Below are 71,384 nucleotides of genomic sequence, written 5' to 3'. Positions count from 1 at the left end.
GGGTGCGGACGTGCTCCGAACAGTTTCCTGCATACAAAGACACGTGTAAACGTAAGTCCGAGCCGTGGTCGGCTCCCCGGGACGACTCTTGCATCGGCTTTGAAGAGCCGATCGAGTCCCGGTGTCAGACAGGATCTGGTTGTATCCGGATATGATAAATAGAGCAAATCATTATAAAACTGCTTCAGTCAAATCTAATCGATCTAACCCACAATGGTAACAGCTTCACTGCTAGATCGGAACATCCTACACGTGACTAGGCCTAGCGAACGTAACAGACAACTAAACCACAACCCAAAACAGAGGCCTAAGAATTAGCAAGAGCCAATTCCCGGAACAGTCCCTATCAAGGCTAAGATAAAGCATCTACTACGCCACCGGATCATCCAATCCGTTTGCAAGGCCTAACCTAGCAGATATTATGCCAACTCTTAAGATAAGAGCAAACCATAACAGATCGGATCTACTAAACATGAAAGAAGCAGGGCGTTGCCCCTGTGCGACTAATTCTATGCGATAAGAACTAGCAAGAGATTGAAACATGATTGCACAGAGACAACATGATGTTCGTAGACGATAAGCAACAAAGCACAATGGATCTACTAAAAGTCGTTCTACGAACATCATGATAACTAGTACTACTCGCCATCAAAAACGCTTCAGTACGAGTAATACCAAGGTAAAAGCGAGAACAATACTACCCTGATTGCAAGAGGCGATCAGGGCAGCATGGCACTTACTTGGATGAAACCCTAGGGTTAGGGGTGGCGATGGGCCGAGAGTTGTTGTTTGCGAGTCGTGATGACGCTCTCTCTCATGAATAACAAAAGGTACATATTTATAGTCCGGAGACTTGGGAAACAATCTAAACTAATCTTGTCCCGATTGGACTCTATTTCTAACCTTAAACTGAATCTAAGGATACACGGCCAATGTGGCCCATACGCTCACGCAGGAGCCGATTTACAAGCCTTCCTCATCTTTTGCTTTAAGCCCATCTTGATTTCGGCCCATGTTAATTTATGGCGATAACACATGCCCCTGGTTTTGGCAATGACAGTTCCAAAACCAATCCATCGCTTCATCTTCCCGTTAATGTTCATTAACTACATTGCAAACACCAAGGAAGATGCAACATCTCTGCAACTGGCTCCTCGTAGAACGCGAAAACTGCCGATCCATCTTCTCCCTTTTCACTATTTAACCTCCCTTTACATCGGCTCTTCTTCACGGCAAAAGTCCATCTTCTTCCCAAAGCCAGTAGCAAAGAAACCACCCCAATCCTCAACAGCCATGGCCATCTCCTCTTCCTCCGGCTCCAACTCTTTTGGAGACTCCTCTTCTTCCTCCTCCTCTCCCCCTTCTTCTTCTTCCCTCTCGGTCTCCTCCATCGACTCTATCCCAGAGAGCCGAGAGCCGACCCCCGAGTGGGACCCGACAGCAGCTTATGAGGCGCTGGCTCCTCTGCACTGGGATGCAGAGGAGTTCGATTTCGGGGTCGCCTCCGAGGAGGACGAGCCCATGATTGAAGGAGAAGACCTCCGGCTCCTGTTCCAAGAGGAGTCGGAGAAGAACGAAGAAGAAGTCCCCTCTTCGGACGGAGTCGACTCTTCCTCGAAAGAGGAGACCGACTCCCCCTCCGATGACGACGAGCCGATGGGCGGAAAGCCCTTCCGGTTCCTCGGGTCCTCCGAAGAGGACAGCGAAGAGGAGGTCAGTGGCGACGACGGCGGCTGGAGCGACTCCGGGCCTGAAGGCGGCAGCAGCGCCTTCAGCAGCGACGACGACGACGACGACGGCAGCAACGATGACGGCAGCGGGGATGTGCCAGCAAGAAGCCCCAAGCGTCGTAGGTACTATGTACCTACGAACAGTAGTAGTAGTAGTATCGTAGGAGTAGAATCAAAAAGCCGAAGGATCAATTCCTTTGTAAAATCAGCTTTCCTTGTAATGAACCTTCCTTTTAATGAAATCGAGTTTCCCCAATTTTGTGTGTCTTTGTTTTGCCTTCCAAAAAGCTGATGGCAACGCATCAGGCTTCCATAAATATCCAAGAGCCGACAAAATTCAAACTAGAAGCAATCCGCAGAAGAATAACACTTCCAGTCTGAACCGAACTCGACGAACCCTCAAACTCGAGTGTAATTCGAAAACCAAGCTCTACAAATCCGAGCAAGAATTATCCAGGCAGCCGGAATTCGAACCAGAATCTCCAACAATCAAACCCTAAGTCAACAGATCTGACCATGGCAGATTCTATAGCTCAAACGACAAGCTCTGCAGTCCACGATGCGGCAATCCACGGCCTGAAGGTAATATACGGCCTAATCTTTCAGTTTTCTTCAGCTTACCAAGTTTCTGAAACTGAAACTCTGAAACATGACACCATACGCATATTTCTGAACTTATGAACTTCAGGTATCAGACATCCTTTTGCCGCATCCTTCTAATCCAAAACCTTTCTGTCTTGGCCCACAAACCCATGAAACCCCCATAGATTTGATCTCTTGTGAAGCAAATAGGATTCCTTTTGTGAGTCAAAACATCGATTTGAACCTCTGGGCCGACTGCTTAAGAGCCTGGCCTAATCCACCTGAAAGCTGGATAACATGGTACACCAGAGTAGCAAAAGCTTACATGCCCTTGTGACAAGATTTAAACATAGCCGATGCACTTAGCCTATCACTGTCACCCCTTGACAAAGATGAAAATCTTCTGAAAACCATCGGCTATTTCTGGTCTGATGCTCTAAATTGTTTCCTCTTTGGTCATGGACCCATGACTCCTACTCTGCTAGATATTGTCATGATCACTGGACTAGACATTAGCTCTCCTAATCCTGCTGCTCACAAAATGGCAGAAGTCCCCTTTAAACTTTCTTCCAAAGTTAACTGCACAAACTGGGGTACTTACATGAGTCAGCACATGAAAACAAAAGGTCCAGTGACTGAGAAGGAACACACAACCTTCTTAAATCTTTGGCTAGAGCACTTCATCTTCTGTGGCCCTTCCTTAGCTCCAACTAAGAACTATCTCCCCTTGGCCTACCACCTGGCCCATGGTAATCACACCGGCCTAGGCAAACTTTTTCTTGGAGAAACATACAGATATCTCCATCTGATAACATCAAACTTGCTCAACCACAAGAAACTGAGAACTGGAGGCCCTTGGTGGTTTATCCAGTTGTGGGCACAACTGTACTTCCAGCACCATATTCCCAACTTCCAAAGCCTAACCAAGAACCCTTTCCCTGATGAGAGTGGTAAACCAATTAGATGTACTAGTTACGGCCAAGCTTTATCTTCCTGGCAGTAAACTAAATTCGGCAGATGCAGCAAACTGGTTCAGGGTCTTCTACAAAGGATTAGATAATCCCCTCTACTTCCCTTTTACTGAATCTGAATCCTTTGAGAACCCAATTACCTTCAGATTAGATAACTTTGCCGATGACGACAGCACTCGGCATCTGTACTCTCTAATGATTCGACCTAGCTTCCTTCCTGTTGGCATCAGCACTTCTAACAGAATTATCAAGCCAGGCTATGAATCTTACCAGCCAGTCATAGTAGCTTGGCAATTTGGCCTAGGACAGGTCCCTCCCCACTTCCATATTCACCACTTGGTGGAGAGCAGAGCCGATCTGCCTGACGGTCTTACTAGCTCGAGATGCTACAGCATGTTTGACAATCTCCACATTTCAATACCAGCCAATTTGTGTTTCACCCCCTCATTAATCGGCTTCGATACTTGGTGGAACATGTGGAAAACTCATGTTTTCAGAAAAGCTCTAGGTCCTCGACTGCAGCAAATCGATCCTGAATATGTAATTCCCGAGGAAGAGGTACTGAACTTATGCATTTTATCCCTCCTAAGTCCTCTACTCCTTTCTCTTGGCTTATCCTGCTCATCCTGTCAGCAGCAACAAGATGGCCCAGAACCCATGACCAGCACTAGGGAGCCATTTCACTTTCTTCCAACTGCTCCTGATGTACTTTTCTGCAAAGGATCACCACCAATGAGGAAAGTGATAATGTCTGTTCAGCCAGACTTAATTCAGTCGGCTTCCAAGCGAAGACAAGCCTCTGCAGTAGTTGCCCCCCGAGTCTTGACCAAGAAAAGAAAGATGATCACAAGGCGAGTGATCAAGAAACCAGTACCATCCCCTCCAAGTCCATCAGAGTCCAACATCAACCAGGTAACTCATCACCCAAGAACTCTCCTTTATTTCATACACATGTACTTGGTTGACTGTAATTCTATTTCCAGGATGCAGCTGAAGAAACCTCTAATGTAGAAGGCCTGAATCAACACGAGACGGCTGCAACTCCTGATGCACTGATGGATACAAACGAAGAACAGGCTGATACAGTTGATGCTCTTGACGCTAATACCAGCTCTGATGGGACGATTGCTCCTGAACCAACCAACACCTCTTCTCCAGAACAGGTGACATTGCAAAACCAATTCTGAACCAACCGATAATTTCATAAATGTATATTGTTCTAACTCCAGAGATGTCCATAGAACTTTGACATTTCAGGTTTACTTTCCTTCGACCCGGCATCCATGGGTCTGATTGTCCCTGGAGCAAAAGCATTACCTCTGCAGCAATCGGCTAACTTGTCACATCAGCTTCGACTCATCAAGGATTTTCTATCTGCTCCAATTACCACTCTGGTCGATGATTCCAGCAACATAAAGAACATCTTTGAGCAAATAGAACCCCAACTCCCGGAACCATTACAAATCAAGCTCTGGTCAGCCAGCAACCTCCCATTCTTTCGGATAGAAGTCAGGAAAGCACAACGAATGATGGAAGCACGTCGCTCTCAAGCTTCTCTGAAAGCTGACATTACCCAAGAATGCAAGGCCCTCAACCAGAAGAAAGCAACTCTAGATATCAAAGCTGACGTGTCTGCCAACGTGAACCGACTCGACCTCCTGAAGAAAGAACTGGCGGAACTCGAAGCAAAGGTCCGCACCACCAAAGAACTCATCCAGGCCGAGGAAACCTCCATTGCAAACTCCAAGCAAGAAACCCAGGAAATAGCCAAGCAGATACAAGCAGAGTTTGCAGAAATCAGCACCTTGAGTCGGCAGATAGTCTCAGGCGATGACAAGGATGACGAAGCAATTATAGCACGAGCAGATGCCGTCCGTACTGAAGCCATCCACGCCATAGAAGAATCCCTAAACCAGTAGATAGGCTCAAGATAGAATTAGTACCGCCTGTTAACTTGAGAATTGTAACTGTCCTTTAAAAACATCTTAAGTCGATGGCCACACATCGGCTATTCGCTTTTCATATATTTCACTGGCCAACTCAAAGTTTGGCCTGTCATGATGATTTTTTTACTAGCCAACTCAACGTGTTGGCCTTTCATGACTCTCTTTTTTTTCTTTTTTTTTTATTTTTTGCGCGGCCAACTGAACGTGTTGGCCTATTACACTGCAGCCAGATGGATCTCATCGGCTTTTCGTTACTCGCCTTCCCACATGCTCGGGAAATACTTCTTGAGATGCTGACCATTGACAGCAACAGGAAACTTGACACCGTGCAATTCTTCGAGCATGTATGCATTCCCAGGTAAAACCTGATCAACCTTATACTGCCCATGCCAAGTCGGAGACCATTTACCAAACTTTTTGTCTTTAGTTCCCAATGGCAATACCGCCTCCCAAACCAAATCTCCAACTCGGAAATCTTTAGGCTTGACCTTCTTGTTGTATGCACGGGCAACTTTAGCTTTGTTCTCTTTGATTTTTTCCAGTGACCAAAGCCTTAGCTCTGTCAGGTCCTCCACATTATCGTTCATCAAGGCTGCATACTGTTCAGCAGATAGATCATTCTGAAACTCAACACGTCTCGATCCAGCCGTGATTTCCCATGGTAGCACAGCATCCTGGCCGTAGACTAGATGGTACGGCGACGTCTTGGTGGACCCATGACACGAAATACGATATGCCCACAAAGCTTCTGATAACACCTCATGCCAACGCCTAGGGTATTCATCAATCTTTCTCTTTATGAGCTTGATAAGGCTCTGGTTGGATGCCTCAGCTTGTCCATTAGCTTGGGCATAATACGGAGATGATCTGATCAGCTTAATCCCCATGTCATCGGCAAACTTTCTGAATTCCTCTGATATAACGACCGATCCTCCATCGGTCGTAATGGTCTGAGGGATCCCAAATCTATGAATGATGTGTTCTTTGACAAAGCTGATCACATCTCTCGATGCTACTGACCTCATGGGCACTGCCTCTACCCACTTTGTGAAATAATCTATGGCAGCTAAGACCCATTGGTGACCCTTGCTAGACGACGGGTTGATCTGTCCAATCATGTCCATGCCCCATCCTCTGAATGGCCAGGGTTTAATGATAGGATTTATCACTGATGCTGGCACTATCTGAATTTTGCCAAACCTCTGACATGCTTGACATCCCTTGTAATATTTGAAACAATCTTCAAGCATAGTGGGCCAGTAATAACCCGATCGCCTAATCAGCCATTTCATCTTATGAGCCGATTGGTGCGTACCGCAGGCTCCTTCATGAACCTCATGCAATAGCCGATTTGACTCTGACGATCCCAGACATTTAAGTAATAGTCCTTCCAAGATCCTGTAGAACATATTGTCCCCTATCAGAACATACTTCATGGCCTTGAGTCTTATCCTTCTGGGTGCTCCCCGAGCCGAATCCTTCAAGTAATTGAAGATATCGGCTCTCCAGTCTCCGGGTTCTAGAAATTGGACCTCCACCTCGACTCCATCGGCTGTCTCCTTGTAGCCAGAAGCCATCTGTGCTAAATCATTGGCTTCATTGTTCAGAGTCCTGCGTATCCAGTGGAAATTGATGTACCTGAATCGTGACATCAACTCACGGCATTGCATCCATATCGGGAAAAGAGCCTCGCTCTCACACCTATATTCCTCCGTGAGCTGAGAAATCACCAGCTTCAAATCTCCAAAAATTTCCACTGCTTCCGCACCGGCTTCGAGAAGCAATTCCATCCCTTTGCGAACGGCTTCATACTCCACCAGATTATTGGTGCACAGGGCAGTCATTCTGATGGAGAAGGAATAAGTCGCGCCCTCGAGGTGACACCAGCAGAATTCCCACACCGCACCCATCATCACAAGCCGATCCGTCAAAGAACATAGTCCAAGCACGAATAAACAACGCAGCAATATCAACGCTGATCCTATCCGCAACAAGATCTGCCAGTGCTTGTCCCTTGACTGCTTTCGCAGGCTGGTATCGGATATCGAACTCTGACAATGCAAACATCCATTTTCCGAGCCGGCTTTAAGGACAGGGGCCGACAGCATATGTTTTATGACATCTAATTTGCATATGACAATTGTTTCCGCCGAGAGCAAAATATGGCGAAGCTTTGTACATGTAAAGTATAAGCAAAGACAAAGCTTCTCGATTTCAGGATACCTGGTCTCGGCGTCTAACATGCGTCTGCTGAGGTAGAAAACCACCCTCTCTTGGCCATCATGCTTCTGGAATAGCACCGAAGCAATGGAAGCGTCACCAACGGATAGGTACACATAGAACGGCCTATCTTGCTGAGGAGGAACCAATACTGGAGGCTTTGACAAATATTCTTTGATTTCATCGAAAGCTTGCTGCTGTTCTGCCCCCCAGCGAAACTCATCATCGGATTTGATCTTTACTAAACCCATAAACGGCTCAATACGTCCGGACAGATTAGAAATAAATCACCTGACAAAGTTAATTTTACCGATGAGTTTCTGTAACTCCTTCTTTGTAGTAGGTGGCTTCATCATCTTTACGGCTTCTTGACTTTTTAGGCCGATCTCGATTCCCCTTTCATGCACTAGGAATCCCAGAAATTGACCGGCCGATACACCGAAGACACACTTCTTTGGGTTCATTTTGAGCCCAAACCTTCGAGTCCGCTCTAAAACTTGACGCAAATCTTCTAAATGCCTGCAGCTGACTTGGACTTGACTACAACGTCATCAATATAAATCTCTACCAGCTTGCCGATGAGGTCATGAAAAATGTAATTCATAGCACGTTGGTACGTTGCACCGGCATTTTTCAGTCCGAAGGTCATAACCAAGTACTCGAACAAGCCAACTGCACCTGGTACTCTGAACGCAGTCTTGTTCACGTCCTCCGGGGCCATGAAGATCTGGTTGTAACCGGCGTTGCCATCCATGAAACTCATCATTTTGTGGCCAGCAGCGGCGTTGATCAACGTCTCTGCAACAGGCATTGGGTATTCATCCTTCGGAGTTGCCCTGTTGAGATCTCTAAAATCGACGCAGACACACCATCGGCCATCTTTCTTTTGTACCGGCACCACACTGGAGATCCATTCTGCATACCGGCACAGCCTGATGAACCCAGCATCCAGCATCTTCTCCACCTCTTTCTTAACTTCTTCTAGGACTTCGGCCTTCATCTGACGTGCTCGTTGCTGAAATGGCCGAAACCCTTTCTTGAGCGGGAACCGATGCTCGACTATGCTTCTATCCAATCCAGGCATCTCCGTGTAGTCCCATGCAAAGCAATCCCGGTATTCTTTTAGCAATGTGATCATCTCCTCTCGCAAAACCAGACCCAACTTACTGCTGATAAATGTCGGCCGTGGCTTATCCCCAGGACCGACGTCAACCTCTTCCAAATCATCAGCTGATGTGAATCCGTATCCGAGTTTGCCGTCATCTAAAAAATCGACCGCGAATGCGAGTGAATCTTCACTATCCACAATGTCAGCAGCAAACATAGGGAGATGACAAGAAAAATTATTTGGCCAACCACACGGGCTGGCCGCTTCTATACTTCTATTATTTCTCAGAGCCAAATAGTCAATAGATAGCCAACTGCTAGAGGAGGCCATCACGTGTACACGATGTAACAATTCCGACCAAAAACAAAAATTTTCTATTTTTCGGGGCCGATCGCCGGGACCGGCCTCTCTATTTCCCTTACACCCCATGGCTAGCCAGGGTGCATCTATTCTGTGAGGCCAGTGGATAAGACCAGCCTCAATCCATTTTTTGTCGCCTCAATCCGATCACAGTCTTCCAGGGCGATCCCGGAAATCGGCTCTTGTCCTTCCGCATCCCAGGCATTCATATCCGCGACCAAGACCTCACTGGAATCATCTGTAGGGACCACCTCTACTTCATCGCCATCCCATTGGATGAGGTACTGGTGCATTGTGGAAGGGATACAACAGTTGGCATGAATCCAGTCTCTTCCAAGCAGCACCGTGTATGTGCTCTTGCTGTTAACGATGAAGAATGATGTCGGCACAGTCTTGCGGCCCACTGTCAGTTCCACATTAAGAACCTCATCGCCTCTGATGGCTGTCCATTAAAGTCGTTGAGCATCACATTGGTCTTGATCAAATCGGCAGAAGAACGACCCAATCGGCGCAGCACAGAATATGGCATCAGGTTAACTGCAGCACTAGTGTCGACCAACATCCTGTTCATAGGTTTGTCGTCAATGAAGCCCTTGAGATATAACCCCTTCAGGTGTTTGTAGCTCTTCTCCTTAGGCTTCTCGAAAATGATTGGCTGTGGGCCAAGATCCAGCTGTGCGATGGCCAACTCCTCCGGTTGGGGTGCTCGAAACTCCGACGGGAGCACGAACACCATGTTTACGTCAGCCGATGGCTTCTCATCGGCTTTTGTCTACTTGGGGCGCCACTCCATCCTCGGGGGGCGCCTCCCTTCACCCTGCGGTCGCCTAACTTGCTCCGCGAGATCCGGACGCGCTTTCCTCAGCACGTCAAGATACTTTGCTTCTGCGTCTTCGAGGTTGCGCAAGCGCTGTATTATGCGCTTCTGCGACCGATTGAGCCCGTCAGGACACCACCGTGGGCGATGGTACCTGTCTTCTTCCTCTGGCTCGGAATCTCCTCTGGATGGTCGCCTCACATGATTGTCCTGACGTGTCCTAGGCCCTAAACGCCGGAACACCGATGTCTTGTCCTGTTGGTGCCCTCGAGGCAGCCTGCACTCCAAGCAATCATCTATAGTAGGTAATCGGCTCATGCCGGAGTTCCAACAGTACCTGAAGAACGGGCAGTGCCAGTGGTCGCGTACAGCCTGCCGCCTTCCCAACGTCCTTCCCGTGCGGTGCTCGTACTCGTCTTCTTCCGATTCGCGTCGGCGGCGCAGGTTGTACTGGTACTGGTATTTCTCCAAAAGCCGATTAGAAGCTGGAAGCTGATTGCAGATGTGACACACTTGCTCTTCAGTCACATGCTGCTGTTCCAACTCGTGTTCCTTCTGCGGCCGCTTGCCAGAAGCGGCCCCTCTCCTCTGCTTGTCATGGCGGCTCATAGGTCCCACCATGTTGATGTGGAATGCCAAGTCCTGGCCCTTGGTCCTGAAGTCTGACAGTTCCACCATGTTAGCTTGTGGGAAGGGCTTCGTGTCCACCTTCATAGTGTGCTGAGCCAGGATTAATCGGCCTTGCTCGATAGCCGATTGGATCTGGTGACGCAACTGCTTGCATTCACCAGTGGCATGAGTAAACGAGTTGTGCCACTTGCAGTATAGCCTTCCCTGCAACTCTTGTGCCGTCGGCAGCTTGTGATTTTCTGGGAGCTTCAGCTGTTTTTCTTTGAGGAGCAGGTCGAATATCTGCTCTGTTTTGGTTACGTCGAAGTTGAAGCCCTTCACAAGCCCCTGCTGCTTGATCCACTTGCATGGGACAAGATTTGCCCCCCGAGTCCACTCTGCCACGGCTACTTCTTGCTCTTCACCCGAGTCATCAGATTCTTCAGCTTGTGCCATGTTTACATGGTGCTTGAACTTGTCCTGGTATAGCTCAGGATGATAATGCTCATATGCGATAAGCTTCTGCACAAGGTGCGCCAGAGACGTAAGCTCCAACTGGAAAGCCGCATCCTTGATCGGCTTAGCAAGTCCCAGGACAGCCAGATCGACTGCCTCTTTCTCTGTGATGCGTGACGAGTAGCATCGGTTCTTGACCTCCCTGAAGCGTTGTATGTACTCTGACACGGTCTCTCCTCGCCTCTGCCTGACTTGAGCGAGGTCGGCAATTCCGGCTTCTGCAGCTTCCGAGTGGTACTGGGTATGGAATTGATCTTCAAGCTGCCTCTATGTCCGAATCGAATCCGGAGCTAGCGACGCGTACCATCCAAAGGCTGGGCCTGTAAGGGATTGGCCGAAGAACCGGACCCTCAATGGATCCGACACTGAGATCATCCCAAGCTGCGTTAAGTATCGGCTCACATGCTCGATGGAGCTGGCTCCCTCCGATCCGTTGAACTTGGTGAACTCAGGAAGCCGGTACTTGGGTGGCAGTGGGATCAAGTCATAGTCGCTTGGATACGGCTTGGTATAGCCGATCGTTTTTCTCTTGGGCAGGATGTCGAACTGGTCTCTGAGTATTGCACTGACCTGCTCCACACTAAGAACTCCTAAGGCCGAGGGCTCAGCACTCGGCCCAGTAGCGTACTTTGCCAGCCACGCTTGTTTTTCTGCATCTGCTCCAGGAGCTCCTGGGTTCACCATCTGCAATGAGCGTGCTGGACAGACACTGTCAGGGATGTAGGCGCACGTGTAGCCGTGCGGAATCTCCTTAGGTGGCTCGGTGAGGAATTGGCCTTCTCCAGGATCACCGCCAATCTTGTGGACGACGTAGATCGGCGAACTGTGTGGTCTTGGAGCTGCAAATGAGAATGGCAGTTGCGGTCTAGAATGCAGTGCAGCTTCCTCTGTGTGACTCCCCAGGGTTGGCCCCGATGGAGAGTACTGGTTCTTGATTATCTCCTGGATGACGCGGTGCGCCATGCGCTCAAGCTCGTTCATCAGGCTCTGAGAGTGCCGATGAAGCGCATGGGCCACCATATAGTTCATCTCCTGGCGCAGGGCTCTGGTGCGTTCTTCAGATGGTACAGACAGGTCCACATTGTCCAGAGCGCCTTCTGGTGAGAACCCCTTCCACTTGATGCCATGGTTGCGAGTCCTCTCAAAAGAGCCGATGAGATCGGCTTCCAGCAGAGCTTTGATCTCATCATACTTCTTCTTGTGTTCAGGAGGAAGCTCTTCATATGTGACGGGCTTGGGAGCGGGTTCTTGATCTTGAGCTCCAGTCATCATTGCGATGGATGTTGTTGCCGAGTGTCCCACCAGGCGTGCCAGAATGTGTTGTCGACCAGGATCAAACAGAATGTGTCCCGGTGTCAAACAGGATCTGGTTGTATCCAGATATGATAAATAGAGCAAATCATTATAAAACTGCTTCAGTCAAATCTAATCGATCTAACCCACGATGGTAACAGCTTCACTGCTAGATCGGAACATCCTACACGTGACTAGGCCTAGCGAACGTAACAGACAACTAAACCACAACCCAAAACAGAGGCCTAAGAATTAGCAAGAGCCGATTCCCGGAACAATCCCTATCAAGGCTAAGATAAAGCATCTACTACGCCATCGGATCATCCAATCCGTTTGCAAGGCCTAACCTAGCAGATATTATGCCAACTCTTAAGATAAGAGCAAACCATAACAGATCGGATCTACTAAACATGAAAGAAGCAGGGCGTTGCCCCTGTGCGACTAATTCTATGCGATAAGAACTAGCAAGAGATTGAAACATGATTGCACAGAGACAACATGATGTTCGTAGACGATAAGCAACAAAGCACAATGGATCTACTAAAAGTCGTTCTACGAACATCATGATAACTAGTACTACTCGCCATTAAAAATGCTTCAGTACGAGTAATACCAAGGTAAAAGCGAGAACAATACTGCCCTGATCGCAAGAGGCGATCAGGGCAGCATGGCACTTACTTGGATGAAACCCTAGGGTTAGGGGTGGCGATGCGTCGAGAGTTGTTGTTTGCGAGTCGTGATGACGCTCTCTCTCATGAATAACAAAAGGTACATATTTATAGTCCGGAGACTTGGGAAACAATCTAAACTAATCTTGTTCCGATTGGACTTTATCTCTAACCTTAAATTGAATCTAAGGATACACAGCCAATGTGGCCCATACGCTCATGCAGGAGCTGATTTACAAGCCTTCCTCATCTTTTTCTTTAAGCCCATCTTTTAACCCTGTTAATTTATGGCGATAACAAAGACACAACCAAGTCCTGTGCCTCAGGCATCACAATAAACATCGAATGGTTTTGTAGTGTCAGGCTGGGCCAAAATTGGAGCTGAAGTGAGAAGTGTTTTCAATTTCTGGAAAGCTTCCTCACATTGGGCACTCCAATAAAATTTGACACCCTTTTTCAGAAGTTCAGTCATCGGCTTCACAATTCTGGAGAATTCTGGGATGAACCGATGATAATACCCAGCTAAGCCCAAGAAACTGCGAATTTCAGGGACTGAAGTTGGGGCTTCCCAATCGAGTACATCCTGCACTTTACTGGGATCCACAGAGATGCCCTCAGCAGATATGACATGACCGAGGAATGGCACTTCCTTCAGCCAGAAGTCACACTTGCTGAATTTGGCATAAAGCTGGTGCTCTCTCAGACACTGAAGTACTATGTGAAGATGATGAGCATGTTCTTTCTCATTCTTAGAGCAGATCAAGATATCATCAATGAAGACCACGACGAACTTGTCTAACTCCGGCATGAATACTGAATTCATGAGGTACATGAAATAAGCGGGAGCATTGGTTAATCCGAAGGACATCACCAAATACTCGTACAAACCATAACGAGTGGAGAAAGCCGTTTTTGGTATATCCACCGGTCTGATTTTGATTTGATGATAACCAGATCGTAGATCTATTTTTGAGAATACCTTAGCTCCAGCTAGTTGATCAAAAAGAATATCAATACGAGGAAGTGGATATTTGTTTTTGATGGTCACTGAATTCAGAGGTCGGTAATCCACACATAACCTCAAACCGTGATCTTTCTTCTTTACGAACAGAGCAGGGCAACCCCAAGGTGAGGTGCTCGGTCGAATAAAGCCTTTATCCAGCAACTCTTGTAACTGGATTTTTAATTCTGCTAACTCACTTGGAGTCATTCTGTAGGGTCTTCGAGATATAGGCGCTGTGCCAGGCTGTAACTCAATGAAAAACTCGATATCCCGATCGGGAGACATGCCTGGCAAGTCCTCCGGAAACACATCGGGGTATTCACAAACCACTGAAATTACTTCTAGAATTTTTCCCTCAAGATGGTATATGATAGTGGCTGGAATTGCATGCTGGGAAAGATGAATATCCATAGAACCATATGTGGGAGAGTTTAACTGAATAACACGAGAGGAGGTATTGATGGTAGCACCATGTTCCTTCATCCAATTCATTCCAAGTACGACATCTATCTCCTGGCTTGGAAGGACAATGGGTGTAGTCGGAAAAATCGTCCCATTCAAGTCAAGGGGCACACCTCGAACGAATTGGCTGGTATTTAAGTGTGCGCCCGGTGTATGAATGATATAAGGTCTTATCATGTGGGTTACTTGCAAATTAAGCCATGCTACACATGCTTGACTGATGAAGGTATGAGATGCTCCCGAATCAAATAGCACAGTAACAGGGCAGTGATTAACGGAGAACGTACCCGCCATCACTTGAGTGCCCTCCGGGACTTCCTCCAGAGTGGTGTAGTTCACACGACCAGTCTTGGCAGGTACAACCTTCTTTTTCTGATCCTTCTAGTTGGAACCTTGACTCAGTGCTGGAGTCTTCTAGTTATTCTGCCGAGGTGGCAGATGGCAGTCACGTGCAAAGTGCCCCAGGTTACCACAATTGTAACATGGGTAGTTGTTGGGGCGTGGAGCTGGTAGCATTAGGGGCCTCTGCTGCTGTGTCGGAAAACGAGGTGCCCACTGCTGCTGTTGCTGTGGAGGTCTAGCGACCCAACGGCCCTGCTATGGAGGTCGGTTTGCAGCCTACTGATTCCCTGTCTAAACCAGCTTGTACCTCTGTGGTGCATTGCTGGAGGATCCAGCAGGTGTCTTTCTCTTCTTGTCAGCTTTGTGCGCTAGTGTGGCATCTTCCTGAGTAATGGCTTTATTAACTAGCTCACTAAAGTTGTTGCAAGTAGTGAGAGCCAGTTTGTCCTGAAGCTTTGTGCTGAGTCCCCTCCTGAAGCAATCCTGTTTCTTCTCATCAGTATCCACATGAAAACTGCCATACTGGGATAGCTGGTTGAAGGTCTGAGCATATTGGAGCACGGTGTTGTTCCCTTGCTTCAGGGCTAGGAACTCTGCCATCTTCCTCCTCATCAAACTGGTAGGGATGTGGTGGGCTTTAAAAGCTGCCACAAACTCATCCCAGGTGAGACGTGTACCAGCGGGAAGTAGAGCCTTGTGATTGACCCACCATATTTTTGCAGGTCCCTGTAGCTGTTGCGCTGCAAATGCGGCTTTGTCCATTTCTACGCAATTGAGGATGCTGAACTTATCCTCAATGGTGCGAATCCAAGCATCTGCCTCCAGGGGATCATCGGCCTTATGGAACAGAGGTGGCTGGGTGGCCAGAAAACCGCCATAGTCAGTTTCTACTGGTGCTAGCGGAGGAGCGTGTCGACCTCTGCCGTCATTGACTTGGGCCTGCACCAGTTGCCTTATCAACTCCGTCTGCTCGTTGCGGTCAGCGATAAGAGCCGCAACAGCTTGAGCCAAAGAAGGAGGTTGTTGGGGGCAGTGCTTCGTGATTATCATTGTCATGATTATCACCCATCTGCAAAATAATCATTCCCCTGGTTAGCCATTTCGCTATCAGGACTAATTCATGCAAATAAAGAATGTGCATATATAATATGAACACACGGCATGAATCCTTCCCCTCACGATATGGTTCACCAAGGGAAGATAAACTAACTTGCTTTGGTTGGAAACCACCTCAACAAGATTTCAACTTCGAAGACAACCAAAACACAGCTCATCGGTGAAATCTCATACCACCGGAATTAACAAACTAAGGCAGCAACCAGAAAGATCATTAACATAAGGAATTTACATTATGCAGCCACGCTGCTTGATTTGAAACAAGGTTCGGTACAATACCAAGCCGTGCTACGGCAACAAACTAACATTAGAGAAGGGTTCACAAACGACCCGACAACACACCACTACGAAAAGAGGGGTCTTGCACGACCCGGCTACACACCATACTAGCGAGGGGTTATCCTACATGACTCAAACTACTGAGCCAAAAAAGAATTCTCAACCCAAGGTTAGCCTAGAGCACTAGGTTGGTCATCCTACCCAACTATCCTACAGTTAGGCTACACTGCAAGGGGAGAATCAACACTATCCCGCTGCGTCCTCACGGAGTCCCAGGTCCCGACTCGACTCCAGACACTCCCTCGATCTCCTCAGGGTCCTCTTCTTCCTCCTCTTCTTCTGGCTCCTCCTCAGTTGCCTCAGCCTCCATCTCTGCTGCTGCCTGCACCTGAGCCTGGGCGTCCTCAATCCACTCCTGGGCCTGCTGAAGCTGCCCCTCCAGGTGCTGCACCATCTGAGTCCTGTTCTCCAACTCCTCCTGCAACTCCTGAATCCTTATCTTCCTCGCTCTGGACTTGGCCTTCAGGGTCTTGATCTTGCCTTGAGTACCGATCATGTGCTGCTCATGGAGGTGAGCCTCTCGAGCCTTGCTCCTGCATATTGCATTTTCCTCGCGTAGCTGCTTATACATGTTGCTCAAAGCTGAGGAGTAGCTGAACGAGAGTGTTGTCCTGACGTTGTAGTCGGGCATCATGTAGTTCAGGTTGCGGTTCACCCGATCTGCGTAGGCCTGAGTAGTCTCATCCTTCAGAGGAAACACACTGTAAGGAGTATCTATCACCTCTGCATTATGCTTCTCTGAGAACTCCTCAATGGCCTTCCTAGCTGCAATCTCCCAGGAGTCTGCCAGCTTCCTACCATAGACAGTGAGCTGCCACGAGTCCCATTCCAAGCGAGCGGGGCAAGCAGGAATCTTCACTATCATCTGACAGCGCTCGGGGCCTAGCAAGCTAGACTCGTCTCCTGAGTACTGTGGGGGCTCAGTGTAGTCAAACGCCCTGAGCATCTGCCACAGCAGACGAGGAAAGTGGCCGATGTGGAGGGCATTGGAGTGCGCCCAACCCTCAGCGTCCACGATCACGTGCATGAAGCTAGCCATCTGTAAGAACACATAGCGCTAACGTAAGCCACAGTTTTCAAAAGAACATATTTAAACTGGCAACGCAACACAATAAATTTTTAAGAATGCATAGTAAAAACATGGCGATTCAAATAAATTTTTGTGAAGCGCAACCATAAGCAACAAAATAAACAACAACTCAGGAATGCAAGATGCAAGATGCATGACACGTTCTAGCGTTTCTCACCCAAACAAGTACCAAAATATGGTATACGAGAACAATCGGTGGCACAATTACGTACTCTTCCTATATATAGACTAGTCGTTCCTACGATCAAGGATTTTATAACACGCTTAACGTGGTTAGTTTCCTGCAGAAGAACACAAAGACAGATATAAATATCCATTTCTGGACCCTTCGTGCCAGCACACACGAACGGCCCCCATGTGTCCTACGCCACACGGGTAATGCATATGCAGTTTCCCACATATTCACACACACATTACCATCCACTATAGAGATGGCACCCAGACGTTCGACGCTAAATGGGCAGCGCTGCATACGTCATAACAACGTATTCACTTCCCGTACACTTGCCTTACGGGACATCCAAGGGTAGACGTGTCCCAAGGGTCACGGTCATGGCCAACCGCATGACAGGTTTACATCTCGTAACATTGCCTTACGAAATGACCGTGATCACAATCACACGGTATGAAATCCGCACTCCATATCAGGCGGCAGATAGCGACAGGCTCGTTTGAATTGAGCCTTATCACCTCCTCGTATGCTCATCATACGGGACCCGCGCACGTATGAAACACGTGGGCTATTCTAAAGGACTATCAAGAATGCTTACCTTGCTTACCTTAGCGGAGGTGCGTCATTACCGAAATAAGGTTTAACAAAAAGTAAAAGCTGAAAATGCTAGAATAAAATAGATACTTAGTTGCCACCTAACTTATGTAACATATTTAGGGCATAGGAACTATCTATTCTATTCCTTAGCGCATCTAGCGTCAACTTTTTCGAAAAACCCAAAATCGTTGCAAGGTAATCACCCCAGTGCAATTTAGAGCTCTGATGCAAGCTGTAGCAGCACCGTCCAAATTAAACCGGCTTAAATGCACTAACCATCATCTTAATAATTAATCAAGTTACTGTACACTTAAAACGGTGTAACCTGACAGGCTGTCGGGTAAAATCCCGATTAAACTACTGTACTCCAGGATCACAATTGCACTTAGACCCGTACGAAGACGAGCACAGGTGATACCAGCACACAGAAGCCTTCAAATTAATTTACAACACCGGTTTTACATAAAAGGTTTAAATACAAACAACAGAGTTCAAACGCACAGCGGAAGTTTTAATACTGAGTTTGAAATACAATACGATAACCACGACGACGATAAAAGGTGAGCTCCACATCCTGCCCACCGATGTGACGCCAACCTGCCCAATCTTCACGGGGAAGACGGGGCCCACACGACGGTCCAACCCGGAGGAAGCGGCTGTCCAATCCAGGACGCACAGATCTCCTCGAAGTCCGCGGGAACGCAACCTGCTTAGAAGGGTTACAACAACAACTCTGAGTATACTAATACTCAGCAAGGCTTACCCGACTCTGGGTATACTTAGCCCATTACCTAGACATGCAAAGCTTTTTGGTTCTGGGGTTCTTTTGCTGAAAAGCTGCTAGAAGTAAATCCTTACTTTCAATATTTTAGCTCCATTTAGTATACCAAGTATTAACTAAATTCGCCTAATCATCCAGAGCACACATGGTGGAACAGATTATCTTTCAGTAACTCCCAAACCAGTCTTTTCCATTCCATTTTCATTCCACTTTCTTACTACGATGTGACAAAATAACCAAGGTTCTCTTAACCGAGAGAGACGGCGAATTGATCTGATTTAACCTTGCAAGGTGGACCTAACTCACACGACACGCGTAAACCCCGTCGGGCCACACACGTCAACTGTTCCCATCATCACCCCGACGTCTGAATCACGCCTGCCAAAACCCGGGTGAAGGGTCGCTCACGGCGAACTCCCAGAGAACCCGGAGGCGACATACAATCCAACACCCGCCATCATCCCACTCCCAGAGTAGTAGGTCGCGATTCAAAGTATCGTTGCAAATCAGGTAGTTAGCTTACCGGTTGCAACTCAGTCAACACTGCCAACAACGGAACGGTCCTCAATCGACACAGGCGGAGATTTCTTTTTATCCATTCCATACCAAATCCAACTCATTTCCGCCCGGTCTCCATTTATCTTTACTCAACAATTCATTTCAAGCCATAACTAAGGAAAACAAGGTCCTAAAATTCGCGAGTGACAGTAATCACTCGACTTCTACCGAAATCCTATTTAGCAGAGCATTTCTATCGACACCTGCATACTAGTATAAGCCCACAGTACCTAGGGAAATATGCATACTATGGTTCCATTCAACTCCTAGAACATAAATGCACAATACTTAAATAAACATTGAATAATTTAAATTATGGTTATGCTCCGAGGCTTGCCTTGCAGGTCAGCGGGGTTAACGAAAACCTCTGGAGCGGGCTCAACGGCGTCCTCCTGCTGCTCTCCTGCTCGTGGCTCCTGGACCGGCTCAGCAACTAGCTCGTGGACAGCTTCGTTCGCGGCGTCTACACGAAAAAAATATGCCATGCAACAGTTAGGATACGGTGCAACGCATGAGTGCTTAAGATGCGAAACCAAAGTTCAAACATTTAGCCTGAAGTGTTTTCTTAAAAAACAACAATATTAAACTTGCTTAGGGTAGCACGGAGTGAGACAGAAACTAGCTTGCTAAAGTTTCACATGCATGAAAAATAAACCACTAACAACATTGAAAATAAAGAAAAGAGCAAAGCTAGGGCAAAATATAAGCAAAACCCTAACCTACAAACATGACCTAGCAACAAAATTTAACCAGGTCAACGCGAAAGCAGTAAGCATGCCACCCAAATTTTTCCAACAATTGCTGATGATAGAAAGTATTTATTTTTGCCCTAGCAAGCTAAACCCAACACAAAATATCTACACAAAAGTACACAGCAACAGGCCATGAACATTTTACAGTGGACTACACATGAAATGAGTAAGTCACTGCGAATTTTCCATAATTTTTAGAGCCCTAGAACAACCGGTAAAAAATAAACTAGGTTTAATGCAAACCCAATTTTCAGCAGAGAAAAATTGATAAACTGCATGCTTAAGTATTTTTCCTCTAAAGATCATGATTTTAGAAACCTAACAAAATTTATTTGGTATTTTTCACATTTTTCTGTGATTTATTACACAATTATGAACTTTCAGCTGAAAAAGAATAACAAGAAAACATAAAAGAGGGGGGCTGACAGCCGGGCCCCACATGGCAGTGGGCGCCGGCCCAGCTCGTCCCCCCTCCCCTGCTTCACCGCATGGGCGGCGCACGCTGGCTGGGCAGCCCACGGCGGCGCTCCCCGCCGGCGGGGCTGACCGGCGGCGCTGCAGCGGGCCGAGCCGAGGCCCCAGGCGGCCAGGGGTGCAGGGTGGCCGGCGGCGCATGGGGAGGCGCAGGGGGGCTAGCGCGGCGGCTCGCGGCGGCGCACGGCCACGGGCGGCGGCGGCGGCTGCGTTCCGGCCGCGGCAAGGCCAAGCAGCGGAAAGGCGAGGCGGGGCGAGCACCAGGGAGGTCAAGCGGCGGTGGGGCGCGCGGTGTTGGGCCGCGGGCTGGAGCAGAGCTACCCCGCGGCGGGCGAGTGCAGCGAGCGATGCGTTCGCGGCGGCGCGGCGCCAATCGACGGCGATGGCAGCGGGTTTGCGTGGGGAGAGGGTCGGGGAGGGCGAGTAGGTTGCGATTGAGCTCACAGTGGCTCGATTTTGAGCGGAGGAGGTCCAGAAGAGGGAGCTCGTTGTAGGGGGCGGAGCTCGACAGAGATCGGCAATGGAGGCCACGGTCTGGAGCTCGGTGCTAGGCCGATTCGGCCGGAAACCAACTGGAACTTGCTCGGGGAAGGGCGGAGGGGGTGCGAGGTGAGGTCGCGCGGATCCGGGCGCGGTGGATCGAGGTGGGGTGGTGAGGGTTGGCCGGCGGGATGACGAACGACGGCCGGCGCGATGAGCTAGGGTTCGCTCGGTCCGTTCGCGGTGCGAGGAAGGGGAACGGCGAACTGGAAGCTTTGAGGGCGCGCGTGACGATAAAAGCGGCGCTCGGACAACGAGGATCGCCGGGATGGACGACGCGTGGAGTCGCTTGCCGGCGTTCAGCGGCGGTATGGGCGTCGGGGGCGTCACAGTGCCGAGCAGGAGTTCCTCTGTTCACTCGTTTAAATGATTTTAGCCCGAGTTTGACCAGTTGAAACTCCAAATTTCATTTGGGAACATGAAATTTGGCCAAAATAAAAGTTGTAGAGGAAAAGAAGATCTACAACTTTCGTTTTGGGCGGAAGTTGATTTGAAGCTCAGATCAAGGACAAAAATGAGATCGAACATCGCTAAAACAATGTTTAACGCGCGAACTCGGTTAACGCTAACGACGCGCTCAAGCCATGATTAGCGATTAAACACGTGATTAGCGAGCATGATTAACACAGGGGTGTTACAGTCCTCTTCTTCTTCCTCTTCTTCTGGCTCCTCCTCAGCTGCCTCAGCCTCCATGTCTGCTGCTGCCTGCACCTGAGCCTGGGCGTCCTCAATCCACTCCTGGGCCTGCTGAAGCTGCCCCTCAAGATGCTGCACCATCTGAATCCTGTTCTCCAGCTCCTCCTGCAACTCCTGAATCCTTATCTTTCTAGCTCTGGACTTGGCCTTCAGGGTCTTGATCTTGTCCTGGGTACCAATCATGTGCTGCTCATGGAGGTGAGCCTCTCGAGCCTTGCTCCTGCATATCGCATTTTCCTCGCGAAGCTGCTCATACATGTTGACCAAAGCTGAGGAGTAGCTGAACGAGAGGGCTGTCCTGACGTTGTAGTCGGGCATCATGTAGTTCATGTTGCGGTTCACCCGATCTGCGTAGGCCTGAGTAGTCTCATCCTTCAGAGGAAACACACTGTAAGGAGTATCTATCACCTCTGCATTATGCTTCTCTGAGAACTCCTCAATGGCCTTCCTAGCTGCAATCTCTCAGGAGTCTGCCAGCTTCCTACCATAGACAGTGAGCTGCCACGAGTCCCATTCCAAGCGAGCGGGGCAAGCAGGGATCTTCACGATCATCTGACAGCGCTCGGTGCCCAGCAATCTAGACTCGTGTCCTGAGTACTGTGGGGGCTCAGTGTAGTCAAACGCCCTGAGCATCTGCCACAGCAGACGAGGAAAGTGGCCGGTGTGGAGGGCATTGGAGTGCGCCCAACCCTCAGCGTCCACAATCACGTGCGTGAAGCTAGCAATCTGTAAGAACACATAGCGCTAACGTAAGTCACAATTTTTCAAAAGAAACCGATTTAAACTTGACAACGCAACACAAATAAATTTTTGAAGAACGCATAGTAAAACATAGCGGTCCAAACAAATTTTTGTGAAGCGCAACCGAAAGTAACAAAACAATCAACAACTTGGTTATGCAAGATGCAAGATGCATGCACGTTCTAGCGTTTTCTCACCCAAACAAAATACCAAAATATGGTATACGAGGACAATCGGTGGCACAATTACGTACTCTCCCTATATATAGACTAGTCGTTCCTACGATCAAGGATTTCATAACGCGCTTAACGTGGTTAGTTTCCTGCAGAAGAACACAGAGACAGATATAAAACCACTTCTGGACCCTTCGTGCCAGCACTCACGAACGGCCCCCATGTGTCCTACGCCACACGGGTAACGCATATGCAGTTTCCCACATATTCACACATACATTACCATCCACTATAGAGATGGCACCCAAACGTTCGACGCTGAATGGGCAGCGCTGCATACGTCATAACAACGTATTCACTTCCCGTACACTTGCCTTACGGGACATCCAAGGGTAGACGTGTCCCAAGGGTCACGGTCATGGCCAACCGCATGACAGGTTTACATCTCGTAACATTGTCTTACGAAATGACCGTGATCACAATCACACGGTATGAAATCCGCACTCCATATCAGGCGGCAGATAGCGACAGGCTCGTTTGAATTAAGCCTTATCACCTCCTCGTATGCTCATCATACGGGACCCACGCACGTATGAAACACGTGGGCTATTCTAAAGGACTACCAAGAATGCTTACCTTGCTTACCTTAGCGTAGATGCGTCGTTACCGAAATAAGGTTTAACAAAAAGTAAAAGCTGGAAGTGCTGGAATAAAATAGATACTTAGATGCCACCTAACTTATATAACATATTTAGGGCATACGAACTATCTATCATATTCCTTAGCGCATCTAGCGTCAACTTTTCGAAAAACCCGAAATCGTTGCAAGGTAAGAGTCACTTAACTTAATTAAGCACGTCAGTATTCACCCCAGTGCAATTTAGAGCTTTGATGCCAGCTGTAGCAGCGCCGCCCAAATTATACCAGCTTAAGTGCGCTAACCATCATCTTAATACTTAATCAAGTTACTGTGCACTTAAAACGGTGTAATCTGACAGGCTGTCGGGTAATTCCCGATTAAATTACTATACTCCAGGATCACAATTGCACTAGTAGACCCGTACAAAGACGAGCACAGGTGATACCAGCACACATAAAACTTCAAATTAATTTACAACACAGGTTTTACATAAAAGGTTCGAATGCAAACGACAGAGTTCAAAAACACAGCGGAAGGTTAAAAACTGAGTTCGAAATACAATACGATAACCACGACGATGATATAAGGAGAGCTCCACATCCTGCCCACCGATGTGACGCCAACCTGCCCGATCTTCACGGGGAAGACGGGGCCCACTCGACGGTCCACCCAGGAGGAAGCGGCTGTCCAATCCAAGGCGCACATACCTCCTCGAAGTCAGCGGGAACACAACCTGCTTAGAAGGGTTACAACAACAACCCTGAGTATACTAATACTCAGCAAGGCTTACCCGACCTTGGGTATACTTAGCCCATTACCTAGACATGCAAAGCTTTTTGGCTCTGGAGTTCTTTTGCTGAAAGGCTGCTAGAAGTGAATCCTTACTTTCAATATTTTAGCTCCATTTAGTACAGCGAGTATTAACTAAATTCGCCTAAACATCTAGAGCACACATGGTGGAGCAGATTATTCTTCAGTAACTCACGAACCAACTTTTTCCATTCCGTTTTCATTCCACTTTCTTACTACGATGTGACAAAGTGACCAAGGTTCTCTTAACCGAGAGAGACGGCGAATCGATCCGATTTAACCTTGCAAGGTGGACCTAACTCACACGACACGTGAAAACCCCGTCGGGCCACACATGTCGACTGTTCCCATCATCACCCCGACGTCTGAATCACGCCTGCCAAAACCCGGGTGAAGGGTCCCTCACGGCGAACTCCCAGAGAACCCGGAGGCGACATACATTCCAACACCCGCCATCATCCCACTCCCAGAATAGCAGGTCGCGATTCAAAGTATCGTTGCAATTCAGGTAATTAGCTTACCGGTTTCAACTACCTTCTACTTCCGGCATGTGGTTAGTACTGTTCAAACTCGGTCAGCACTGCCAACAACGGTACAGTCCTCAATCGACACAGGCGGGAGCAACACAGTGTGTTAGAGTCTAGTAGTTGAGCACCACTGCCGACAAAGAGAATGAGAACTGAATGATCTGGGAATGATATATTGTTTTGTGAGCAATGATTAAGTAGTTTTCATACATGTCTTCTATATAAAAGGTCTTTTTCGAGGTCACAACCTTTGGTGATATTACTTGATAGAAAATCATTATCGTTTAGATTGCCTCAGTGTCCCTGCTATTTTTTTTCTAACACAATTGCATATTTGCATTCATAGTTTCACATATTTAAGTCTAATATATACATTCATCTCTCTGTAAATATTTGTAAAGTGTCCATTTTCGAAAACTTTAAACATATGTATACTTCTTCAAATATGTAATGCATACTTGGAGGAATGTTCTAGAAGAATGGTGAGAATTCATGTATACTTGCGGTGCTCCATGACCATGGAAGGAACAATGTAGAAACTATATATTTAATATCACAGAAAATATATCTGATTAGTGGATTAGGATAAAAAAAAATCTAGAGTTAGATATTTGTAACAGAAGAGTGTGGAAGTTGGCATCAATGATCATGGGCACTTATAAATAGAGGTGCTCTCATCTCTCTTGATGTATCAAGTGAAATGCCAATAGGCTATTTGGAAGATGACATAGATAGATAAAGAAGTGATATGGTATTGTAACATGGCGTGAATAGTGTAAGAGTAGCCATATAAAGAGTGTAAAGTCCTTGTATTACGTATATTTTGTAATAGATTGCTAATACTTATTTGTTTTATAGATATATTAGATTCAAGCAAAATTAAGGGTCAGGAAATTCCCAACTTTGAAATTTTAACTCCGCCACTGAATGGTTAACAATGATGGATAACCATCAGCTACCTGCACACAGCAAAAGAAATAGAAAATGGTTACTTGTGAATCCAGGTTCCTCCATTACACAAATCCAAGTCAAAAACACTGAATCAATTGTTTTCCTGATAACCTATATCATCTCTCCCATGATGACCAAATAACTTGATTCAGTTATGATGTCTAAAAAAGAAGAATTTTTTGAATCCTTGTAATGCAATTTAGCAAGATCTAAACATGAATTTTATACTAGCAGAGTAATGCAAACAAAGGAACAAAGATCGGGAAAGGAAACCCTAGCCCCGCCAATCCAACAACACCACAAGAACCATCAGCACCTCGGGCCATGGCTGATCCAAGATCGAAGCTACACGACGGCCCCACGACCGCAGTGCTCATTGGGATCGAGACTCGCGCTGCCTTTCCCAAACGGCAGGTCAAGGAGGTAGAAGCGAGGAGAAGAGAGGTGCTGGATAGGGTGGGGGATCACGGATTCACGCCTGAGTAGCGGCGCCGAAGCAAGCTGTAAAGTTGCCCTTTTGCACTCTGGAGCCTGGACGTCGACTTCCTTTCAATTCGGCTTCTATGGCGGGCCGTCGGGGGGCGGGGGCGATCCGGCGCTAGTGGAGACCAAGAACTCGAGAAGACTTTGGAAACAGGAAATGGCTTCGGATCTTTTTATTTTGGAAAAAATAGTCTCGAATCTTTTCTTCCTTATAATCAGAGAAGAATATTCCGAAAGGAATGTGGACCAAAAATATGTAGGCAAGGCGGGCCATAGATGGACAACGAAGGACGGATATCCACGGGCCGAGACATCTGTGTTCTTTTTTATTGGCCTTTGGTAGCGACCGGGATGGTCTTCCCAACGCCAGAGACCCTGACCGTGAATTTTGGGCGCCTTTCCTTTCTTTCTTTCTTTCTTTCTTTCTTTCTTTCTTTTTTTCTTTTTGATCATCTTTTCCAGTATTACAGACTTTCTGAGCCTCCATCAGAGGTTGTAATTCAGCGAGTCGATAGCAGCGAAAATAATGCGCGCGTGAACTTGAGTTGATCCATCACGGAAGATGGAATATTTTTATTATATTGATAAAATTATTCTAACTTCACATTAAAATTGTTTCACATTAAAAAAAATTCCAACACAAATTATCCAAATATATTTAAGTGTGTCTTATTTTGTACATTTCGATGTAAGAAACATTTTGATTTGGATATATTTGGAAAATATGATTTTGTCTGCTTATGATTTCTTCTTAGACACGTGTCCAGTTCATTTTTCCTTTCTGTGATACTTTGACCGCTAGTTTATGTGACCTCTAATAACCCTCAGCCTAGTATCATCATCCAAGGATGAGGAGGTATGGACGTCAGATACATCCAACAAACATGTACGTTGAACCGTCGAGGGATACTACCTGAGCTAGTTGCTTTCTGTATAGTCAGGATATAGTTGTCCTGATTGCCATTCTGGTTGATGCTGCACGGAGTCGCAGCAAGAAGGGTATGTGGTGCGAACGAGCCGTAGCTCGAGTGGCACGCTCGCCAGGTGCGTGAGCGCGCCCACCTGCGTTCGATTCCCATCGGGAGCAACGCGAGTGTCGCACTGGGACCGAGCAAGTGGTGTGCGTGTGTGGGTGTGTGTGGGTGCATGAGTTTGCTCGGTAGGTGCGTCCCGAGACTACTCGGGCAGCCTAGTCTGCGTTAAGTTCGGTTAGCGTGGGCTCCCAACCTCTTACATGACTCCCCAGTACTCCTGGGTGTTTTTTTTAAAAAAAGAAAAGGGTATGTGGTGAAGCACATGCCATCGAAAAAGGTTATCAAAGGCAAGTGTATTGATCTAGTCTAATAGACGATCTCATGCATTACCACATCATTTTGAGATGATGTAAAAGGCAATACATACAATAGGTTGTCTTATAAACCGTCTTATAGTATTACATAATTCCATAATTTATGCATTGAAAAAAATATTGTGAGTTGTATGGCAATAATAACTTGTACAATGATAAAAAAAATGATCTCATAGTCTAGCTTATGAGGTGGTTGTCTCGGCAAACAACCACATTGATCTCTCTTCCCTTCTCCTTCTCTCTCCGCCATCTAATCAAAAATCATACGTGGACTTGCATGAGACAACCTATAAGGCTGCTAACATATAAGAATGTACTAACCCATTTTGGTGGTGACGGTGAGGAGGAGATGGTGGTGGGAGTGAGCATCTTGGGATCAATTGGGAGGGAGGAGGGGAAGAAGATTTGGTTCGGTGGAGACTGCGGAGTGAGAAGGGCGAGAAGGTGGAGGACGACGACGAGTGGGAGCAACAGGCGGATGGAGGGGACAGAGATAAGATTGGCTTTTGTACAGTTGCATTAATTACTTCATTTACGCTAGAGATTAAATGGATCTAAAATTTCAAACAGTATCTGAATTGTGCGGTCTCTGTAACAAAAAGCAAATCCTTTTTCTTAAATTATTTGAATCCATGCCATTACAATTTTTGAAGTACTAAGATCTATCACTACATTTCACCTATTTTGAAATTTGTCATTATAATTCCTGGTCTACGTGATTCTTACCATTTTCTACGTTTCTCTTCCTCCGCTCGGGCCTCAGGCCAATCTCAGTGGGAGTTTCATGGACACAGATACCTAGACTGAGAACTAGGTAACCGTGCCAGATGAGTTTTATGGTGATGAAACTCTTCTCACATATCCCATGAAACTTCATTCTTCTTTCTCCTTGCCACGTCAGCAAAATTAATGATATTTAATATCATAAAACTCTCCATAAAACCCCACTAAGACTGGCCTCTGAGTCAGTCAACTTATCATTCAACCTCAGCCATCCTCCACACGCAGCCGACAGTCTCCACATCCCCGGGCTCCCTCCCGACAGCGCTCTCGCGGCTCCGCTGGCTGCAACGCCTCTCCGTCGCCGCCATCACCTTCTCCGCCAACGTTCTCGGCACGGCAATACGGAGTACAGTATTGCCATTGAGTAGTCGTCGCGGTATGCGGCCAGTGCTAGTTGGCTACAACTTGGTCATCTTTCAGCCACAAGAACGTTGGTGTGAATGCTCTCGCAAGTGCGCTGGCTCACCGTTGCACGACCGTTTCTACAAGTCAGCCAATTTGAGGGCCTTTCACCGGCCCCATCTTGTTTACTACTGAAAAGAACATGCTCTTTGTAGCAATAAAATTTACTCCCTCCGTCCTATAAAAACTGTTAGTTTAGAAAATTTCAAACATGTTACTAATAGTAAAAAATGATCATATTACCCTAATTAATTATAATAATTGTGATTAAAGACCGTGCTGTTTAGTTTATTCTTGATTCCCTACATACTCAATAAATATAAATGCATTGGAATGACAAAAGTAACATCTACATAAGCATTTAATTAGCTTGATGCCCTTCTCTATGCAATTATTTCTTGGTACTTCATATTGTTTTAATTAGATGAACTTTACTACAATCTAATGAACGGTCTTTGTGGAACAAAAATTGAAGGCTAAACGAACAGTCTTTATAGGACAGATGGAGTAACCGAGTATTTAACTTCAGGATCTAGCACCTAATCAACATAAACACAATTTAAAATAGAAAGAAGTCCATTTTTGACCATCCAACTATTGTCCAAGTTTGATTTTGGCCATCGAACCGCAAAACCAGAAATATTTGGCCACTCAACTCTTAAAACCGTTCATTTTTAGTCATCCGGTGGTTTTGGTGGGTGGTTTTGTTGATGTGGACGCCACGTGGCAGTGGGACCCACCTGTCAGCCCTTCTCACTCCTCTCTCTCATTATTTTCTTCTCTCCTCCCTCTCTTTCTTCTTTCTCCTCTCTTATCTACCGACAGCCGTCGGCCATCCCCGTGATAGCAGCGACCGACGCATATCCAGCCATGATTGGTGACAGGGTTGGTGTAGTGTTCCCGTAGTCGTTCTTGGAATGGTCACAAGTCGCGGGTAGCATTGTCCCTTGGGTCTCCACCTCGTTTGCTCGATGACGGTGGTGGAGAGTTGGTAGCGACCTTCAAATCGCTCCAGCGCCGCTAGAAATCGAATAGTGTGTGGGAGACTAGGGTTTCTAGCTAGGTTTGCACTAGATACAAAAAGCCCCAGCCCTGCTTTATTTATTTGGCACTGGACGATTTGGGCCGCAACTATTTATCGATTGCGCTATCAAGGTACGAAAACGACTGTCCATTTTCTCCTTTTCTCTTATTTTTCGGCTGGCTCCATACAGGATAGAATTACATGTAAGAATTTACGTCAAGGAGGAAAGAAAAACCTTTGGTTTGAGATGGGGCAAAGGGCTGGTTTGGCGCGTGGAATAACCGTTTTTTTTCTAAAGACGGATTTTCTTTTTACTAGAAATTTCATTATTTTTAGTATTGACATGTGGAATGCGACCCTATCTTGTTTTTTTAGTATTATCTAAAATAATCGATGAATTGTGAATTTTCCATACTGAAAATTTCCAACACTCTAAGCTTTTTATTGAGTCCACATCAACGATAAATGCCGTTTCCTTGAGGGCACCTCATAGCAACAACAATGACGTGCCCAAGCCGCCTCGTTGTCGTTACTATTATGACACATGTAGCCTTCTTAGACCGGGTAGGAGTGAGGTCGGCAATGCCGTGACAGTGCGGTTATGGGAATGAGATCTTCTGACGTACTATGCATATCACTGCGCGTGGGCCTGGATCCACGCGGCAGTACGTCAGAGGAATCTCCTCCGCGGTTATGTGTAGCATTTGTGCCATCGATAATACGGTGATGTCGCGCTATCGATACTAGGATCCATGGTAGTTTTAAAAACACGACCAATGAAGATTCTATAGGAGCATCTCCAAAAACTCTTCTATATTGGGTGAGTTGGCTAAAAAAAGAAAAGAAAACCCGAAAACCATTATCCAACAGATATTGTATCCACATGGTCTCCTATTCTCGTTTTGTATCCTTCCGCCTTCGCTGGGCATCTTTGCCCTGCGTGCGGCGCTCGCCATCCACTCCGGCCCCCACCGTCCCGCGCTCCCAGGCCTTCCACGCCAGCGTCGCTTCCCTCTGCCGCCAGGCCTCCCCCGCCGGGCCTCGCACGCCGGCGCATCCCTCCGCCGTCGGAACTCCCCGGCGGCCCGGCGCGGCAGGATGGGACCTCCCCGGCGGGCGGCCCGGCGCGGCAGCGGCGGGGCGGGAGCACTGCAGTGGCCCGACACGGCGGGGCCGAGCTCGGCGGCAGCACGGCAGCCCGGTGCGGCAGGGCCGGAGCTCCGTGGCGACCCGGCGCGGTGGGGCCGAGCTCGGTGGCGGCGCAGCGGTCCGGCGTGGCGAGGCGAAAGCACTGCGGCGGCGCGGCAGCCCGGCGCAGCGGGGCCGGAGCACGGGCTCCCCCAATAGGCCGGCCTTGCATCTCGCTTGCCATCGACGAGCCTCGAGTCAGTGGAGGGGAAAAGGCGGTGGGGGCGGCGCACGAAGGTCAAGGCGGGCCTGTCGAAGGCCAGCGAGATGGTGGCGGGGGGCGGCGCGCGGAGGTCGCGAGGGCGGCGGGGGTTGGCGAGCGAAGGCCGGCGCGAGGCCACGACTGGGCGGCGAGCAGTGAGATGCCGAGGTGCTCGTCGGGCAGCAAGATGCGTAGGTGGAGGGAGGAAGAAGAAGATGAGACTATAACGTGTGGGACCCACTAGCACTATAATATACAAAGAGCTCAGTTTTAGAGAGTCTGTTGGTTTACCACTTAGTTTAGATAGCTTTTTATTTTATACAAAGGGATACAATCTCTACATTTAGCCAACAAAATATAAGAGCTCTTGGAGATGCTCTAAGGCTGCAAGTCAAGATTGTCGTGCTACTGTAGCTGTCCTATTCATGCTCAGTATCGTGCCTATATGCCGATCTCTATCTCGACGAAAACGACGGCCATTACATGGTTATGCCTAGAGCAAGAGGAATAGAAGAATAAATATGAGGATACTCCAGCAGCCAGCACTCGATGAAATACGCAAGACGGCAAGACGCCTTGACGGCAACTCTCGGCAGGCGACACGAGACACGACAGGAGGCAGCAGCCATTGCGGCCGGCGTCGAGGGAAGACAAATCGTCGCGGTTTCGTACTATTATTTTATTATTCTAGGTCAGTTTCAGTGGGAGTTTCATGGCACTATTACCTAGACTGCCACGTCAGTTTTCTGTGAAATGAAATTGTCATGAAACTGCCACTCTCAGTGCTTAGTTTCATCTCACAATTTCATAGACTAACATAAGTATTAAATTACTACATTGTGTGGTGATCAAACGTGGCATACAAATATGTAGCAACTTCGCCTCCGCGCCTCCATCGTCTATGCAAGCTCGTCCTGCCTCTGCGCCTCCTTTGTCTCTGCAAGCACATGCTTCTGTGAACTATCCTTCTAGGCCTCCGTGCCGGCCACAAAATTAACCTCTCGCACAAGCAAAACGAGTTCTGGATGGCAGTAAATCAAGCACAAACTTGTCAAATCGATCTCCTGAAGCCTGAATCGATTTTGTCTTCCATTGAATCGATCCCAAGGAAACCCAATCAAGGACTTCAAGCACCGGATCGGCATCCCACAAATTGAGCCCACGCCGTCTGCATCACAAAATTAACACTGCAAAATGAATTCGATGCGGCCAAATCAAGATTATCCCATCAAAATCGAACTCACTTATGCTGGATCGAGTGCGCAAGGTGTCGGCTCAAAAACCGGAGAAAGTATGGCTACACCCCAAAAGCTAGGTGAGTGACTCCCTCTACTTTTAAGTTGGTTCAACTCTCCCCCCACAACTAATGTGGGACTAATCCCAATAATCTCCCCCGTCACACATTGGTGCCACCCTCAGCACTGACCGGGGTCCCACACCCACACAGTTCACCAGTGACCAGTCCAACACACGGACCTCACACCCGCAGGTCCACCACTGACCGGCTCGACACACGAGCCTCACACACCACGGGTCCACTGGGCTTCGGGCCTACACCACCCGAGTGTGCACGGGCACAGGAGATTGCAGACCCAGCTCTGATACCAATTGTCGGCCCAAAAACCAGGAGAGTTGGCCCAACGGGCGCACACCCGAAGGAAGTCTTGCTACACCCCAAAAGCTAGCCCAAGAGGTGAGTGACTCCCCCAACTTTTAAGTTGGTTCAACTCTCCCCCCACAACCAATGTGAGACTAATCCCAACACAGGGCGTGGGTTGGGATATGAACTGAATGACAGAAAGAGAAGATAGCAACATAGTCGATGCAAGAGAGAACCGCCGTCGCCGGCGGTTTCGCCCCGGCCCGGTAGTCTCTTCCTACGGCGCTACGTGCTCGGCCCTGAGGACGCTTCGTGGCGGCGTCACCGTCGTTGACGGGGCCTGCGGGCGGGGCGTCAACCCTCTTGTTGGCGGAGCGGGCAAGCCGACGGAGCAGTGCATCCATGCCATGGCAGCGCGGTGAAGGATGGGAGGGAGGCAGAGGAGCACGAGGTGGCTTCACACGGATCCAGCGGACGAAACGAAAGGGCCTCAGTGCGGGTTTCATCCACATTTCACATATTGGAAACGGCGCCCAGGTCGTGTCGTGGGGAAGAAACGCCCGTGTTCTCTCTCCTATTAAATTTTTTTTGCCATGTTACCTCTTTTGTTAATGTGGCGCTCTATTTAATGTCCATGAAACTCTAATAAAACTCCCATTAAAACTGACCTTACTGGCCTTGGCGTTTTAAGTTTTAGGTTAATAAAATTAGCATGTTTACTGATAATTATTGAGCTTAATTTTGGTGGCCTCTCAAAATGGGCGGCCCGGTGCCAGTGCGCCGGTTGCACTGCCCATTCGACGGGCCTGGATACTATGCTGTAGTACATGGTCGGCAGGCATCTGCCATACCAGCATACCAGTAGGATTTCCCTGTGTTGCCAACGGTGAGCGGCCGGTTCGAGGCTTCGAGCTCTGCCCGTCAAAAGTTTTTGACAGAGACCTGCTACTGTAGCTGTCCTATTCATGCTCAGTATGGTATGCCGATTTCTATCACTACTGGAAAACGACGGCCATGGCATTCGATGCTCATTGGGCAGATGCTGGCGTGACCGATGAACTAGCAGTTTGGAAAGCACAATTATCATTTACAGATTTGTCTTTCTTCCATAATTTCTAATTGCCCCTTTAAATTATCAAGCAAATCATTTGTGGGCTTATATGTATCGGCAATTTTCCGATCCATAATAGATCATAATTGGTTAAGGAGGCCGAAATATGAAGTGCTTACATCATCAACATCATCAGTTACCTCAACTTGCTTGTTTTTAACCGTGAAGGAGGGCATCACGAAGTCTTGAACTCTCGTGAACTGGCCTTTCTGATCTTTCTTAAATCTCTTCAAGAATTGTGCCTTAAGGTGCTCCTTGGCCACCGAGTAATCTTGGCGCTCTTCCTCGCTTAGTTCCTCGATAGATGTGTAGATGACGTCGCTCTCGTCGAGGTCGGTGATGACACCCATATTTTCTAGGATAGATTAGATCGGTTTGAATAACCAAATTAATCTGTTCCCAAGCGGAGTCGTCGAAAAGTGTGTTGACGAAAAATCTGATCACACACTCGAATGCGCTAGAACTTGCAGTAAGGCGATCAACACCGACAGCCTCTCTACACCGACCGGTATAGCGGACCGGTCAGACCAGTGCCTCAAAAAGACGGCGAAGACCTAAAACCTCGAGCTCGAGAGGGGCCCCATCGGAGCTCGTGGATCTAGAGTTGCTCTGAGGTCGGCAGGCCACTCAGAACGCCATCGAACGCTGTAAAGACGAGCAAATAACAATAGATGGGGTTGGAAAAGTAAGAGTTTGAAGATAAAAAGTAAGGTACCAGTTGTTGAGTCGATTGTGATTACCCTCAATCAACCGTGACCCTTCATATATATATATAGTGTGGGGAGGTCTGTACCCATTGAGAGTCGAAACTCTAATAAATTCCGTATCAAAATACAACTCTTAATTCGGATTGGGCGTTTTGGACCGGTCTCCCAACCGATCTGACTGCCTCTGGACTCCAAATTGGTCAGACTGGGTGTAGATCTTTCGGGAGACATAACTTTCTCATCTGAACTCCAAATTGGAAGTTCCATATATGCATTTCGATTGTCTCGACGAGATCTACGCAATGGCGCAGTCCAATTGACAATTTGATAAACTTGTCCTTACCGGTCTGACCGATTTATATGAGAGGTTTGACCGGTCCGCCCAGATTGTCCAGAAAATCTGAATCGTGCCAATTTTGGGTGTCAACACTGGTGTGTTTAATTGATAACAGGGGCGATGCTGCATGATGGTTGCAAAAAAAAATTTACCTACTAGATAGCTAAATTTTGCCATGTAAACTACTTAGCTTTCTTCAATCCAATGGAGAGTGCACCAGTGTTAGTTCTAACCTAGCTTCGCCCCTGATTCTTTTATTTTAGATAGAAGAAATGTTGAAACTAGCATATTGGAAGATTAATCGACCAAAATAACCGATTGTGGATTTTGCTATCCATCATTTTCTATAGTAATGAAAATGCTCTTGGCTCGACATAGTCTGTTCTATTCGTCCCGAACAGGATTTGCGATGGGTTGAATTAGTATTAACATAATAGATGTAAGGGGGTGGATCAAGTATCCAAATTCTAAGGAAAAACCATTGGAGGTAATGCACGAACGTAATGCTCACAACTTCCCTCTAGACCTAGCTGCTCTTGATATTTGATAATGAAGTGGGGCAAAGTGGCTTTCCTAGGAGAATATTCCTAAAAATGCTGAACGAACTCATCGTAAAATTGGTGTGGAACACAACCATCGACTTAGAATGTGATAGTGACAGCGAGCCCAAAGATTTTAAGGGGAAATGGAACAATAGTATTTGTGAAAATTGGAGTGGAGTCATTTTATCCTTAAAAACTAGGATGACCATTCCATCCCAACCTGTTCTCCAATCAAACACAACGCGGCAAGCCGGCAATACAGGATAGACCGTGCACTACCAAATCTTATTAATACCTCCTCGGAGGCTTCGAACCAATCACCTCCTCCTTCCACAGCAAACTTCCCTATTTGCAAATCCAACCCAATACCTACTACCCGCGCGTCGTGGCACCCACCATTAGTGTCAAAACCCCAACCAAACATATCAACGACGCCTCCTCGGCCACCGCGCGCCCGTCCGCCGGTGGCAATGCATGGGCACGGCATGGCTCACTTCATGCTCTTACCGGCTCTAGCGCTGGTGATGGTTGCCTCCGCGTGGCTGACCCCGGCCGCCCTTGGGGACCCGCAGGCCACGCAGCTCAACCTGGGTTGCAGCCCGTACAACGCCACGCCCGCGTCCGCCTTCCTCCTCGCCCTCAACTCCACCTTTGCCGACCTGCGCGCCAACCTCTCAGCTGGCGGCGGCTTCGCCACCGCAGCGGAGCCGCGCGCCGCCGCCCCGGCGTTCGCGATGGCGCAGTGCCGCCCGTACGTCGCGGGCCGAGACTGCGTCGCCTGCTTCGACGCAGCCGCCGCGCGCCTCCGCGGCGCGTGCGGCGGCGCCAACGGCGCTCGTGTCATATTCGACGGCTGCGTCATCCGCTACGAGAGCACGGCCTTCTTCGACCAGGCCACGCTCCCGGGAAACACGCAGATCTGCAACGGGTCCGCCGTGGACGTCGCCGGCTTCGCCGACGCGGCGCGAGCACTGGTTTCCGATCTTGCGGCCGCCGTCCCTAACGCACCAGGGCTCGCCGCGGCGTCCGCGAGCGGCGGCGTGTACGCGGCGGCGCAGTGTGTGGAGACGGTTGGGGACAGCGGCTGCGCGCAGTGCCTCAAGGTGGCGATGGGGAACATCGACGGGTGCCCGCCCAGCTCCGACGGCCGTGCCGTGGACGCCGGCTGCTTCATGAGATATTCCACTAAGCCGTTCTTCCCGGCGAATGCAACCGTGGACCTCGCCGCGTACTTGCGCTCTGGTGAGTTCACCTTTGCTATTGAACGAGTTCGTGAGGTAAAGTCACGGTACAGTGCCTGCTGACATACGGGATGACCACGACGGATAGGTAGACTCGTCCGGTACGCACCTGACAATAAAGAAACAACGAGCTAATCAAACTCTTGGTTCACAATTTGCTTTGTCGGCAAACTAGACCGTCCTCTCAGTTCAGTTCAAATACATTAAATTCTACTGCCTCTGTTCCAAGTTATAGGCCGTTTTGATATTTTTAGATATATAAATTTTCTACTGCCTCAGTTCCAAATTATAGGAATTTTAATTGGGCTCCAATATCGGAAATTCAGAATAGTGGTTCCTGTACTTTTCTTTCCTCTATCAGAGCTGCGTATCTTTCATATTAAGAAAGATAAAAGGTCCAACAACAAACCAACACCTCACCACTTTGGACCACTGGACCAGGAGCGGAGGTGTTAAGAATTTCATATGCTGCGTATGAAAGTTGTATTTGGTGTTGGGATGTAAAGAACAGGCAACAGTATTCAGTGTCAACTTTTTATCATACCTTTAAACAGTTCAGGAAATGGAATGTTTCAAGCATTTTTTGACATCTTTAAACTTTTCACAAAATTATGATCAATTTATTCGCTTTAGAGAGTTGTTTTCCTTGAACTTAGCTTGTAGTGAGGATTCAGATAGAAAGTAATAATAAGTTTCACAATAACAGAGCCATGGGATACTACGTCTCCAGCTCAAGGTTTATTTTCAGTTCAACGTTTCTAGTGCATGATTTGCTTGCAGGGAAATCAAGCCAGAAAAGAGCCGTTAAAAGACGAACATTTGTACATTGAGGAAATCTAATTATTGTCAGGGAGATTTATGGTTTATTCTAATTTTTTAGTAAATTATGATCAGTTTATTTGCTTAAGGGAGTGGTTTTGCTTGAAGTTAATTTGTACCAAGGATTCAAATAGAATTAACGAGAAGTTCCCCAAATGGGGCCAATGATTTTTTTTTTCAGTTCAGAATTCTCAATGCATGATTGCTTGCAGGGAAGAAATCAAGTCGGAAAGGAGCCATCATAGCAGGCATTATGGGAGGTGTAGCCTTCCTGATTTTTATTGGGCTATTGATTTTCTTATTGATCCGGTGGTCTAGAAAGTTTAGGCCTCAGAGAGGTAAATGTTATGGAGCATTAAGCAAACTAAAATAATGTTATTATTCTTGTCTAATGTTCGAAAGATGAGATGTGTCAAATATTCATATTGTTGTCATGAAAATGATCAACAACTATTTTGCTTCTGCATTTCCTTGTCTGATTGCATTATTGTCATTTAGGAGATATACTTGGAGCAACAGAATTACAAGGTCCAACAAGTTTCTACTATCACGATCTTAAGACAGCAACCAATAATTTCAATGAGACAAGCAAACTCGGAGAAGGAGGTTTTGGAGATGTCTATAAGGTATGATGATCATCTAGCGATATAAATATACGAAAAACATGCAACTTTACAGAACTAAATTTTTTGTAGTGGCTTTTTTGAAGCGGCCACAACTAGTAAACTTAGGACTAAGAAAACATTATCTTTTATAAGCAACACCTTTTGTTTTAAAAAGGGGTATCGTTTTTCTAACAGGGTTTGCTGAAAAATGGGAAAACAGTTGCAGTAAAAAGGTTGATAGTAATGGACACTAGGAAGGCCAAAGCGAATTTTGAAAGTGAGGTGAAGTTAATCAGCAATGTTCATCACCGGAATCTTGTCCGGCTTCTTGGTTGCTCTCAGAAGGCCTCTGAGTTCCTACTTGTTTATGAATACATGGCAAATGGTAGTCTGGACAAGTTCCTCTTTGGTATGTTACTCTAGAATATGATTCTCACATATTTAATATTTTATCTTTTAAAATTTTCAAAGAACTTCATAGACAGGTTGAGAAAATCCATTTTGTTGATGCATGTAGTACTGCCCATTTGATTGCACTAGATGGTTTTCATTAATTTTAGCTAAATATTGTCTCCACCCCTTTCACAAGAGTAAAGAAAACCCAATTCTGTATACATTTTGAGAGGGAAATTTCTTGGTTGATATTCCAAGCGAAGTTCAGTGGCTAACATTACAGTACTGATCTGTGCAATGGCCTCATTTCGGCATTACAGGCGAGAGACGTGGAACCCTCAATTGGAAGCAGCGCTTTAACATTATTGTTGGCATGGCACGGGGTCTTGCATATCTTCATCAAGAGTTTCATGTTTGTATAATACACCGGGACATTAAATCTAGCAATGTTCTTCTTGATGATGACTTTCAGCCCAAAATTGCCGATTTTGGTTTGGCAAGGCTCCTACCTGATGATCATAGTCATTTGAGCACAAAATTTGCAGGAACATTGTAAGTACAAACATGCAAGTATTTCATTGGGTAATAAGTACATGACTTATTCTTATAATTTATTTTTCTATGAGCAGGGGCTACACTGCTCCGGAGTATGCGATTCATGGTCAATTATCAGAGAAGGTTGACACTTACAGCTTTGGTGTTGTCGTTTTGGAAATATTGAGTGGTCGTAAGAGTAATGATACAAAGCTCGATCCTGAGACGCAGTACCTACTTGAATGGGTATCCAGCTTTCTTTTGAAACTTTACTGCTCTTGACGGATGCATTATCTATATTACAATCTTGTTTGCATATTTTTCATCTACAGCTTTATTTGTACTTATGTAATCTGTGCTTCATTTCTTACTAAGCTATGTGAGGCAGAAACACCTTTAGTGGATTTTTGCTATATGCATCATTGTGAAGATTTTTACAGACACTGTCAGTGACAAAATACCAGCACAGAAACATAACCTAATCTTATGTTTTCTATTAGTCTTTGTCAAGATGTAGCTTGGATACTTTGACCCATTATTTTTTTCCTTTGACAAAAAAGGGCTTAGAAGCACTGCTCATGTTTCATATGATCATATTGTATCACCACTAATGGTGTCTAGATGCGTTTTTGATCATCCCCTATATATGGACTATGGTTGCACAGGCCTGGAAGCTATATGAAAGTGACAACATACTCGCATTGTTGGACGAATCACTAGATCCAGAGGAATATAAGCCGGATGAGGTAAAAAGAATCATGGAGATAGCCCTTCTCTGCACTCAATCCGCCGTTGCTGCAAGGCCAATGATGTCAGAAGTGGTTGTGTTGTTGTTGACAAGAAATGGTCCGGAGCTCCAGCCCACAAGGCCCACTTTTATTGACGCAACAAGTAGAGTGAGAGGTGAAACATCCACCTCCAGCTCGTCCTCTGCCTCCAAGGCTACTGTATCAGTTTCACAGGTTTCAGGCAGGTAAAAAGCGTTTTGTATGACTTTCCTTCTTCCTATGTAACAATAATTTTTGTATCTGTGCATATATGGTACAGAACTACATATATACCAAAAGAAGTAATGATTACTTGTCTTGTACATATGAGAGAAGTGTAAAATCATTTGAAACATCCATTTTGTTGCTGTAAGATTAACTATATGCATATATATATGAGTATGTTACACGTATGTTGCAATCGGACATGATTTGCTTGAGCTCCGAAACCCAAAACAAGGTGCCGTTACGAAGCATCGAAGACGTCGTGCCTGCCGATTTTCTGCAGAGTAGTTCAGTTTGAGGATCGAGATACTCGAATAAAACTGTCCGCACAATCATACTCTAAATCCATTCTCAATCATACTCTAAATTCATTCTCTAAAAGAAATATTCTATTCCAGTCATTCGGACTAGTTGCGTCCAGTCTACAGTGCATGTCTCTTCCAGAAAAGTTGAGAACTTAGTCAAGGCGTCGTCTCCTCTCCTCCCACGAGTCCCCGACGCTCTGTTTATCCACGCCACTGGCCCTCCCACTCGAATGCAGGGTGTGGTATCCTGCTGGGCGCGAGCGAGCATGGCCTCGGTTTCGGTCGGTTCCCCATGCCGTCTCGATCCGGCGCCTCCACCCGCGCGTCAACGAGCCAGATTTCCCACAGAAACAAAGTTGCTTGTTGGCGCATCTCTAGACTCCCAGGTACATTACCGACCGTGCTTGCGTTTTCTCATGCATCCGCGCCAAGATTGGCATGTTTCACGGCGTTCCTACTGCGATCCTACGGGTCCGAACTGTAGGGTAAGGTCCCATTTGGTTTTGTAACGCGCTAGTGAATAGTGACACTTTGACCGTTTATTACGGTGTCAAACAAAGTCAGTTTACAAAACTAACTCCAGAACCCTGCGCTAGTGACCCTGAAGAATCTAATGAGATTTTTGACCGCGCGATTAGAGGATGATACTGTAGCATCACTGTAGTAAATCATCGATTAATTACCGTCATTAGATTCGTCGCGAAAAATTGCACCCATTCCTAAAAATGTTTTGCAAATAGACTTCATTTAGTTCTTCATACAGAAAAAATTCTCTTCTAGCGCTATGATTCTAACGCGCATCCAAAACAAGGCCGAGAGCAACGCTCTTCTCTTCAAGTACTTCTCATCAGTTCAAGCACCTGGGGACCGTCCGCTAAATCGTCTCGGGCCGGCCATTTGCGCACCCACCCACCGCATGCGTGTGAAGAGAGTTTCCTCGGCACAGCGGCGCAGCCGTGCGGTCCGCGTCCGCGAGGGAGAGAGCACCGGAGCCATGGACCCATGGTCGCTTTCCGAGCTAGCCAAGGCGGCTACGCGATCGAGCTCCCGTTTCTCTCGGTTGTGGCCCGCCCGTCGCCGTCTCTCCCCCGACGCTCTGTTCACCCACGGGGGTTTTGTTTGCACGCTCCCAGCAGGGCTGGTGTGAGTGTGACGCGCGTCAACGAGATTTCCGCAAAAAAAAATCCCGAGTTTTTTTCTTGCTGTTTATACGTTGAGTTTGCATTGCCATCTCGCCATCCTGTGTCAAGTTGCATTCCTGATTTAATTCCAAAACGACTTTGTAAGATGATAGATCCGCACCGCGGAGCTTTAATCGGACCTCAAATGGCACTCTGTTCTGCTGGCTGTTTTTCTAGTCAACTAACAGCATTTTCTCACACTAAATTAGCACCAGACACCAGCCAACAGTAATTTTCTCTCACAATAAATCAGCACCAATCACCAATCGCAGCCAGCAGAACAGTGTGGAAATGTGGAGGTTCAACCCCCGCACCGCAGCACTGCATCCGCACCTCTATCGTTGAGGTCGCTACAATGAATCTCCACATATGGGGGTGACCCGGGCGAACGCTATCCCTGCAGCTGCTCCACTTGCGCCATTTCTGCGAGCGCTGGTTGGTCCACGGATGGGAATGGGAAGGAGGGGGTCCACGGCTGGTTGATTTAGGTCTTGTTTAGTTGCGTAAAGATTTGGGTGTAAAACACTGTAGCACTTTCGTTTGTATTTGATAATTATTGTCCCGTCATGGGTTAACTAGGCTCAAAAGATTCATCTCGCAAATTACAATCTAACTGTGTAATTAGTTATTTTATTTAGCTACATTTAATACTTCATGCATGCGTTGAAACATTCGATGTGATGGGGAATCTTATAAAGTTTTGGAATTTTGAAGGGAACTAAACAGGACCTTAGATGGGGATAGTGATGCACGACGGCAGTGTTCGTGGTCTTCCACGCCTGTAAAGCGGTGCTGACATATGGGCCCGCCCCTGTACAGAGGCGTTTCCAGGCTTCCCCGTGCGGATAGCCTGCCTGTACGGGCTGTACCGGCCAATAAGTGAGCCTATCAATGTTAGGGTGTATTTAGTTCGGTAGGGTGTAAACGCAAAAAAAAAATTCGTTTCGAATCTTTTCAATTTGAAACACTAAATAAAGTCTATTTACAAGACTTTTTGTCCAGACGGGTTGTAAATCGCGAGACGAATCTAATGATGCTAATTAATCCATGATTAATCAATAATTAGCGGATGGTTACTGTAGCATCGCTGTTGCAACATGGATTAAGTAGGCTCATTAGATTCGTCTCGCAATTTACAGCCCATCTATACAAAAAGTTTTATAAATAGACTTCATTTAGTACTTCAAATTAGCAAGATTTTTTTTCATTTTAATACATTTACGGCTTTTTTACGTTTACGGGGTGGAACTAAACACACCTGTTAACGTTAACGGCCCTCTCCCTCGTAGCCGCCGCGAGAGCCCGTTTGTCAACCGGAAGGCCACCACACCAGTACACCACCAGCCACGCCGCTGGGGAAAGGACGACGACGCGCGGCCTTGACTTGACGAGCGTTGGGCGTCGCGGGCAATCATGTCGTGAAGCGGATACTGTCGACACGCCGCGATGCACACGTGACACGCCGACACGCGCTCGCCGCATGGCCTAAAGACTGAACTCTGTGCGTTGTGGTTTTGGACTTTTGGCTTGGGAAATGGGTTGAAACTCGAAAGCAGGCTCTCTGTATATCGTTGTCGTTGGACCAGTCTAGTACGTGACTAGCCATCGATCAATTGCTCCATTTTGCCACGCCAAGCATGTTGCCGTGCTTGCTTTTTTTTTCTCAATTACTGCACTGTTTTTTTTCCTTTTTCATTGTTGGGCTCGTTGCACCGCATTCCTAAGACTAAGAGTCAGAACCTTAGGGCCAAGGAACATGCTAAGGCACTTTACAAGAACTGAGGCCATGCTTTGACGCTAATCACAGCCACCTTATCAAGACTCTCTTGTGTGGAAACTCAACTCCCTTTGGGATCCCTGACTTTCCCAGGGTGGGTGAGCAATCCATGGGGATTTTATTTAAATAAGAAATAAGAATTTAGTTTTTTATGGGAGGTTTTCCTTCCTCGGTTTAGCTCATCTTACTTACTTTCAAATTAGACCTAAAGGAAAAGATAAACTTTACAAGTCGACTAAGTGATCATATGCAATGTCTAGTGTATGTACCAATCGATTTGTACCATAAAGCCATCCAATGTTTTCTTTACTAGGGTTCTTTAATTGAGATGATCAAATTGGCAGCGGGATTTTCTTTCAAAAAAGAATTGCAGCGGGATCTGGAGAGTATCTGCCCAGAAGCGACAAGAGGAGGAATTCCACGGAGACCTGCAGCTGGAACGCAGGATATGCCGTGTCCCCACCATCTCCATCTGACCCTCCGTTATTTAGGCCCTGTTTGGATGATTCGGGGTAAATTTACCTCAAAGAAAATATTTTACTCCTACCATTTACCCCTAATAATTTTACCCTATAAAGGTGTTTGGATTAGGGGTAAATATAGTTGGGGATAACATTCCATGTTTAGTAAATATCTAGGCTTGGTAGGATAGCAATGAGAGAGAGCCATGCAATAATTGCCCTAGTTTTGGTGGAATCTAGGCAAGTTTTACCTCTATTTGACACCAAAGAGGGGTAAAAAAAATTTAGGGGGTAAAACATTTACCTCAACTCTTTTTACCCTCATGTTTGGAGGTTGAAGGTAAAAAATATCTTCTTTTACCCCATTTACTCCATTTACCCCTCTATCCAAATAGGGCCTAGATCTTTACTTGTAAATCCCGTAAATGTAAAAAAAACGTCACATCGAATGTTTTGACACATGTATGGAGTACTAAATGAAGTCTATTTATAAAACTTTTTGCATGAATGGGATGTAAATCGCGAGGCAAATCTAATGAGCATACTTAATCCATGATTTGCAACAGTGATGCTACAGTAACCATCCGCTAATTATGGATTAATCATGGATTAATTAGCATAATTAGATTCGTCTCGCGATTTACAATCCATCTGTGCAAAAAGTTTTATAAATAGACTTCATTTAGTACTTCAAATTAGAAAAATTCCAACGCAAAATTTTTACATATAAAGAACTAAACACGATCTTAAACCTCCTCCAACCAATCACCTGGGAGGCTGCGATCATCAGCAACTCCTTCCGCAGCACACCTCCACACTTCCCAATCCAACCCAGGTCCTAGATCTTTACCCGTAAATTCTATAAACACACAAAAAAACATCACATCGAATATTTTGACACATGTATGGAGTACTAAATGAAGTCTATTTACAAAAAAAAATTTGTATGAATGGGCTGTAAATCACGAGACGAATCTAATGAGCCTACTTAATCTATGATTTGCAACAGTTATGCTAAAGTAACAATCCGCTAATTATAAATTAATTAGTATCATTAGATTCGTCTCACGATTTACCCAGCTATGTAAAAAAATTTATAAATAAATTTTATTTAGTATTTCAAATTAACAAAATTGCAACGCAAAATTTTTACATGTAAAGACGGCCCAATCCCCATCACTACCCCCACGACGCCTCGATTTGCCGCGAGCGGCGGGCCAAACCCCAAACCTCAACGGCGGCGGTGCCTTGCCTTCTCGCCTCATCTCATCCCCGTGCTTTCCCACCGGTCCCCCAGACCTCGATGCGCTGCCTCATGGCTCGCTTCCTGCTCCTGCCGGCTCTAGCCCTGGTAGCCGCCTCCGCGTGGGCCCCGGTCACCCTCGCCGACCCGCAGGCCACGCTGCTCAACCTGGGGTGCAGCCAGTACAACGCCACGCCCGCCACCGCCTTCCTCGCCGCCCTCAACTCCACGTTCGCCGCCCTCCGCGCCAACCTCTCCGCCGCGGAGCCGCGCGCCGCCGCCCCGGCGTTCGCCATGGCGCAGTGCCGCCCCTACGTCGCGGGCCGCGACTGCGTCGCCTGCTTCGACGCCGCCGCCGCGCGCCTCCGCGCCGCGTGCGGCGCCGCCAACGGCGCGCGCGCCATCCTCGACGGCTGCGTGCTCCGCTACGAGAGCGCGGCCTTCTTCGACCAGTCCACGCTCCCGGGCAACACGCAGCTCTGCAACGGCTCCGCCGTGGGCACCGGCGGCTTCGCGGACGCGGCGCGGGCGCTGGTCGCCGACCTCGCGGCGGCCGTGCCTCGCGCCCCGGGGCTCGCCGCGGCGGCCGCGAGGGGCGGCGTGTACGCGGCGGCGCAGTGCGGGGAGACGGTCGGGGAGGGCGGCTGCGCGCAGTGCCTCACGGTGGCGGTGGGGAACATCGACGGGTGCCCGCCCAACTCCGATGGCCGGGCCGTCGACGCCGGCTGCTTCATGAGATACTCCGATAGGGCGTTCTTCCCGGCGAACGCCACCGTGGACCTAGCCGTATACCTGCGTTCCGGTGAGTCCACCTCTACGTATATTATGTTTGCATGTTTTTGCTCGGGTTGTGAACAAAGGCTTCCATGTTGCGGATGATGGCTGCTTTTTTCGCGACCGTACCTGAGCACGTGTTTCATTAAGAAGAAAGCAGTTTACAAACAATTCTTGATGTGCCAAACAGAACTTGACCAACACAAGACAACAAAGGACTAAAATAAGAGAAAAATTTGAAGAAACACAGACAAACACCCAACAATTACAACAAACAAACAGTGGCAGAAGAAAGACGGGAGAGAACACCTCCAACCCTACAACCCAAACCAAGGCCAACCTACCAACAACTGGACCTGCTAAAAGGAACTACATCGCCAAAGGTGCGAAGATCTGCAACAAACAAGGTGGCAAAGCATCCACCCAACTGACAACAACGACGGCAAAGCATCCGTCCGGAGAGAACTCAAGCCAACGACAAGGCGGCAAAGCATCCGCCAGAGCAGCACAGCGGCAAAACATTCGCCAACTGACGACCGACGACCAACGGGACCTGGACGATGAAGAGGAAACTAAGCGAAGGCATGTGCAGAAATGGATCCTCCCCGAGAAGATCCATCGACCACCACCGGTAAGAGCTTCTAAGACAACGCCTCCAGGGAGGGAGCGACGCAAAAGGCGCCGTCGTTGTCCGACCATCATGGTCTAGGTTTTCACCTGGAAAACTCACCGAAGAGGAGGGCAGAGGGGGAGAAAAGTGACGCCTTCAACAAGGTAAGCAACGCCCGCCCTCGGGCGTCGCCGTCACCGGCCCGCAAACGAGCCAAGGCTTTCGCCTTCACCCCACTCCCAACCTAGTGCCGATGACAGTAGATGGCACCGTGCAGGGGAGCCCAGCAACCAGGGCAGCCGGCGGGGACCGAAGTGGCGGCAATGGCGCATGGGGGAGAGGTGACGCCTTCAACAAGGTAAGCGGCGTCGCCGTCACCGGCCCGCGAGCGGACCAAGGCTTTCGCCTTCACGCCGACAGCCAGGAGGCTAGCAGGCGGCAACCAGCCCCGACGAGGCCCACCCATGGCCAGCGGCGGCGCAGCAACAACCCCCGGCCACACGGCGGCGGCGCAGCCAGCCAGGCCAGCCAGGACCCCGGGCGAGCAGGCGGCGCAGCCAGGCGCCACCCAAGGCGGCGGGACCACCCAAAGCGTCAGTGGCGGCGCAGCCAAGGGCCCCTCGCCGGGGGCCCAGGGGCGGCGGCACGCCGCGCGCCCCGCACCCGCATCGGCAACCACAGCCACCCGAAGTGGCGGCGGCGTGGCCAAGGGCCCCCCGCCGGGGTGAGCCGGCGAGAGCCCAGGGGCGGCGGCGCGCCGCGCGCCGCCTACCCGAACCGGCGGGGGACGGGGGATCCGATCATGGGGGGCCCGGATCCGGCGAGAAAGAGGCCGGATCCGGCCTCGGCGACCGGCGACGGCGAGGAACGACGCGGCGAGGTTGCAGTGCGGGATGAGGGAGACGGGAGAGAAAGGAGAGGCGTGGGGGGTGGGGGCGCGCGGGCAGAGCCGACTTTGGCTCGGCCACCGGCCGCCGCCCGGACAGTTGCTGGCGGCGGCGGCCGCCGGGGGCGGTGGGCGGCGGCGCGGGGTGCCCCCCGAGTCGCCCACGGGAGCGAGGGGGGTTGGATGATGGCTGCTGCGTGAAGTAGGTCTACTTCGAGAAGTTTTTGTAGTTTAGTGTTAGACCGTGCCATGTGGCTTGTGCCCCCCACGTTTCTCACTACACGACCATTATGGATTAAGCAACCATTTCCCGATCAATCATTGCTGATCTACATTCTCGTTCAAAATTTGCTATTCTGACATTAACAATTCAGTAGATTACTTATTGAAATCAATTGTACTGCTTTTGTTGAATGAGTCTTTCATCCTGAGTACAAATATACATCAATTAGACACCTAATCCAGATTGGTCACAATGGTGGATGTGGTGCATGACTAAATTTTTTGGTGATGGGGCTTGTAGGAGTAGCAACACTCTATTTCAGTACTCTTGGATTTTCTTTTCCGTACATTTGTGCATTTCAGGAAATCCAATGTCAGGAGACGTTTGGTGTCTTCCAATTTTTCAGCAAGTTATCAGTTTATTTGCTTGAGGGAGTTGTTTTTCTTGAAGTTAATTTGTAATGAGGGTTCAGATAGAAAGTTATGACAAGGTCCCCAAACTGAATCAATGAAATAATTTTTTGAGTTCTGAATGCATGATTGCTTGCAGGGAAGAAATCAAGCCTGAAAGGAGCCATCATAGGAGGCATTATGGGAGGGTTAGCCTTCCTGTTTCTTGTTGGGCTGTTGACTTTCTTATTGATACAGCGGTCTAGAAAGCTAAAGCCTCGGAGAGGTAAATGTTATGAAGTTTAGCATTTATCAGACTCAGTATTTCAGCCGTTTGTCATGAAATTCTCTTATGGGGTAATCAAGTAAACTATCACATGCCAAATGTTCCTTTCATGAGAACACTTCCCAATACTATGCCCCTATTGCTCTGTGTTGCATGCAGCATGTTTAGCTTTATCGCAATGATTGTCAATCGTAGTATTGATACTAGCATGTGTCACATGATCTTCAATGGTATTGGGAATTCAGGATTGTCAAGCCTTCTGTTTATATAGGTAGACTTGCCAACTAAACTTGGTTGGTATTCATATCTTATGAAAGATAGCGGCTTAAGAAGTTGGTTATTCATATCTTCTTTACATATCTATATGTATACATGTTTTCATAGCCTCCACACTTTAGTTTTCTCCCTGAAGCAAAATTATTGGTCACTTTTGTTTGCAGACTCTGATTCTTCAGTAGTTTTGTGCTTCATTTTGTTTTAACTTAAGCAATGGCTTACACTTTACTGTTTGCTGCTGTTAGAACCACAGTAAAACCAAAACCAAATTTGAAAACTAATCTTAGTTCACTATAATATTGACATTACCATGTTTTGCTCGCAACAGCTGGGCACCTTGCAGATTTTTGTAGTTTCCAATCTGTTATGCACAAAATGTCTTGAAGTTTATCTTTTTTTTTAAAAAAAAAGATGTCGTGGAGTTTATCAATAATCCATTTATATTTGTTTTACATACACAAGCATTGTTCTCAAGGCGGTAAGGCGGACGCCTAGCAAGGTGGGGCGGCTGGACGCCTAGGCGAGCAAGGCGGGCGCCTAGGCGAGCAAGGCGCAAATCGGTGGACGGCGCATGGATGCCTAGGCGTCGCCTAGGCGACGCCTTGAGAACAATGTACACAAGTATAATCAAGCCCGTGTTTGAAAAGGAAAAAAGGTTTTTATCTCTGTATTTTTAATTGCATTTGTCTGCAAAGAGTCAAATGGAAAAAACCGATCAAACACTATATTTTTTCTGGCATTTCCCCTTGTCTGACTCTAAAATTTTTTAGGAGATATACTTGGAGCAACAGAATTACAAGGTCCAACAAGTTTCTACTATCGTGATCTTAAGGCTGCAACCAATAATTTCAATGAGAAAAGTAAACTTGGACAAGGAGGTTTTGGAGATGTATATAAGGTATGCTGGTCATCTTAAAAAATCTTCTCAATTAATTTGCTGATGTTGAACAGGAGAACTTAGAAATAAGAAAATATTACAAGCAGTTCTTTTTGTTTCTGACAGGGTTTGCTGAAAAATGGAAAAACAGTTGCAGTAAAAAGGTTGGTAGTTATGGAAACTAGCAGGGCCAAAGCTGATTTTGAAAGTGAGGTGAAGTTGATTAGCAATGTTCATCATCGGAATCTTGTCCGGCTTCTTGGTTGTTCTCGGAAGGGTTCTGAGTTCCTACTTGTTTATGAATACATGGCAAATGGTAGCCTGGACAAGTTCCTCTTTGGTATATTAGTCAAACCTATGATTCTCAGCGATTTAATGCTTGGTACTTTATTTTCTTAGGTTTTCAGATCACTTGGTGCCAAGATGAGAAAATTGTTTTTGTTGATGCATTTTGATTATGCTTGACGGTTACATTAGTTTTAGATGAATCCCACGTCGACATCTATAGCTAGAGTAAATCCACTCCAGTTTCTTGTGTCTATTTTGAGAATTGCTTTGCTGATAGTCCAAGTGGAGTCAATTGGCTAACATAAAATTAGTGACATGCGCTTTATGCAATCTCATTTTTGCGTCACAGGTGAGCAACGTGGAACCCTCAATTGGAGGCAGCAATTTAACATCATTGTTGGCATGGCTCGTTGTCTTGCATATCTTCATCAAGAGTTTCATGTCTGTATCATACACCGTGATATTAAATCTAGCAATGTTCTTCTTGATGATGAGTTTCAGCCAAAAATTGCTGATTTTGGCTTGGCGAGGCTCCTTCCTGATGATCATAGTCATTTGAGCACAAAATTCGCTGGAACATTGTGAGTTTAAACAAGCAAATACTCCCTCTGTTTTTTACATGTCACATTAGGTTTGTCTTAAGTCAGATTTGTTCAACTTTGACCAAGTTTATAGAAAAATATAACAACATTTATACTACCAGATATATACATTATCAATATATATCATAATGGATTCAATGAAACAAATTTGGTATTGTAAATGTTATTGTATTTTCCTATAAATTTCAAATTTTAATCAAAGTTGGATAAATTTGACTTAGGACAAAGCTAATACGACTTGTAAATAAAAACGGAGGGAGTACAGCATTAGGTATTAGGCACTTGAATTATTTTTTAATTGTATTTTTTATTGAGCAGGGGCTACACTGCTCCAGAATATGCAATCCATGGCCAACTATCAGAGAAGGTTGACACATACAGCTTTGGTGGTGTTGTTTTAGAAATATTAAGTGGTCGGAAGAGCAATGATACACGGCTTGAGCCTGAAACACAGTACCTGCTCGAATGGGTATCCATTATTCTTCTGAAACTTACCTCTTCTTGATGCATGCATTACCCATATTGCTGTCATATCTCTTGTTTTTCATGCACAATTTGATAAATCTGTAATAGCTGTGTGAAACTGTGAAATGGCCATTCCTTTGTTGGGCTTCACTATATGCATTATTCTGAAGATTTAATAGCCAATCAACGAAATTCCAGCACTGCATATCGTAGTGTTTATTAATAGTCTTCATAAGAATCCGGCCTGGATAATTTGACCAGTTCTTTTTTTCTTATTTGACAAAAAATCCGTAGCATTATTGCTCATGGTTCTATGATCATCGTGTATCAGATTTACAAATGTATGGTTATGTACCAACACTTGATGATGCTGGACGCCATTTTGATCATCCCCTATGGTTGCACAGGCCTGGAAGCTATATGAAGGTGACAACTTAATGGCATTGGTGGATGAATCGCTAGATCCAGAAGAATATAAGCCAGAAGAGGTAAAAAGAATCATGGAGATCGCTCTTCTCTGCACTCAATCTACCGTTGCTGCAAGGCCAATGATGTCAGAAGTAATTGTGTTGTTGTTGACAAGAAATGATCCAGAGCTCCAGCCCACAAGGCCCACTTTTATTGATGCAACAAGTAGAGTGCGAGGTGAAACATCATCTTCTAGTTCATCTTCTGCCTCCAAGGCCACTATATCAGTTTCTCAGTTTTCAGCCAGGTAAAAAGTGTTGTATACGAATTTACTTCTTTTTATGTAACCACAACATTTGTCTCTCTCTCTCTCTCTCTCTCTCTCTCTCTATATATATATATATATATATATATATATATATATATATAGGCCAAGGCTAATCTCTCCCCTGGGTATGGAATAGCCTATTCCATACCCGAGGCAGCCACCCACCGTCCGCGCCAGGCCGCCAGCGCACCGCGAGCAAGCTAGCGCCGGTTTTCCTCCCGTCTCTGATTTTCCGCGGAACCGCTCCCTGGTTTTCCTCCTCACGTAGCGGTTCCCTGTCTCTGTCTCTGGGCCAGCGATTTTCATGGGTACATGGGAGTCATGCGACGGTCTAACGGAGGTTAGTAGGTTACATCCTGATGCACACTGCGCTCGATGAATTCAGCGTTGAAAAATCGCTAGTGGTTGGAAGCTAGCGGAGTATAAAATTGATTCATTTGCTCTGATGTGACGACTCATCAAATTCCATTAGTTTTTTGGACGTGCGAATGCATCAGTCATGGATTACATTACTTTTTCTTTTACAACAACAACCGTGATTCATCAGCTCATTTATTAAAATTATTCTTTAGATCAATGACCATGAAAAAAAACATAAGCTTCGTTGAACAATAACACTGCGTTCGCCATAAGTTTAATATAGTGACTTGGAAGTGCTATTTCCGCTCGAGGGAAGAAGCAACATGCCAATGCTGAGCTTCACTTGCATCAGTCATGAGTACTGAATGCTCAGTCATGAGTACTGAATGCTCGGAGGAAAGTGGTGAGTGACCAAAACAGAGCTCTCCATCCAGATCGGTATAGCATTCTTCCATTCTGGTAAATCCATGGCCGGTGAAGCTCTCCCGGTGCTGCTACCGAGTCCTCTTGAGCTTTCAAGATAGGATAAATAAGTATTTCATTAGTGACACTAAAATTCAAATATGTAGAAAAAGGGGTATGGAATCTGGATATGATTAAAAAAAAGAAAGATCACCACCTCCAGTGGCATCAGGGGGGCATAAAGCATGTTTGTTCACCCTTTACGCTATTAGCTAATTGGCTAAATAGTAATTACTAATTAAAACACACAAAAGATACAAAATCTCTACACAGGCTCATGATATCATTGGCTAGAATAAATAATCCTATGACATAACCTCATAACCACATGATATCCAGTTGCAGCAGTATTTTAAGTAAATAAGTGAATAACTAATACTACTGTACAGCCAATCGTAGAATCCCAATCCATGACACATTATATAACTCGAAGAAACAGAACAACTAATTTTACGCAACCATATAGACATGCAGCCATCAGAAATAAACAAGCAGCAGCCATCTAGCAGCACACGAGGACAATGAGGAACCAGCAGTGCAACAAAGAAAAGGGAAGGAGAAGTACCCAACGTGGAAGGATGGAGAACCAGAGCACAGATCCGAATGGGCAGGGATGGGTGAACTGACCACGCAGCTTTGTTGGCAGGATCTCCAATATGTAGACTCTCTGAAATAGAAATAGCAACACCATATTGTTCATGACAGAGAACTAAAAAGGGACAATCTCAACTCGTAATGCAATAAAGATGACACTTCAAATTTTTCTATCACCACGACAAAAAAAACCAGCAAGCTACCAAGCAGCTCAACAGTTCCTCACATAAAAAACTGATGGGAGCTCTGATCGGACAACCGGACGGCGAATGTGGGCGTGGCGGCGGACCAGGGGCAATCGGATGGTGGTCGTTGGCTCGAGCTTATTCCATACCTAGGGTACTGAACAGTGGCTCCATCCTTCCATGTCGGAACTTGCCTCTTGGCAAAAATGTGTGTATCTCAAACTAAAATTGAAACAAAGCAACAGCCTGCGGTTTGCAAAACCGATAATACAAGTTGCAACATTTGTCATGTGTGTAATAGCGGGGGCAGCACTAAGCAGACTTGAGGACGCTGCAGAGTGAATTGTACCCATTCATGCAGAGCTTAAACTTCTCCTCGGCCACAGCCTGCGCACACAAGATAAACATGCGGCATACCCTTGTTATTATCTGTGCCTTTCAGACATACAGAATGAAGATTCAGATGCTTCTTCAGTGCAATTATATTGTTGCTAGTGTTCTATTCACCAACCATAATAACCATGGAAACATGTTTGGCAAGAGTACACTCCCAACATTTTAAGATACATGAGAAAAACAAACCTTTGATTTAACCTGATGTCAAGACCTCGAGCAAGAGACTCAATAACAGGATAATACCCATTTGCCATCAGCCCATGACCACCAGTAGGAACACACAACGTGCATATCGAAAATAAAAGAAAAGGTTAGTCAGACTTAACCTGCTAGACCAGACCTGCCCAGTTTTATCCTACAGAGCTTAGATTTATACAGAATACTACAGTCAGCTAAATAGCAATTATATTGTTGCTAGTGTTCTATTGATGCACATAAACTATAATTTATCACGAATGGCATGGTGTCTTGTTTAAGTGGCAGAAACATAGGCAAGCAAGCAAAAATCCTATTTGGTGTATATGAATAAAAAAGTAGAACCACTGAAAGTTCAAAATTCAGCGAACATATCACAAATACCTTTCGCAAAGAAACAATCAACAATTTGAAAAGGATGACCATTAAAAGGAGTGCTTAGAGAAAGAAAGATAATTCCTTAAACTGTCAAGAAGGATAGTGCTACCTATCATATGAACATTCTGAATCTCATATCTACTCACGCATTAGTGCATCACATAAATATCTGAAACTTTAACAACATGATCAAATGCAGCAAGTGGCTAACCTGATGCTTGCGGATTGGTCTTGAGTCTGGATGAGCTGCTGCTGGAGCGCTGGCGACTGGTATTTGTCACCTCACCGGTCTGCCGGTCATCAGTGATTCACCCATGGATATCGAACACCCTGTCACCTGCCTGCCTTCCATTATCCTTTAGCATTCATTCATCTGCAAGAATATTGGGTGTGCTGTTTTTTTCCTGTGACCAATATCTATGCTCAAATTAAGGAGACTAACGCTGGGTTTAATTCGTGAAGCCAAAGCTGCAGACCTGGTAGCAACTATATGCATCCGTGTCTGCATGAACAAGTAGGGCTGCAGGGGAACAAATTGAACTTGAATAACTTAGATCGGTCGATCAGAAAATAGATCAATTAATTTAAAGAACCCTAGATGGTGGAGGAGGTGAGATTTATGCATACGAAGTAGCTTTCGAGGGTAGTCTTCGCCGCCGAGTGTACAGAGTGAAGCCTTCTACCTAGGGAATGAGGGATGTTGTACCCATCAACCCCGATGGCCTACATCTGCTGCAGTAGCACCATCGCTCGAAGGTTGATTTGGTCCAGATCTACAACTAGCCAGTCGCCATCACCCTTCTTCCTCCTGAATCGCTTCATCACCAAGCCAAATCACCGGCCCCGATTCAACGCAGCAAGCAGGAGCTAGACAAGAGGCGGGGCGGTGGACCACATGGAGACCTGATGAGCTTGTGACAGAGGGCTGCTGGCGGAGGAGACCCTAGAGGTGAGCTTGGGGCGGTACGAGAGCCGGGGCACTGCTCGCTGCCCCGCGCGCTCAGCTGCCTGGACCCGCCTCGTGCTGCAAGTGCCTGGCGCGCACCACGCCGACCACCTGCCACTGCCGGCGCGCCAGCGTGCCACAGCTCGTGGGGGCGGATGTCCTCATCGGAGCGGTACGGGAGCCGGCGGCGCAGCGCTTCGCCGGGACGGCGCGAGGGTCACCCACGGGGGCCGAGACGCGCCGGGATGAGTGTTGGAGTATATTGAGCCCATGTATAGAGGCCCATCTAGAGGCCCATGTATAGGAACTATATATCCCACCCTTCTAGGGTTTGGAGTAATACAATTATTATTCTATCTAACATGGTATCTTTTGCCTAGGTTTTTCTCCTCTCCTCCTCTCTACGTCCCAGGGCAGCCGCCGCCGGCATGGACGGCCGCCGGCCGCCGGCGCCGGCCCCCTCCTCCTCCTTCCCTCCTATTTCCTCCTCCTCCTGCTGCAGGCTACGCCGGGCACTAGAACCTGCTGCGGGCTACGCCGGGCTCGCACGCCGTAGGGGGAATGATGGACTATGGATAAAAGTCCCCACCCTTCCCGGTACACCGGCACCGTTCCCGGTGATCCCTGCTGTGCCGATCGCGGCCCCGGTGCCCGCGGTCGCGCCTCGCGCGGCCCCCGGACCTCCGGTCGTGCCGCGCGCGGACCCGGTGTCTCCCACTGCGCCACGCGCGGCCCAGGTGCCTCACCCTGCACCTGCGCGGTACGCTCTGCCAGTGCAGGTGTACCGGCGTCGCTCCGCGCCGAACCCGGTGCCGCAGCGGTACGCTGAGCCGGTGCAGGTGTACCGGCATCGACACCGGTGCCGCCTCCTGCTCCGGAGTCCCCTGCGACGCTAGAGCCGTCGCCGCCGCCGCCGCCTCCTCCGGCTCCTTCTTGAGCCGAGCCGGAGGTGTACCACCTGCCAGTCATCCATCGGGATCCTCGGCATATCCATCCCATGGTGACTCGGCGGATGGCTTCTTAGGCCGCGACTCTCTCCGCTATCGAGGGAGAGCCGCGGGTCTCTCCAGTACCCTCCTCTGTCCGCGACGCCTTGGCGGATCCTCACTGGCGTCGCGCGATGGAAGAGGAGTACGCGGCTCTCCTTGCCAACCAGACGTGGGACCTCGTGCCGCGTCCGTCTGGTTGCAATGTGGTCACCGGCAAGTGGATCTGGACGCATAAGCGTCGAGCTGATGGCACACTAGAGCGCTACAAGGCTCGCTGGGTTCTCCGGGGGTTCACCCAGCGGCCTGGTGCGGACTACGATGAGACCTTCAGCCCAGTGGTGAAGCTTGCTGCTGTGCGCACGGTCCTCTCGCTCGCGCTCTCTCGCTCCTGGCCTGTGCACCAGCTGGATGTGAAGAATGCGTTTCTTCACGGCACTCTGTCAGAGATAGTGTACTGCTCTCAGTCGGCGGGATTTGTGGACTCGAGTCGTCCGGATATGGTCTGCCGGCTCAACAAGTCCAAGGTTGACACTTCTTGCTGACTTTGGGATTCACCGAGGCCAAGGTTGACACTTCTCTGTTCGTCTCCCGCCGTGGGGATGAGACTGCCTACCTGCTGCTCTATGTTGATGACATTGTGCTCACCGCCTCTAGTCAGCAGTTACTTGAGCGTGTCATCTCCTTCTTGCAGCAGGAGTTTGCTATGAAGGATCTTGGTCAGCTCCACCACTTCTTGGGCGTTACTGTTGAGACTCGCCCGTCTGGCCTGTTCCTTCACCAGCCGCAGTATGCACTCGACATTCTGGAGCGGGCTGGGATGACTGATTGCAAGCCATGCTCCACTCCTGTCGATACTCAGGCGAAGCTGTCTGCTGATCTGGGTGATCCCGTGGCTGATTCTACTGCCTAGCGGTGCCTTGCAGTACCTGACCTTCACCCGGCCGGATCTCACCTATGCCGTTCAGCAGGTCTGTCTTCACATGCACGATCCCAGGGAGTCTCACCTTGCTGCGCTGAAGCGTCTCCTCCGGTACGTCCGTGGCACTGTTAGCTTCGGCTTGGTTCTTCACCGCTCTCCCACCTCTGAGCTGGTGGTCTACACCGACGCTGACTAGGCTGGCTGCCCGGACACTCGCCGCTCTACTTCCGGCTACGCCATCTTCCTGGGCGGCAACCTGGTCTCCTGGTCATCCAAGCGGCAGCCGGTTGTCTCCCGCTCCAGTGCTGAGGCGGAGTACCGGGCTGTCGCTAACGGCGTCGAGGAGGCGTCCTGGCTTCGACAGCTCTTGGCGGAGCTCCACAGCCCGCTCGCCAAGAGCACGCTCGTCTACTGCGACAACGTCAGCGTCGTGTATCTCTCCACCAACCCCGTCCAGCACCAGCGGACGAAGCACGTGGAGATCGACCTACACTTCGTGCGCGACAGAGTCGCCGTCGGCGATGTTCGGGTTCTCCATGTCCCGATCACCTCCCAGTTTGCTGACATCTTCACCAAGAGACTGCCCTCCTCGACCTTCTCAGAGTTTCGCTCCAGCCTCAACGTAGTAGGTGGCTAGTTGTGGCTGCGGGGGGGGGGGGGGGGGGGGTCTTTGCCCTTTGTACTCTCTTCTGGTCCAGTCTTGAACACCGCTACGTCGGTAGTTCAGACTGCGGGGGTGTTAGCTTTCTTGTTGTCCAGTCTTGAACACCGCTGCGCCGGTAGTTCAGACTGCGGGGGGGTGTTGGAGTATATTGAGCCCATGTATAGAGGCCCATCTAGAGGCCCATGTATAGGAACTATATATCCCACCCTTCTAGGGTTTGGAGTAATACAATTATTATTCTATCTAACAATGAGGCCATGAGGGTGGTGCGGCGCCGGGATTGGGGGCACGTCTGGGGCATAAGGGAGCGGCGACGGCCACCGGGACGGCGCGAGGGTCGCCGACGGGAGGCCGAGACGCGCTGGGAAGAGGGTGGTGCGGCGCCGGGATTAGGGGCGCGTCTGGGGAGGAGGGATCGGTGACGGCAGAAATTCAAGCTGGGCACTGGGATTGTGGCGCGTCCGGGGAAGGGAGTGGCGGCGGCAGGGATCCAATTGGGGCAGTTTTGGTGGTGCGGCGTGGGGGGCGAGCTCGGCGTCGTGGGATCCGGACGAGGTGGGGGCGGAGGGGCGAGGCAAACCGGGGCGGACCGGATGAGGAAGACCGGTTGGAAAAAACCAGGAGGGGCGGATCGGGTGCGCAGGAGTCTCGGGTATGGAATAGCTTATTCCATACCCTAGGTACTCAATAGACCTAGCAAGGAGTGGTTGTGTGTCAGTATAGATGAGAAGGTGTAAATCTTTTGGAATGTCGCCTTTTGTTCCTGTAAGATGTAACTATATCCATATGAGTATGTGGCTCACATGCATTTTTATTTATGTGCTTTCTATAAATGGTTGTCTATCTGAGAGTATTCTGTGTGTCCCAGTTGTCTGCATTGTAGAAACTACATTTTAGCAAGAACTAAAAAGTGTATTGACATCTAGTTAAGTTATCATAGCCCATACGCTGTTAACTGAATTCTGAGTTCTGAGTTGCAGTACAGTGCAACAGCCTTATAATTGGTTCAGTGAGCTGTTCAACTAGTTAGAAAAAGGCACATGAACATCTGAAACTTATAACCTGGCAGAAATGCACATTCTGGTGTCTGGGGAAGGGAAATTCTCGGCAGCTTGTCCATATTTCTTATGTATGAGAAGGTTGATTGTAACCCTGTAGCTCCATGACACAAGTCCTTATCGTAAATTTACATTTTCCCTTTTACAAGGGCACCCTTTTGTGTTGTTCATTATAGTTCAGTTCTCCTGATTCTGACAAGCTCTTTCTGTTTTAGAATTTACAAAGAAAAGTCTAAAAAAAAGCTGCACATTTTATCTACAGCCCTATCCTATGCCTTCAGGAAGCCCTTGGGGATTACTCACCAACCTAGGCAAATGTATATTATGCAGTTAAGTTTCCATTTGTTTCTTGTTGGCTACCAGAAAGTAAGCTATGGTATTTCAACTCTGAAGAAATCCTTTTTTTCTCATAATGCCAGAAATATATATCCAGATATCATATCTTGTTTCTTGAATCAGAAAACATTAAACATAATGCTATTGCAGTAATTTGTTTGGGAAAATGGAACAGTATTGGGTCTAATAAATTAGGCTGGGTATGCCGAGACCTGAAAATGGAAACAGCAAAGCAGCAGGTCAGGTGAGAAAACTAACAGATAGGTTTATGTTGGTCTCACAAAGATTGAGTGACTTCCCTTGGCATGAATCACACTTTGTATTGTATATTTAGGATTTGTCTGAATGTTGCAAATGATGCGTCCTATGAACTGATTGATGAAATTATCCTGACATCTAACTAAGCCTTTATTTATTAGCATATTCAGAATTAATTGCTTGTTCTGAGGATCATACATTTAGCAAGGATAATTTTTTTTTATATGTACTGGTGGATGTCTGTTAACCCCAAATAGTTTTATAATCTATCATGCCATATTTTATCCTGAAAATGGTGTAACACTATGGATTAGTTCACTTAATTTTGTTTGCTTCCGTGCATTAGTGTATGCCACATAAGCTGACTTTACCGGACAACAAAACGACACTAATTGGATGGCTCCGTCCAACTTGTCGCACATTAATATAATTGGTTTCATATTGTTGCTTGATAGAGACAATTCGTCAACTGTGTTTGTTTTCACATTGTAGCTTTGACGTGGATGGATCACCATCTCTCGTACTAATTCCCCTTCTATTGTATAAAACAAATAGCAGCATAGGGCAACTACGACACAATTTATTCTGATCTATTCTACAAATTCCATTCTTATTTGAGATATAAAAAAACAACATATGTGGAATCTCCTATTGAACATTATAGGAAAGCGGATACTGCAACCACAATGATTGAAAGCTCGGTTTCTATTCTAGTTTTGTACTAGGTTGTTGAGGAATAAACTTAAGCGCACTCTTGTTCTGATCTATAATTTTAGATGAGAGTGCTCTCTTGCCTGTCATTTAGACAGTCTATGTTGTAAATCTTGGCGTGCTGAGATAGTGAGATATTGATGTACTTTGAGATACTTTTTTTATAATGACGCGTGTGTGTAATTTCAATGCAGATGTAGGGATTGCTTTAGGTTAGTTTTAATAATTGCAGATGTCAGTTGGGTGGGTTTGGGAGTAGGGGGTGGGTTACTTTAGATTATTTTTTTATAATTGGCATAGGTGGGTAATTTAAATGAATATTAGGGCGGTTGCTTTAGGTCAATTTACATAATGGCGGATGTGGATAATTTAAATATAAATTTAGGTGATACTTTAGACTATTTTCATAATGGCAGATGTGAGCAAGTTTTAGAAAACATAATAGATCCAATGGTTATGATGATTAGATTATGCCAGATCAATGGCTGGATGTTTCTGATTTTTGTGAGAATTTCTGGGACCTATCTATTTCTATCGCGCCTGGTGAGGATTAATATGGAGAGTCCAAAAGGGCCCCCCAAGTAGTAACAGTAAGATATCATAGTTATCTCTTTAATTTTGAATAAGAAAAGCACCCTGTAGGGAGCTTTCCTAAAACAAGAGCAGATGTTTTTGAAAAGAAGGGAAACATGTTATCAATTAATATTTCAATGTTTCCTGACAAGATTCACTTGACTGTAAGTGAATTAGTAATCTTGGAAGATCGTAGTGAGTTAGCAGATATCACTACCACCATAGCTGACAAGTTTGGAGCGCTGAAGTAATGCTTGCATAAGAATTGGCCACTATTAAGGATTTGACAGCAACCTAGACCACAATGATAGGTGCTGCTCATGCAGGGCTGATCACCTTGGACCTGTTAGTTCATGATCACTTGTTTCTTTTGTGCAATAATATTAAGATCTCACCGAACAAATTTCTTTTGCAATTGATTTTTCTGTCCTTTTGTTCAATCTTGCATATATGGAGATAAAAAATTAGGATCATATTGCAGCACCTCCACATAATTGCTTCTACACGCAGGAAGCTGAATGATTTGCACTGTGATGTTGAAACCAGATTACTTAAATTTAGGCTGATTGGGACAGCTTTTGATCTGACTTTTCTTTTACTGGAAAATACAACTTATAGGGAATGTACAGGATAATGGAAGATAAGCTGGGACAAAGGGGCATAATGTACTTCTCTCTCTACAAGATCTGTTCTTATCTTGCATACAGATCTGACAGTTTCTGACAATGCAGATTCTTAGCATGTGTTTCTGATGTTCTCGTCCTCATGTAGCACAGAAAGAAATTGCTCATTTCGGTGATCGTAATTTGAGGTGACCAAGCTGGGGCATGGCAGTCTGGCACAGAGTCATGCTGATGGAGTTTAGCTGAGCCGCACGTTGGATTATCTATCATCTATGATGTGGAATATGAACAGGAGGTAAACTAAAACAGTTATAGATTTAAGGCATCCTATGTCACAGTAGCTTTTATGCTTAAGAAATGGTAGCTCTAATTAAATATACACCTTTAGGTAATGTATCTTTTTTCTTAGATTCCAGACTTTGCTATTACTACTACTTGCTGGTATTTACAACTGAGATTGGATCAATGACGATGTTCCTGTGTGCCAGCAGTTCTGCTTATAAGCCATGGAGACTGGAGCCTTCACATGTTGCCTTTACTTTCAGTAACAAGCTATCAGTTGCAATATTTAAGATATGATATGACCATGATAGAACCTTTATTCAAGACAACCCAGTGCTACGCTTGCAATCACAGGCTGGCATCATAAACTCAATCAAGTACAACAAGTGTACCATAATACTCCCTCCGTCCCAAATTATTAGTCGTTTTGGCTTTTCTAGATACATATATCTAGATGCTTAACAAAAACTATGAACCTAGAAAAGCCAAAATGACTAATAATTGGGATGGAGGGAGGAGTACGAACTAGTTCAAAGTGTTTCATATCACATATGCCATGGAAACAAACTATGCATTGCCTTCTTCTAGCACTCGTTGTTTATGAATTTAGTCTGAGAAGGTAACAACTAGTTTATGCTCCGTACCTCATGATGAAACAAATTCCAGAATATGGTTTAAAAACAGTTGAAAACAGCCGTTCCATGTCCATCTGAAGACAATCTTTGTCTTTGTTCTGTCTTTGTACTTTCTGTGCTTTATAAGAGCAAGGACATAAGCATGTAAGTGTAATAGTATGCTACACTCTGCAACATGCATGGTTGGGAATATGTATCCTGTCAATATTTTATTGTGCATTATTAGCAGTGTCCCAAAGCAGACATATGAAAGACTGACCTTTCAGTTTAATTGGGGTAAACAAATATGAAATAATTTAGTGAGAAAACAGCATGCAAAAATCAAGGGTGCCTCTTGTATTCCAGAATAAAAAGGTGGCTGGCTCATTTCCTATCAGAATGTAAAGCCTGGCCAAATTGGTATGCGGAGAAGTGTCCAAACATGAAAAGGAAATAGAGGAAACACATACAGCTAAGCATGATAAGACGCCACCTAATCTAAATGAATAAATCAAAAGTTAATAAGAGAGGACAGGACTATCAGATTAAGTATGTGACAACATCTGTTGTTTAATCATGCAAGTGGTGAAAATGTCACCAAAAGAAGCGTGCCCATTTGGAAAATGCACCATCTCTGTAATTGTTGTTCTGCTCTGTACATGTCTAGGAGTTGTGCCTGCATGGAAAGGGGTTTGCCCTATCCTCTGTTTTGGAATACCTATAGGAAATAAAGGGGAACTTTCTTTCCTGATTAGATATATTATAGCTTTAGTAAATGCAATCACCGCTAACACAACTTTTCTAACTGATCTGATTCTGAGATTTGCATGCCGATCAACTGTAGTCATCACAAGGCGAAAGCACCTTTTCCCAACTTTATGTGCCCCTTTGTGTTCCTATTCCCGAGTAGTTCTGTGATGGTCCCATAACTTATAGATCGCTAAAATTGAGAAATCCTATGCCTACTTTTATGTGACATCATTGGCACATCTTTGACAGGGAATTTGCTTCCTTCTGAGGTATGATATAAGGATCTGTCCAAAACTTATGCTCTGACAACTAAATCATCTGCACTTGGAAATTTTGACGGGCTTCAGGTACAGAGCTGTTTATCAGACTGTTACATATTTTCATTTCATAATATAGTTCCAGTCCATTTGTACTTACCATTAATATGATGTCTGTTTTTTTAGAGTTCCTTGGCAGATGCCACAGCCCAAATGCATTGCAAAAGGACGTAAACAGGTTTGATCCATTTACCGCCCGCGATGATGTCTATTTTTAAGCATAGTTTCCTGCCGTTTTGTTTTTTCCTGCTAAGAAAGTTTTTTTATCTTCATAAACAGCGTGGTAGAAGCATATCATATGCCTTGAAGGATTATTCCCTACTTGGCATATGAACAGAAAACTTTCTGAACAAGCCACTGTCTCCAGAATGCAATATTAATTGCAAAAGTTCCTTCACGAGATGTTGGTAAACACTATCAAAATATCATAAAATAAAAATATTTCTATGTCAAACATGTTAGTATATTAGTTTCACTTGGTCTATTGAAGTATATTTGCTCATACGAGCAGTCAAAGTTTAGACATGACACACATTTACATATGGAGGGTAAATCTTCGACCACCAATTTCTTGGAGAATCAATAAATTTGTCCCTTATCAATACTAAATTGCATCAGTGAGTGGTGCACACTGCCTACTGTAGAGGACTAGAGGGAGGAGAAACAGAGCATGGATTGTTCTTTCTTGGCATAAAAACCTATAGAGCCGAAATAGATCAGGACCACCACTGTACTCTACCAGCCATATATAAGATGATGCGCTCGGTGAGTGTCGTGAGGCTATAAAGCCCGAATCTCATTGGGCCCAGCCACGCCATGGCTTTCCATCCCCCCAATACCAAGTAGTTCCAAAAACAAAATGGGGGCTCAGTGGAAAGGGTGTGCCTGCTCTTTTCCATACAGATTTGCGTTCATCAATGGCAGAGGGGATCTCATGAGGTCATTGGGCTCTTGCAAGTGGGAGAAAAAGGGAGATCTAGGAAAGACTTAGTGGCCTACCTTTTCCCTCTTTTTGCCACAAGGACGAGCTCATGGATCGGAGTACGAAAGTGATTCTGTATCGGTCTCAAATCTTGGCCAAGATCACACTGTGTACTCTCCACTGGATCAGCCATGAGGCATTTTGTTATTGCATGATGGCATCCCCTGACCCTGCTCGTGTTGCCAAAAGTTTGGTCATTAGGATATGGATGTCATGAGGCTTGTGGGTTTATTGTTTTATTTGTTTCTTCGAGTTTTCAGTTAGTGTTGCAGGTTATATTTGGTTCCTGTTTGTGAGTTTTTTTAAGGTATATTGAAGGCTATGCAACCCGATTTCATATTTTTCATATGCCTGTCCAATCAAGGAACTTGTTCTGAGCTCATGGCAGATTTTGTGCAGAAACATGTAACAAGGATGTCATTGTTTAAGGATTTCACAAAAGAAATTTTAGTGCTGTAGTGGAGCAATTCGCTAGATACTGACTTTATGTTTGTGCAATCTCGTGATTTGAAGCCTGTGGTGGTGTACCTTGGCAGCATATTGGAATATATCTCTGTTGATATTGCATCCATCTGTACATTGGAATATATCGCTGTTGATATTGCATCCATCTGTGGAAAATTTTCAGTCATATACTGTTCTTGGATTCTATTCTTGACATTGGTACAAGCTGCCTAGATTACATTCCCTTGCATCCTATTGCTTCCAAACAAAGAAACCCCAACATTTTCTTTTGCAAACAGCAGTACAAGTGCATTTCTTTAGCATAACAAATGATACTCTGATTCTACAATTGTTTGAATAAAATTTGAGAATGCGGTGTCAGATGTGTGGATGCATGTCAACCTATCTAAAAATTAGTTATTGAATGGATAATATCTAGTGTTGTCCAGTATATAGAGCTCAATAAATAAAATCATCTATGTTCTATGAGCTTAGGAAATTCATTGATATGCATTATGAACATATAATATCGGCTAACCTATTCTGAACTCAAACTGGAGTGACATCAAATGGTAGATAACAGAACTTGGACGAGTCTATTAAATTTGACGTGCCACTGCCATCCCAAGGTCAGCAAGCCTTTCTGTTTTCTTTTTTATTTTCTGAACAGCTAGACCTCAATTTTTTTATTATTGATTGAGTTGTTTAGGTCTTAATTAATTGTCTCGGTGTCCTTCAGAAAGAAAAAAAGGAATTTGGTTTTGTTTTTTTAGTCTCTGATTTCGTTCCTGAAACAAATGGAGTAGGTCCATGCCCCTGCCTGTTAGTTGCATGAGAGCTCATGATTTCCAGCCACACAATCCATGGGCTCCTTAGCCTGAGTTGTGGCCAATCAACATAAATAATTCTAGGGCCCTCAGAACAGTATTACACAATAGTAACCTTGCAAAAGATTTGGTATCTAGAGCTGAGCCCCCATTGTACCTACCCATCTAGCGTTGGATACTTGGATGTGGTCAAGGGCAACAGAAGCCATATGGGGGGCGGTATAGGCTCTCCTTAAAAGACTGTTCAGATGGATCAGAGCAATGGGCTGAGAGAAATGGTTGGTTCTGCTTTGTTCTTTCCTCTGCGTTCCCCCAGGTCCATAAATCTGAGAACGATCTTTTGCTCCATTGCCTATATGCGTGATAAATGGATATTAGAAATAAACCGAACAGAGGGGTTTGAAGTTTTTTTTTCCTCCCGTTGAATACATGTTTGAAGTTTTTTTCTCCCGCTGAGAGAGAGAGAGAGAGAGAGAGAGAGAGAGAGAGAGAGAGAGAGAGATGGACCCTCCATTGAGGACAGGCTTCCGAAACAGAAAAGAGAGTGCAGTGACCAGTGTGGCCTGTATTGTCTTTGCCCCCTTTTCTTTGGCAGGGGAACCTCGGGCTTGTCCTCTTCTCTACTCTACCCTCATTTATATTGTGCCAATTGGTTTCAGCTGTTTGCCTACTCTTCAACTTCAAAGGCTCAAAGCTCAGAGAGAGAGAGAGAGAGCTCTACTGCCTCAGGCATTCTTTGTCACAGGGGTCGAGGGGACAGAGACAGAGGGCTGAGGATCACATGGTGCCCCTTTTTTTGGGTATGTGACAGCTTCTGCTTTTAGTCTTTTAGTGCTTCCTTTTATCTCCCCTTCATGAAACCCCTTTCAAAACCTCAAATCACCACCTCATCGGCTGATCAGTGATTGCCTTCTCCTGCTCCTTTAAGAACCCTCTTCCCTGCCCTCATTTTTCTTCATCCCTCACCTGTGCCCAAAAGGCAAGAACAAAGCAATATGATGCTCTGATCGCTTCGCCGACCGCCATCGTGATCCTACACATTCTGGTGACGCACCAAGATAATACACAACCCCTCTGCTTTTACTGCCCTCCATATTACAAGAGGCAGCCCCAGGAATTGCTCACGCCATGGAGGTTTCCATGCTCTGCACAAGAGTTAGCCTGCTCATCCTCATCCTCTCCCTCTGCTCTCCATACAAGTTCATACAGAGCCCCATGGACTTCGGCCCCTTGAACCTGCTCCCCACCACCACCACTGCGTCCAGCGATTTTGGTAGGATACTTTTCCACGCTCCAGCCGCAGTGCTGAAGCCCCAGTCCTCAAGGGACATCTCCCTGCTTCTCAGCTTCCTATCTGGCTCGTCTCTGAGCAAGGTCACGGTGGCGGCCAGGGGAGCAGGTCACTCCATTCATGGCCAGGCCCAGGCTCTAGATGGCATTGTGGTGGAGATGTGCTCTTTGCCTGCCGAGATAGAATTCTACAAAGGAGGAGAAATATCGTATGCTGATGTGAGTGGTGGGGTTATGTGGATAGACCTCCTGGAGCAGAGCTTGAAGCTTGGGTTAGCTCCAAGATCATGGACTGACTACCTCTATCTCACCGTTGGCGGAACGCTGTCCAATGCTGGCATCAGTGGGCAGACATTTAAGCACGGTCCTCAGATTAGTAATGTTCTACAGCTGGAGGTAGTCACAGGTGAGATACATGCATGATGAATCAAACAAAAAGATAAGATCTTATTTTGCCTTTTTGGCTGTTTCTTGGCCAACCTCTTTTTAACTGACGGGCAGTAGATTTTCTGTTACTCTGTTTCACAGGACGAGGGGAGATTGTGACATGCTCACCCAGCAAGGATGCGGATTTGTTCAATGCGGTTCTGGGAGGTCTTGGCCAGTTTGGCATCATAACTAGGGCCAGGATCCTGCTGCAGGAAGCTCCACAGAAAGTATGCTTCCTTCTTACAACTGTCCTGTGCATCTTAGCATATCATATTATGATTTCATTAGCTCTGTACTATAACTGAACAATTTTCGAATAAGTTTAGGTGAGGTGGGTGAGAGCCTTTTATGATGATTTCAACACCTTCACCAAGGACCAGGAGTTGCTGGTATCCATGCCGGATTTGGTAGACTATGTGGAAGGTTTCATAGTCTTGAATGAACAATCCCTTCACAGCTCCTCCATCGCCTTCCCTGCAAATGTGGACTTCAACCCAGATTTTGGCACCAAGAAAAGCCCTAACATTTACTACTGCATGGAGTTTGCAGTCCATGATTACCAGCACAAGAACACTGATGTGGAGCAGGTAAGCGCTAAAATTATTATTTCGTTTTTTTTTTGGAACTTGTCAAGGATTAGGGATGTTCTTCATGGGCATCCTTTTCAGATTGTGGAAGTTATCTCAAGGCAGATGAGCCACATGGTGTCCCAGTTGTACACTGTGGAGGTGTCCTACTTCGATTTTCTCAATCGGGTCAGGATGGAAGAGATGAGCCTAAGGAGCATCGGGCTGTGGGAGGTACACCACCCATGGCTCAACATGTTTGTGCCAAAGGCGGGGATCAACGACTTCAGGGACCTGCTCATGGACAACGTTTCACCAGATAGCTTTGAGGGCCTGATCCTCATCTACCCACTCCTCAGAGACAAGTAAGCATCATTAATCTAACAAAAAAATATGCATTCATAAAGATACAGCTGCTTTCATGAAACCATTATTTGTGAAAAAGTTATCTATTAATTAATCCCTCTTTTGTGATCACTTATTAACTTCCAAGAAGTCCAAGTTGGACAAACATTTCTTTGCATTATCCAAACAAGTTGCGTCTTTGTGCTATAGTAGTAACAAGCTATTTTAGATAACGAAGTGATGAGAAAAGTGATCAGCGTGGGCTCATTGTGCACTAGGGATAATTCCTTTTTGCTTACTGCTATTTTTCTACAACCGGCAATGACTGGCAGTACATATTTCAATATGGGGCAGCATTTATGGTCTTCTTTGGAATGATATTTATCATTTGCCTTCTCTCTCTCTCTCTATTCAGCTCTGCAAGGTTCTCCGGAAGAGAACATAGTTTCATAAATGAAGTCTGATGTATCGTTTTTGCACTACCCATTTAAGATCTAAAGTTATTCATCAGCATTCCCCTTGTTGGTCCCAACTCTGTTCTTGTGGTAATAAATAAAAGTTGCTGTGGGTTGGGTGTAGAGGCCCACCTTATACCTTCCTTTTGCTGAGGCATGCAGTACTGCAGACATGCTGCAGCCTTGCTTCCAGAACACATTGGACGCAAGAATGAGAATATGAGATCAACTATTTACTGCATCGGTACCTTTTGGTTGAAAGTTCTGCATATGCCCACAGTATTTTTGTTACAAAGTCCACAAGCTACAGTGACTTCATACTAGTCGATCCCTGCATTTTTAAGAGTGGTCATAACATGTTTTTATGTGGGGTCCCTCAAATAGAATCACATCTGTCATCAGCATTGTCTGATTCAACTGAGATTATAGTTCAGGTCAATCAGCGGCATCTTTAATTAAGTGAAACCTTTGAACTATACGGTAGCAATAGGGAAATATATAAATATAGCAGCTGATCTTTTGAAATCTTGATTTTTGACTTCAATTAAAAGGAGCTTTGTTTGTGTATTGGTTATGTGAAGATAAGATTTGCTAATTCCGTTGCACGATAAATAGTTGCATGTGTCCAGGTGGAACATCAGAAACCTATATTTGACTTGGTACAGGCTATTCTTTTCGGAAGATGCAAAACGTTGTTCACATTTTTAAAGGCCCAAGTTCTGTGTGGTATGAAAAAAAAATCCATGATTTCATTGACCTCACATGCAAGCATTTGTAATATGCTCATCTTCCACCCCCCCCCCCCCCCCCAAAAAAAAATAGACAAGCACCTGCAGAAGTGTTTAAATATGCTAGATTGCATGACAGTGTCAACTCTGAGCCGATAAATGTTTTAACATACGATCGAAGTTGTGACCCAAGATCCATGTTCATTGCACCGGACTAGTTTACAGCCCCAATGTAGACCTCTCTACAGAAAACACTAAAACTAAAGTCAGGATACACTGAACTGCAGAAGGTCAGCTGTGTAATTTTCTCTTCCTATTCTGGGTTGGTCTGAAGTATTATGGTTTAATTGCTGCTCTGTTATCCTTCCGCCAGGTGGGACACCAACACATCGGTCGTGCTGCCAGATTCCGGATCCACGGAGCGGGTGATGTACGTGGTGGGCATCCTCAGGTCCGCAAACCCTGAAGGTGGCTGCTCCCACCACTGCCTCCAAGAGCTCCTCCGCCGCCACCGCCGCATCGCCGACACGGCTGGAGTTCACCTCGGCGCCAAACAGTACTTGGCTCACCACCCGACTCCGTCGGGTTGGCACCAGCACTTTGGCTGGCGGTGGGAGCGGTTCGCGGAGCGCAAGACCCGGTTCGACCCGCTACGCATCCTGGGGCCGGGCCAAGGCATATTCCCCAGGAGAGACGACAGTGCCGCGTATGGGAGCTAGCTTTAGCCGGCAGAAAGTGAATAAGGGATGTAGGCAGCTGACTAGGATGCGATCTTGTTCTTTCTTTTTCTAGATCTTCTCTTGAGTTTCCTCGGCAATTTTGAGGCACCGGTTGGGTTATTCTGTGGGAGTGGGGGGGGCACTTTGAGTTTGAGAGGACCCGGTGGTGAATATCACGGGGAATTTTGGAACTTTGTACAGGCTGAGGAAGCACAAGCTCTAGGGATAGAGATAGTGATTCTATTCGATCTGTATTCCTTGTTCGATGGACATTAGTAGGGTTATTATTGATTTATTACTGTTGTTCATTCACCTTTTCTCACTTTCGTTCCTAGGCTCAGAAATTCTTTGCATTTGGTCCCTGGGACGGGGCTTTGTATGAGCGTAGTTCCTTCGGAGAAGTGGTGACAATATGATTTGTGGCTAACCGCCCTACGGCCGGTCCTCAGTCAGCATCTAGGATCATATGTTGGAATTTCAGTGAGTTTCCACTACCATGTCCCCATGTTTTAGTTATCGAACCTGTGCCAAAAAGCTACATAGACCATGGTTTATTTTTGCATATCAGTTGAAAATATGCAGATCTTTTCTACAAAAGATGTTATTCCGCGTCTGACCTTGGGAACTCTTTTCGACTATTCTAACCATAGAGAATTCTAAAAATTATTCTAGCATATGAAGATTAGTCTTTTTCAGGATGAAAAGTAGCAATAAGCGTTGGATTGAGTCCCTGGTTTTCTGCCTACAGTTTGACCTGCAGTCAGTGTTTTTCCTTCGTTTACATGTCATCAGCATTTTAATGCAAAGGTGCCTAGGTCAAGGTGTCGCAGTGTAATTTCAAAAAATAAAAGTGTCGCATGCTCGTTTCTTCTAAAGAAAAAATTAAAAACAATACGCTAACCAGTAACCACAGCATTTTAATGCAAAGATGCATGGAAGTCTCGCATGTTCGTTTCTTCTAAAAAAGAATTAAAAAAACAATACACTAACCAGTAACCACCTTACTTGCAGACTTGCACCATGCGCTAGGAACATGAGGTACATAACTCTACCTAAATAAATTACGCTCCAATCCATGGATCACATATTCATATGGTACGAGACTACAAAATATAATCCGGCCGGTTCTAACTGCGTCATTCCTCTCCCTCTAAAAAACCGCTTTGACCTTAGTGGAAGCATCCAACTTGGGGTGTCTATTCATCGCTTTGTGCGATTTATCGTCGATACATCGCAGAAGCACCCTCAGCTCGGACCCGCGCTCCCCCGCCTGGTGCCTGGCCCACCGCATGTCTCCCTGCCCCCCTCCCCCCTCTTCTAAGGCCACATGACCCGGCAACCTAGAACCCGAAGGGCCCGAACCGCGGCCGGAGCTCGACGGGGAAGATGAACAGGACGCGTTGCGGCGCTTCTGCGACAGTTTCGCTGCCACCCTCGCACGCGATGAATAGCTTTCCCCTCCAACTTTCCATCCTGATCAGAGCGGATGGGTGCACTCGATGCAGGGCGTCAGCGCCGATCAACACGTAGCACTTTGGTGCATACAAAAACAACCCGCACGATCTTCTCTCTACGAATGCTAGTACGACAAATCCTAATTAATCCCCAAGCCTTTCCATCACCTAGCGTCTAATTCTATTCAAAGCCTAATCCTCTTCGCTAATCGAGCTCTTTGGCACTGCCCCTCAACCTCGCCCCTTCTTCGATTTGTTTAA

General features: G+C 46.6%; 3 protein-coding genes across 5 annotated transcripts; all 3 read left to right on the top strand.

Moving 5' to 3' along the window:
• The first annotated feature begins 35,573 nt into the window (after positions 1 to 35,573).
• On the top strand, positions 35,574 to 40,083 carry LOC120650731 (cysteine-rich receptor-like protein kinase 2). Its single transcript, XM_039927963.1, has 7 exons — positions 35,574 to 36,553; positions 37,584 to 37,709; positions 37,870 to 37,997; positions 38,172 to 38,385; positions 38,690 to 38,921; positions 38,999 to 39,149; positions 39,569 to 40,083. Exons 1-7 carry the CDS (start codon positions 35,782 to 35,784, stop codon positions 39,878 to 39,880), a joined length of 1,935 nt encoding a protein of 644 aa, XP_039783897.1. The 5' UTR covers positions 35,574 to 35,781; the 3' UTR covers positions 39,881 to 40,083.
• A 4,734-nt stretch (positions 40,084 to 44,817) lies between these two features.
• LOC120650730 (cold-responsive protein kinase 1-like) lies at positions 44,818 to 51,315 on the top strand. 2 transcript variants are annotated; one of them, XM_039927962.1, is made up of 7 exons: positions 44,818 to 45,664; positions 47,905 to 48,030; positions 49,080 to 49,204; positions 49,310 to 49,523; positions 49,821 to 50,052; positions 50,392 to 50,542; positions 50,946 to 51,315. In XM_039927962.1, exons 1-7 carry the CDS (start codon positions 44,923 to 44,925, stop codon positions 51,255 to 51,257), a joined length of 1,902 nt encoding a protein of 633 aa, XP_039783896.1. In that variant the 5' UTR covers positions 44,818 to 44,922; the 3' UTR covers positions 51,258 to 51,315. The 2 variants fall into 2 exon arrangements, with proteins under 2 accessions (XP_039783896.1, XP_039783894.1); XM_039927960.1 differs by having other exon boundaries at positions 49,077 to 49,204.
• Positions 51,316 to 65,617: 14,302 nt separating this feature from the next.
• Positions 65,618 to 69,991, top strand: LOC120650729 (cytokinin dehydrogenase 3). 2 transcript variants are annotated; one of them, XM_039927958.1, is made up of 5 exons: positions 65,618 to 66,833; positions 66,932 to 67,083; positions 67,183 to 67,443; positions 67,525 to 67,787; positions 69,324 to 69,991. In XM_039927958.1, the coding sequence occupies exons 1-5, from the start codon at positions 66,266 to 66,268 to the stop codon at positions 69,667 to 69,669; spliced, it is 1,590 nt and encodes a 529-aa protein (XP_039783892.1). In that variant the 5' UTR covers positions 65,618 to 66,265; the 3' UTR covers positions 69,670 to 69,991. The 2 variants fall into 2 exon arrangements, with proteins under 2 accessions (XP_039783892.1, XP_039783893.1); XM_039927959.1 differs by having other exon boundaries at positions 65,634 to 66,833; positions 66,956 to 67,083; positions 69,324 to 69,967.
• The last annotated feature ends 1,393 nt before the right edge of the window (positions 69,992 to 71,384 follow it).

The sequence above is a fragment of the Panicum virgatum genome, chromosome 9K (genome assembly GCF_016808335.1).
Source record: "Panicum virgatum strain AP13 chromosome 9K, P.virgatum_v5, whole genome shotgun sequence".
NCBI lineage: Eukaryota > Viridiplantae > Streptophyta > Magnoliopsida > Poales > Poaceae > Panicum > Panicum virgatum.
Note: the sequence above shows the minus strand (reverse complement) of the source record. Positions and strands in the feature narration are given on the sequence as shown.

Excerpts from the sequence above, each read along its gene's own strand:
- LOC120650731 (XM_039927963.1), top strand. The coding sequence starts at position 35,782 with ATGCATGGGCACGGCATGGCTCACTTCATGCTCTTACCGGCTCTAGCG. Across the intron at positions 36,554-37,583 it reads CGCCGCGTACTTGCGCTCTG|GGAAGAAATCAAGTCGGAAA; the intron begins GTGAGTTCACCT and ends GATTGCTTGCAG. Across the intron at positions 38,922-38,998 it reads ACAAAATTTGCAGGAACATT|GGGCTACACTGCTCCGGAGT; the intron begins GTAAGTACAAAC and ends TTCTATGAGCAG.
- LOC120650730 (XM_039927960.1), top strand. The coding sequence starts at position 44,923 with ATGCGCTGCCTCATGGCTCGCTTCCTGCTCCTGCCGGCTCTAGCCCTG. Across the intron at positions 48,031-49,076 it reads AAAGCTAAAGCCTCGGAGAG|GAGATATACTTGGAGCAACA; the intron begins GTAAATGTTATG and ends AAAATTTTTTAG. Across the intron at positions 50,053-50,391 it reads ACAAAATTCGCTGGAACATT|GGGCTACACTGCTCCAGAAT; the intron begins GTGAGTTTAAAC and ends TTTATTGAGCAG.
- LOC120650729 (XM_039927958.1), top strand. The coding sequence starts at position 66,266 with ATGGAGGTTTCCATGCTCTGCACAAGAGTTAGCCTGCTCATCCTCATC. Across the intron at positions 67,084-67,182 it reads TGCAGGAAGCTCCACAGAAA|GTGAGGTGGGTGAGAGCCTT; the intron begins GTATGCTTCCTT and ends GAATAAGTTTAG. Across the intron at positions 67,788-69,323 it reads TACCCACTCCTCAGAGACAA|GTGGGACACCAACACATCGG; the intron begins GTAAGCATCATT and ends TCCTTCCGCCAG.